This window comes from Mus musculus, chromosome 16 (assembly GCF_000001635.26).
Source record: "Mus musculus strain C57BL/6J chromosome 16, GRCm38.p6 C57BL/6J".
Taxonomy (NCBI): domain Eukaryota; kingdom Metazoa; phylum Chordata; class Mammalia; order Rodentia; family Muridae; genus Mus; species Mus musculus.
The window spans coordinates 85,749,939-85,822,027 of NC_000082.6; the positions used below are offsets into that span (position 1 = coordinate 85,749,939).

At 41.5% G+C, this 72,089-nt stretch overlaps 1 protein-coding gene and 1 long non-coding RNA gene across 2 annotated transcripts in view; one reads left to right on the forward strand and one right to left on the reverse strand.

Moving 5' to 3' along the window:
* Positions 1 to 43,888: 43,888 nt before the first annotated feature.
* Adamts1 (a disintegrin-like and metallopeptidase (reprolysin type) with thrombospondin type 1 motif, 1) lies at positions 43,889 to 53,175 on the reverse strand. Its single transcript, NM_009621.5, has 9 exons — positions 52,040 to 53,175; positions 50,152 to 50,498; positions 49,598 to 49,730; positions 49,108 to 49,275; positions 48,472 to 48,758; positions 48,066 to 48,252; positions 47,780 to 47,955; positions 46,701 to 46,876; positions 43,889 to 46,162 (listed from the first exon to the last, which is right to left on the reverse strand). Exons 1-9 carry the CDS (start codon positions 52,770 to 52,772, stop codon positions 45,463 to 45,465), a joined length of 2,907 nt encoding a protein of 968 aa, NP_033751.3. The 5' UTR covers positions 52,773 to 53,175; the 3' UTR covers positions 43,889 to 45,462.
* Positions 53,176 to 69,272: 16,097 nt separating this feature from the next.
* 4930556C24Rik (RIKEN cDNA 4930556C24 gene) overlaps positions 69,273 to 72,089 on the forward strand; it is a 7,562-nt gene continuing 4,745 nt past the window's right edge. Inside the window, exon 1 of the long non-coding RNA NR_040506.1 lies at positions 69,273 to 69,369. This is a non-coding gene — a long non-coding RNA (RIKEN cDNA 4930556C24 gene). The remainder of the gene's footprint in view (positions 69,370 to 72,089) is intronic.

Consider the following 72,089-nt stretch of genomic DNA (forward strand, 5'->3'; position numbering starts at 1 on the left):
CCAGGACAGTCAGGACTACACAGAGAAACCCTGTTGCAGAAAATAAACAAAAACAAAACAAAACAAAAACAAAAAAAACAGAAAGAAAAAGAAAAGAAAGAAAAGGGAGAGATTTTGTAGCTGCACCCTTGGTCTCCTGGAAGGTAGCTGTGTGCTCACCTGACAGGGTCCCTTCGCAGTTGGTTGCTCTGCTCTCCTTGTCATGTCACTTTGCCACTTCATCTTTTCCTTCCCCTGGCCTTTTTACAGCATTTTACAGCCTGTGCCACCTTACTCCAGACGTCGTACTGAGCATACGGAGAGCCTTGCTGTAATTTTTGCCGGATTTCAACCTTGTTTGTTGAAACACATCAGTGTTGCCTTTGCTTGAGAGAAGTCGGCATACAGTCTTAGCTATGTGTTCCTAACAAGGAATAAGTAGACCAAAGTGACGCTTACTGCAAGCTCCCAGTCCTTCTAATGAGAAGATGGAATGCCCCACCTCTAAGCCCCACCCCAAAACAGGCAGCTTTTAGGATATTTGTTCTGCAAGCCTCATTCTTTTCTTCTTTCCCTGTTCGTTTTGGAGAATTTAAACTAGACACTGGGTGTAAATGCTTTAGTAAATTCAGTTTTATTGTTCTTCAGTCAGATGAACAATTCTGTGTTTGGAATGTAGTTTGTTTTCACCAATATTCATGTTCAACCTTGGTTCCTATTGTGAAAATGTTGCACGTCCTCAGAGAATTACAGGACTATTTAGGTTATGAGGAAATATCCTTAGAAGAGATTAACAAAAGTGGGGTTGTTTGTGTTTGAGAGATTATTATTAAAGGGTCTGACTTCTCCATGAGCTCCTGCTTCTTTTCTGCCTTTCATACATGCACAGGTGTGTGTGTGTGTGTGCTGTGTGTATGTATATGTGTATATGTGGTATATTTGTATCTATGTATATGTATGTGTGTATATATGTGTGTATGTATATGTATGGATGTGTGTATCTATGTGTATGTATATGTGTGTGTATGTGTATATGAGTGCATGTATGAGTGCATGTATGTGTGATATGTGTGTACATGTATGTGTGTATGTGTATATATGTGTATGTGTTTGTGTATGTGTTCATATACATATGTGTATTCTACATATGTGTGTACATATATGTGTGTATATGTTTGTTATGTATGCATAGGTATGTGTGTATATATGTATATGTATGGTTGTGTGTATGTGTGTGTGCATATATGTATGTGCTTGTATGTGTGTATGAGTGCATATGTATGTGGGTATATGTATGTGCGTGTGTGCATGTGTGTATGCATGTGTGTGTATGTATATAGATATGTGTGTATGTGTTTGTGTATGTGTTTATATATATGTGTGTGTAATTATGTGTATGTATGTGTGTGTATATATGTTTGTTATGTATGTGTCGGTATGTATGTGTATGTATGTGTATATATATGTATGTTCATGTGTGTGTCTGTGTGTGCTATCTGTCACTCTCACAATGTGACCTACTATCATAGGATCCTCATCAGAGGCAGAGGTTGATGGGACTTCCAGAACTCTGAGCTAAATGATCCTCTTTCCTTAAGGTAGTGAATAGTCTTTGATATTTTCTCACAACAGTGTCATTGCAGTAAGAAACAGCGTTTAGAGATTTTTACATCATTTGTTCTTCCTATTTTCTTCTGCCTCAAATCAGTCTCTCAATGGATTTGTACCTCTTCTTTTTTACTCATGGTCTCCTTGATCTTATACCATCAATGCGGTCCTGTTTACTCTCATTTTACATTGCCATGTCTCCCCCCTCCCCAGACACCCCTTTAAACCACTTTTTCTTTGGATTCTTACAATCACCAGTCTCAGTACAGATGCCAGAAAGCTTTGTATTAGCTAGATTTTCTTCATAACAAACTACATAGAAACTAGTGTATTTGTAGTCAGGCCATTTTGCTAAATCCTTGCCGTGATCTCACCGGAATCCTTGCAGACGTGTATCTGTCTTAGTTATTGTTTCAGTCACCACATAAAATCAGAATTTCAATGCACATTCTAGACACTGCTTGGTGCAATGAAAGACATTACGCTGTGCTGCATCCTCTTCCCCTCTTCTTCCTCTGCCTTCTCTTCCTCATGCTCCTCCTCTTCCTCCTCCTCCTCTTCTTCTTTTATCCCCAGACAAGGTTTCTCTGTACACCTCTGGCTGTCATGAAGCACGCTCCATAGAGCAGACTGGCCTCCAATTCGCTGATCTTCCTGCCCCTGCCTCCGGAAAGCAGAGATATAGGTGTGTGCACCACCATGCCAGGCTTGTGTTTATTTCTATTAGTAATTTACTTGGAAATTTTAAAAAGTTACTTTATCATCAAGAATCATTTTGGCACAATATTAATTCAGCATGAGGTCCCAAATAGTTGGTCCTTTAATCCCCAGGCACTGAAGTTTTATGTCCAACTATCCAAGCTGCTCATGAGGGAGTACTTCCTTTTATGTCTCTTTTCAAATATATTTGTCATCTGTTACTTCCCTTGCTCTGCTGCAAGTACCCTGATGCCTGCACTTCCTGTTGACAAAAGCTTGCACAGTTAGTTACATGTAACTAGGGTGACGGTTTTTACGTGAATGAGGGATTGAATAGAGGCAAATGGAATAACACAGTTTGTCAGATGACACTTCAGAACATAGGAAGTCACCCTTAAAGGACAGAACAGCTGAGATCACAATCCCCTTTCAACTCAGTTCTTTCCTATACTGTCATAGGTGGAGCATCGGTTCCATTGGATCATCGATGGCTCTTACCTTAAGAGAATGCTGTAGGTCACAGTGGAGCGAGAGTGGAGAACATGAGAACTGGGCCTTCTGACCTTGTCCATCAACTTCGAAGACTATCTTTGTGGTTGAGCATTCTCCTTCTTAGCTTTTTCCTCAGGTATAGAAGTGAACCCATAACAATATCACCTGTGCATTTCATCCCAGAATAGTGTGTGTTTTCTGTTTGTGTTCCTTGGCTTATTTATATTCTTTTCAGCATCTAATAAAATCTTTGACTCCATCCTATGATCCATATTACATTCTAGGGACTGGGACCAGAGTGATACTTAGCATAAAGTTGTGAATAAGAGAGTAAAAAAGTCTAAGAATTTCATAAATTCATTATTGTTAATAGCTGAGTAGTACTCCATTGTGTAAATGTACCACATTTTCTGTATCCATTCCTCTGTTTAGAGACATCTGGGTTCTTTCCAGCTTCTGGCTATTATAAATAAGGCTGCTATGAACATAGTGGAGCATGTGTCCTTATTACAAGTTGCAGCATCTTCTGGGTATATGCCCAGGAGAGGTATTGCTGGATTCTTCAGTAGTACTATGTCCAATTTTCTGAGTAACCGCCAAACTGATTTCCAGAGTGGTTGTACCACCTTGCAATCCCACCAGCAATGTTGGAGTGTTCCTCTTTCTCCATATCCTTGCTAGCATCTGTTGTCATCCTAAGTGAGGTAACCCAATCACAAAATAACACACTTGATATGCACTCACTGATAAGTGGATATTCGCCCAGAAGCTCATAATAACCAAGATACAATTTGCAAAACACATGAAACTCATGAAGAAGGAAGACCAAAGTGTGGGTACTTCGATCCTTCTTAGAAGGGGGAACAAAATACCTATGGAAGGAGTTACAGAGACAAAGTTTGGAGTAGAGACTGAAGGAACGAGCATCCAGAGACTGCCCCACCTGGGGATCCATCCCGTAAACAACCACCAAACCCAGACACTATTGTGGATGCCAAAAAAGAGCTTGCTGACAGGAGCCTGATAAAGCTGTCTCCTGAGAGGCTCTGCCAGTGCCTGACAAATACAGAGGTGGGTGCTCTCAGCCATCCATTGGATGAAACACATGGTTTCCAATGAAGGAGCTAGATAAAGTACCCAAGGAGCTGAATGGGTTTGTAGCCCCATAGGAGGAAAAACAATATGAACTAACCAGTACCCCCAGAGCTCCCAGGAACTAAACCACCAATCAAGGAAAAAAACACATGGTGGGACTCATGGTTCTAGCTGCATATGTAGCAGAGGATGGCCTAGTCGGTCATCAGTGGGAGGGGAGGCCCTTGGTCTTGTAAAGATTATATGCCCCATTATAGGGCAATGCCAAGGAATCAGGAGTGGGTGGGTTGGTGAGTAGGGGGAGGGGATAGGGGAATTTTGGAGAGGAAACTAGGAAAGGGGATAACAATTGAAATGTAAATAAAGAAAATATTTAATAATAAAAAAGAAAGAGTAAAAAAGTGAATTTCTTAATGAGTCTTTTGTTTTGAGATAACTCTACCACATAAGCAGTAGATGTCAAAGAGCTCAAGAGAAGAATACAACAATATAAGAAGACAAAAATATAATAAACAATATTACAAGCAAGGGAATGTCAAAGAGGGCATTTGCAATTTTGATGAGTTAGCCGAGAAACTTCACATATAGACTGTGAGGAGAGGTAGTCCAGACGAAAGGATGCCGGAGACTGTGAGGAAGGTGTGCACATGAGGAAAGACAACCACAAAAGCAAGTAAAACTGAAATGTGAAAATGGGCAAGCGTGAATAGATGAAATCAAGGTGTTAATTGGGAGCAAGAGAAAAATCAAATAAAGCTTTCTCTTCTGCTTTGAAAGAACGGCCTTGATGCGACCACTAATAATATTGGACTTGCATTTTAACAGGACCATTCTGGTTAAGAATTTGCAACTAAGATGTGAAATAGAGACAAGACCAATAGGTCTTGAGCTCAGAGCCTGAAGGTAGTTGTGGAAGTTGTACCAGGGACTGGCATTAAAAGTTCTTGAAGCAAAAGCTGTAAGGTTTATGGAAGATCAGATATGAACTGTGAAAGAGAAGTGAAGCATGGGCTGGGGACTTGGGGACTTGGGGAAAGGGTTAACTCCCAAGTTCTAGATGAGGACATTCTGTCCTTCCCACTTCCCTTCCACCATCCCAGTCTCCATCTAAGTGCAAGCAGTGGTTGGTTGCTCTGGGAAGGAGCTGAGGAGTTCATCTTGGACATGTTGGTTTTCAGTGCTTCAGTACTTTAGACTGAGGCTATCTAGTTGGTCACTGAATTCAGGAGAGAGTTTTAAAATGGTGATTAAAAACTTTAATGTCTGCAGCATCGGGTGGCATTTAAAGTCAGAGGCACACAATAGACTTACTGAGGACATAGAAGTGAAACTATGTAGTTTTTAGAGGTTACAAAAAAATAGACTGAGAAGTAACAGGTAGGAGGAAATGGGTATGAAGTTTCCTGGAAGTACAGGAAAGAGGCTTTTGAGCACAAACGACTTCTCCATTGTCAAAATCCATTGCTAGAGAAGAGGGTTGAAGCTTGGCATAGGCTCTAGGGTTGTCTCTTAGTTCTCACCTTCAGAGTGCCTAAGCATGCAAGAGCCACGTGGCAGTTAATATCACTTGTCAGCGTCACAAAATTTAGAGTCACCAAAGAGACTTACCTCTGGTTGTGTCTATAAGAGGTTATCTAGATTAGGTTAATACAAATGAGAAGACTCACATCAGTTATGTACTTGGTTAGCATTGGTCAGTAGTCCGAGGTCTTGGACAGAGCAAAGAGAAGAATGCTAGCTGAGTGCTAACGTTGGTTCATCACCATCATGACTCTGCTGCCAGGGTGGGACACACTCTCAAACCATAAGACAAGCAAACCCTTCCTTCCGAAAGTTGCTTGTGTCAAGTATATGGTCACCACACCAGGAAAGTAGCTAAGGCAGTCAGGACAAGGAACTGGGCACAGGTCAGGAGCATAATTTAGACATTTCTCTCTTTGATTCTCGCTGAAATATATTCACCTCAGAGAAAGCCGCATGGGGCTATTTTCCCATCTGCATAGTTCCCTGAGAAATAGTTTCAAAGTGCGTTTCAGGAAAATGAATGCCTTTCTCCTGAATGCAGCATTTTCTAAGGACACAATTCTCCATTTGTATTATGGAACCCATCCCGAGGGGTCCCAGGTTGAGAAGTCCCTTCCAATACTTTTTCCAGCATCCCCAGAAGAACCCCAGTGGCCTTATGTTGGGAATCTGCAAATGAAAATTCCTCAAGACAACAGTTGTCTTTAAAAAAAAAAAAATGAAAAACAGCATCTGACAAGTGACTAGAAAAGACTGAACACTAAAAGCAACTTCTGTAAAAAGCCCAGGCCACAGAGACAAAGAGATGGTGATGTTCCTGTGACCTAGTAGCTACTATTGTATTAGAGAAGAGGCAGGAAGAGGCCCAAAGGCAGGGGCTGTGAAGTGTGAGGGCTGGGCCTGGCTGGAAGGGGGTGGAGGAGAGAGCTTATGAAAACGTCCTGGGAAGCCTGCCAAAGAGTTCTTTCTCTAGAGATAGCTAGAAAGAGCATAAATAAATAACAGTGACTCACCCCGTGTTATGCTGGAACCCTCGCCCAGCAGACCTTATTTACGTAGGAGACAAGCCTGTGATGACTCTGGTTGTTTGCGAGAACACAGCAAAACCATTGGATCGAGGCCCCCTTTGACTCAGATTACCAGTCTTGAGACTGTCAGTTTTATTTTCTTTGGGAAACTTGGAAAAGAAAACAAAAATCCAAGGGTGACCAGCAGAAACTCCCATGAGATGACAGCGCGTTCAAGACGTGGGACTTAGTGCTGCCAGGGACTGCTTATCAAATCAGTTCCCAAATCTTAGAAACTCACAGCATTTCAGTGATTTTTGAGCAAAGCCATCTGCCGTTTCCGTTCCCTCTGATAAATCATATGGAAAGAATACACTCAAGGTCACTGCTCCCTCAGCCTCAGCAGTCACTTTGCGTTCTCCTTAGCGTCATCATCTGTTTTACCATCACGTGTGTCAGGAGCTGTGAGCATTTTGACATCTTCTGTATAAACAAGCCTGGCATATATTTTCATTTGTCTCGGAGTATCTTTAGGAAACTGTCAGATATATTTTGTTGAGTTTGCACAGGTAGGAAATCATATTACTTGCAAATGTTCCCTTTCCGCTGACATTCATTCAAAGCTTTCATGGATGTGAATACTCTCAAAACATGGCTTCTCTCTATCCCAGCTAATAAGATGTCCCTTCGTTGGCATGATTCTTTCGTAGGACGATGACAGGCCTAGAAGGAAGCAGTCACAAGTATACCCTAAGGCAGTAGTTCCCAACCTTTCTAATGCTGACCCTTTAATATTTACATTACTTGGATCCTCATTGCAGTGACCCCAAACCATAAAACTATTTTTTCCATTTTCATAACTGCAACTTTGCTATTGTTATGAATCGTCATGTGAATATTTTTAGAGATAAAGGTTTGCTGAAACCGTTGTGGCCCACAGTTTGAGAACCACTGCCCTAAATGGTTTTCATTTGTTTATTAGTATGCCCACCATCTCTTTGCTAGGGCTAGAAATTTGAAATTACACAGCAGGTGAAGAAAGGGCTGCATTAAAAGGAGCACAAGGAAGGAATGAATAAAGAAGAAAGGAAAGAAGAAAAATGGAAGGAAAGAAGGGAGGAAGAAAGGAAGGAAAGAAGGAATGAAGGAAAGAAAAAACAAGGAACGAAAGAAGGAAGAAAGGAATGAGGGAAAGAAGGCAGGCTAGCAAATATGGTGAAGTATGTCTTTCTGACTTTGCCGAGTAATATAATATTAGAATGAATGTATTTTTGGAGAGTGTAGGAAGGGAAATACCTTAGAAGCCCAGAATCACAGTGGTTTTCTTTCTTCCTTTTAATTATTCTTTCATTGTTTTTAAAACAATGTTTCTATTAATTCACTGAGAAAATGTATCCGGTGAGTTTGAACATATGCACAGAGCCAACTCCTCCCATCTCCACCCTTCTCAACTCTTCTCTCCCCTCACCAAGTCTCAGTTTTCTCTTCTCCCCTACCCACTTCATCTTCAGTTTGTTGTACAACTACTCCTGAGACTAGGGCCTGCTCTGGAATGTACTCAACCTACCCGGGTCATGCCATTCACGAAAACCGACTCTCCCTCCCCCACCAGTTATCCACACCAATAGCTCCTAGGCTAGGGGTGGGATTTGGCACCATTTCTTCCATTCACTGTAGAACCTTGTCTGGCTTGAGCTTGGACAATTTGTGTGCTTGCCATCATAAACGCTGTGAGATCATATGTGCAAATGCCCTGTTGTGTTTTGTTGAAGTCACTTTCCACCTTTGGCTCCTATAATCTTTTCACCTTCTCGTCCCCAATGGTCCCTGTGCCTCTCTGGGATTGGTGTGATAGGCATGTACACTTGCACTGAAACCTTTCATGTTCTGCATCTTGACTCAGGACCTCTGCTAATTCTCAACTACTACAAGAAGCTTCCCTGATAAGGGTTCAAAGATGTTCAGTATATTTTAAAAACAATTCCACTCTTTGACACTTTCATACCTGTATATAGTATATTCTGGACATACCAATCCACCATCCTATTTTCCTATTCCCCCACCCTCACCAACAACCCCCACACTATCAAGACCATCATTGTTGCCCATTGATTGCGGTCTATGAGTGCCACCTTCATCATCTGGAAAACGTAATAGCAGGGAAACAAAATTCTATTTTAAAAAAATAATAATTATAACACAGACACCGTTAAAGTGTTCTCTCAAGTGTCGGGAATAGTTTGGTTTAACTTTGGCCCTCAGAAGACACTGACTCACCCCAGATATTATACAGCTATGCAGGTGAACACACAAATTCACACAGAGGCACAAAGATATCACTATGTGCGCGAGCGCACACACACACACACACACACACACACACACACACACTTTAGAATAATGTTTCAATGATTCTAGCCTGTCTACCTTTTAGGGATCTGTGAGCTCTCTGACCCCTACAATGGTCATTTTCCTGTAGTGTTCCCTACCTAAGGGCTTGAAATCCAACTTAATCAACCTTGGGTCACTCCCACTTCCTTTCAGCTAAACACTGAGAAGATTAGCATCTTCTGTAAGAATTTCCTGTGAAAGGCTTCAGCCAGTGCTCATGGTTAGGAAGTAGGGACACCATTTGTTGGATGCGTATTGTCTATCTGATTACACCTATAGAAAGTGACTATAAATGCAGCTGCTTGGATCCACACAAATTAATTCTCTTCCTGTAGGTCAGGTCTGACATGTAGAAAAATCTAAGGTGTCCAAGGCATGCTCCCATGCCCTGAAAGCACTGACGTACATATATCCTTCAGCTCCTTGTTCTCTAGAGCCTGCTCGCATTCCTGCTTTCCAGCCTGACCTCCATCTTGAGAGAGCCAAAGGTGAGACGTTTCTTTGACCGCTCGCCCAGTGTCACACATCTTTTATCTGACACAGCTGGTAGAAAAAGCTGCCTCTGCTTTTTAAGAATTTATGTCATTTCATCAGGCCCACCGGGGTTATCCCAGTAATCTCAAGGGCTGTGACCTTAATCGCATCTGCAAAGTGATTTTTCCTGATTATGTAACAAAGTCACATCTTCCACGTTTGGAACGTTAACATCTTTACAAGGGAGCCTAGTTTTCTGCTTAGCACAGAGACAGGCATTGATGATTAAAAATCTGAGAAAAAACATGAATATGTCCTTCTCGCAGGAACAACATCCTATATTTCCGTCCTCCCGTTTCTGGATTCCTACTATATTCTGATGGGTCAGGTCTTACAATGAACATGTTGTGCTTTCCTGGAGCTGCAGGCTTCTGGAGATATGTGTGTCTCTTGCTCTCAAAAGTCTCCTAAATTAATCTCAACCACTCTTGGTCTGGAATGTATATAATTATATGATATACATTTATATGTTTTTTGCAAACCAAAAACCTTTTGTTGTTGTTGTTTGTTGTTGTTGTTATTGTTTTAACCAGTCAAGAAACATATACCAGGTACTTACCATGGAAAAGCCACTCCATATAAGGAACTCTGAGTTAGGAACTATGACGTCATCCCCTTTCAAACAAATTACATATTTTAAACATGCTAGAAGAGGTCTCATGAAGTTTTTCTGTAGAAGAGTTCTTAGAATAAGCTTTCTGTGGTGGTTCCAGTAGTCTGGAATTTCTTCCCACTTCATACTAAGCTGTGAGGGACAATTTTCTCCAGTTTTTTTTTCCCCCACCAAATACACAAAGGGGTCAGTAACCCACAAGGGAGAAACAGTCAATTTTAGAGCACTGCATTTTGGAATGTGTTATAATTTGCATCTGAAATGCTCCCAGAGGTCCTGTGTTGGAATATCTGGCAAACAGATTGAGGCCTTGTTCTGAGAGGGGTTTTGAAAGCTTTGGGAAGTGGAGTGTAGCTGTTAGATCCAGGGCACTAGGAGCAGGCCTTTGAAGGTTCTACCTGCCTCTACCTTTGGAGGTTATTATAACTCTCTGCTTATGGTCTACACCATGGGAAAAGCCAACTGATGCAGCAGCTTATTCTTTTGAGGAAATAACACTGGTGGTGTTTTGGGCTTATTGCTGATTTTCCAAGGCTCCATCCAGTCTCCTACTTCCCTGAAGTCTCTTCCGTTCACATCTCTTCCCTGCTGCTGTTAATAAGCACACGAACCTTTTCTTAAGCGTGAGTATGGGACACAGAAGAACTGATTGTCAAATAATGGCTGAGCTTGAAGGTTATTTCTGGGTGCTCCTTTCCTTTGTTGAACCCCTAAAAAATGGTTCTCTGGATAGTCCCAGTCCACCAGTAACTGGTAGGCATTTGTGCACTCTAATTCATGTGTGAAATGAAAGTATGCAGAGCAACATGGGAGAAGGACTGTGTTTAAGGCAAAGACCTCTCTTTCCCAAAGTAAAGTAAAACGAAATCAACTGAGGGGATAAAAACAAAATAAAAATGTCCACATGGATGAAATAAAGAAGGGTTGCTTTCTGTTACAGTCTTTTAGAAACTGCACATTAAGAAACATCTTTTCCCCCTTTTTCAAGAGAGTACACTTGATTCCTGTAGGTTAAGACCAGCTGTGGGTGGCTTGTTCTCAACTCCCACTTAGGAATGCATCCAGTCCCAACTCTCCAGATCTCACTCGTCCTTCCTTGCCTCTGAGTACACTAATGGCAGGAAGATGCGAGGGTGTCATTTCCAAGTCTTTCAGGTGTCCTCTGCTGAGAGTTCTGCTCCCTATTCCAGACAGCTGTTTTTCCCAGAGACTGCCAAACAACAGAACCCTAAATGACTCTAAGGGATGATTGCCAGGCTCCTGGACAGTAGGACCTGTGGGTAACAGGTGGGTGATGTGCCTTAGGGAGCTATGCGAATCCACACACTCACACACAATCACATGGGTGTGAGCAGAGCTTGTTGATGAGAGTGGTATGTATTTTTTTCATATTCTTCCCGTGGTGTTTCTGTCCTTCCCTCCCAACCTCAGGCTTTATTCTGTTACTTACAATATCCCTTCCTATGTGCCAAACCCCCAGCCACCCCCGTTTCCTGCATATGACACGAGCAGAAACTGTGTTGTCATCTATTAGTTTTATGACTTAAAGTCCATTTTATTTTGCTTGGCTGGCAGTTGCAGACTGAGTGATGAAGACAGGGAGAATTCAGTAGCCATTCATTGCTGTTAAAGCTTGGCTTTTGTGCCTCCGACTTGAAGGGGTTGCATGGAATCCATTTGTAGAAAACTATAAATTTACAGGGTAGGAAATCATGGAAGAGAAAGATGGAGCTGCATCCTGCACTATCATTGGGAACTCGATGCCCTTGGATGCTTTTTCATAAAGAACTGTGAACCCAGCTCATGATCTAGTCTTCCGGCCCATCTCTGCTTCCAGGATCACATGACCACGTGTCTTACCTTCATTTGGAAAGGTTTAAGAAGACTGAAAAAGAAAGGATTAATTCAGAAGTTTACTTGGTCTTGTCTAGTTTTGTTTTGCCCAGAGTGTGATCGCCTAGAAATGGACAAATAAATGCTCAACATGTCAGAGTCCTGTAGTCCACGCCAACCCTTTTCTTCTTAGTGGCCTTCTCATGACAGAGCTTTGGTGACAGATTGCACTTGAGTGGCTTGCAGATGTCACCGAGTCTGCAAAGAGCCAGAGGGAGACTTGAAAACTACTATGAGACAAGGATGCAATTATCTCAAATGAGAAGCAGTTACATGATTAACTTAGTGCCCTGCTCACCACAGCCCCGGGACATGCTGGAAAGCTCAGAGCTTCGTCCCGTTCACATGTTCCATCCAAGTGACAAAGCCTTTAGAGAGCGCGCATTATGGTCTCCAGTTAAAAAGTGCTCTTTTTTGTATTGTTCAGTTCCTGATTTGAAATAGTGTAGGGTTTTGGGGGTGGCATGTGTCATTGGAAACAAACTTCTGGGCAAATCAGGTTTATTAAGGGAGACAATGATGACTTTTCTTTTTTAACAGACTCTGGCGGGGAGAATTATGCAACTTCCCACCATGAAGACTTTTGTAATTGTAAATTCTGCTACCTTTTAAGGAAAAAAATACCACCAGCCTGCAACTTGAGAGCTTTTTATGAGAACCAGGCAAGGGCTTTTCCTCTGCACACATCTGTCTTCATTTGATGTGTGTATGCTTGTATGCTGCCGATTTCATGCTGGTGAGCTACATCTAAAAGTTAGAGGATGATTTGCTTAGATCAAGCGTGTGTGTGTGTGTGTGTGTGTGTGTGTGTGTGTGTGTGTGCGTGCATGTCCCAAGGCCATACACATATTTTATATATTACAGGAAAGGAGGCTTGCTTTGGACTCCGTGGTCATTATTCTCGGTGACCATTGTTTTTAAGAAAAAGAAAAATCAATAAATGGAAGTTCATTGTAAATGGAGGGTTTGGGCCTATTTTCATCAGTACAAACAGAGGATAGGGTGTCAAGTGACCTCCTTAGACATCTTCATCATATTTGGTTGTTCCAAATTTGTTTAGCTTGATAAAAGCTTGAGAAATGTATGAATTATATGGTTTCAGGTCCTTTCATGTCTAGGAAATGAGTATCATAGACCTATAAACTTTGATCTCAGGATAACGTCTTCAGGATCTCGACTAAGTTTTAATAAACACGTCTTTAACTTCTTTCATTTTAGATGTTCATCGGTGGTTGCTTGTTGGTATCAACCACAGTTTATGAGTTGGAGTATCCGTCTTCCAATAGGAACTCAGACCAGTCAGGGTGGTGCATGCCTGTAATCCTAGCTTTTGGGAAGCAGGATTAGGGATTCAAGGTTGTCTTCAGCTCCACAGTGAATGCGAGTTCAGCTTGAGCTATATGTCCATAAAAAGAAAAAGAATAGTCTAGAACCTCAAGAATAATTCATGATGGACTGAGAGTGTGAACCAAAGTGCCCATATATAATGAATATTACATAAAATTTATTTCCTATGCTATATTTCCCCTCAACTTAGACCATACTTTGCACACTACCTTTTAGATTAAAAACCAGAATTTTAGTCAATAACCAATCAGCCACATCCTGAGAATCTAGTGACCTAATGTCATGCAGGATATGAATTCCAGTGCTAAGTTTCAGTCTTCTCATTGTGTTTGTAATATTTTAATGCTGTTAACAAAGTTACAGTAGTTTGAGTGGAATTTGGGTGCCATATATATATATATATATATATATATATATATATATATGTATTTTAATTTTTATGTACCACATTAATTCTGAAATCTAAGAAACCTATCTGAATATTGATAAAAGAACTCAATGGTTATAAGAAAATAAGGAATGAATCTTAAAGCTGTCCTTTTGGTCTGCCTTTCTCTTTTGTTACCTTCATAGTTAGCAAAACCCACTTCTGAGTGGCTTTGAGTACTGTGGGAAACTTTTATCATAAACTGGGATCAGTTAACTCTTCTGTTACCAAGATCTCAAAGCTTTTTATGACTATCACTTCTTTGACTCCTTTCTGAAAATCCAGACCTAAATTTATTACAGTAGAGTTGGACCTTAAAGTGGCAGAAAATCCAAGACCCAGCCTTTATTTATTAGTGAATGGACTTTAGAGTTTCTGTTGGCAATACTGTATAGATGATCTTTTGAGATTGTTTTCCTCCTGTATTTGTGGATCCATTCTTTTCTTTTATATCACACCTTTTTTTTTTTTTTTTTTTGTCATGCTATGATTTATTTAGTGTTTCACTGTGCCTGGTTGAAAATGTAATCTTTATGAATCCTTGGTAAATAGATACTGTCACAGTCACTGTCACTACTGATTAGGAAACTTAGGCTTAACTATTGGACTGAGCACAGGCTCCCCAATGAAGGAGCTAGAGAAAGGACCCAAGGAGCTGAAGGGGTTTGCAGCCCCATAGGAGGAACAACAATATGAACCAACCAGTACCCCCAGAGCTCCCAGGGACTAAACCACCAACCAAAGAGTACACATGGAGGGACTCATGGCTCCAGCCATATATGTAGCAGAGGATGACCTTGTTGGGACCATCATTGGGAGGAGAGGCCCTTGGTCCTGTGAAGGAAGGCTCCATGTCCCAGTATAGGGAAACGCCAGAATAGAGAAGCAGGAATGGGTGGGTTGGTGAGCAGGGGGAGGAGGGATGGGGTTTCAGAGGGGAAATGAGGAAAGGGGATAACATTTGAAATGTAAATAAAGAAAATATCTTTAAAAAAGAAAAAAAAAAAAAGAAAAAAAAAAAAAGAAGAAGAAGGAAACCCGGGCTTGTCCAGCTCAGATTCGTCTCATTTCCTGAAACTGCTGACTCTTTGCCATTAACTACTGTCCATTGGTAGTGACTTACTCAAGATAATAATGTGGTCAATGGCTTAGAATTCAGACCAAGATTTTATGGCTTTCCTTGTTGGAGCAATTCCTGTTAAAGTTTTTGAATCTTTGCTTTTATCATTATTTGATACACTATTAATGACTTGTCTCTTTTTCTTTAAAAGAGGCTGAAAGCAAGAGTAATTCTGTGGACTTTTGATTCTACCCAAAAATGTCTCTTTGAAAATCGTTGCTTGGGAAATTGTGCTTATAATCAATCTCTTAGCCTTTTTTTTTTTTTTTTTTTCCTTTAGAAGGAAGCTACATTTTTAGGAAACACACTTAAGGTATCTAACAAGTTAAATAAATTACTGTTATATGATTTAAAATGCAATGCTCTAAAATAATTTATTTAGTCATAGTCCATGTAACCTCTTGCCTTTGACTGAATATCACCCAAGAAGAAAGAGCATCAATAGAAAATTTGCAATGAATAAATAGATCTAGTCAAGGAAACCAGTTTTTGGTGTGCATCTGAGCAGGGTTGGCACTAGCAAGCCTAAGCTCTTGAGGGAACTTGAACGAGATATTACTCATTGAAGGCTTAAGAATCTACTACAGACATATCCATGGCAACAGCCGCAGCACTTATCGGACAGAACTCACACCATGCCATCATCACCCACCTTAGATGGCTTTCATCTACTAATTGGGTCTCCCTTTCTTAGTCTGCCAACAGTCCTTCCCAAAGCAGTGGCAACCTTCAAAATATTTATCAATTGGCACAGCATGTGCTGGAACCAGGCAAAGAAGTGGTGCTGGCTGGAAGAGAAAGGCTTGTAGCTTACTGATTGAAAACTCAGCACTTCCCTCAAGAGCTGGAATCTCGCGCTTCCCGAAAGTCCAGGAGTCTCTTCTCTACAGGTCCCTCTTGTTTATTGTTGTAAGAACTAGCTAGCCCATGAACATGGTTTGTTCTTTCTTTTCTTTTCTTTTCTTTTCTTTTCTTTTCTTTTCTTTTCTTTTCTTTTCTTTTCCTTTCCTTTCCTTTCCTTCCCCCCCCCCCCCTCTCTCTCTCTCTCTCTCTCTCTCTCTCTCTCTCTCTTTCTTTCCTTCTGTGTTTGTTTAAGAAAAGTTCCTGGGACGTTTGTCAGAATCCACGCTATCAAAATGATTATAGTTCTTTTCCAAGGTAACCCAGAGTTCACCCAGCTGCTGCTTCTTCACTGATTACAATGATCTGCCCCACCCAGAACTTTCCCCGGGAAGGGAATCTTTTTGGCGTGGCCATCTGGATCATATTATGTTAATTGGAGAGTCCAGAACAAGCAGGGTGCCGAAGTTTCCACCGCAGCATGGTGCCACTACTCTTTAGACACACTCACCCTCTTCCTTCCATGCCATCTTTTCTTTTATCCCCGGTGAACGAGTATTTTGATGTTTCTAATGACATTACAGAGGAAGACTGCAAAATATTCTTCTTTTCTTTGAATAATGCACATCTGTGCAAAGGCTACTCCCACTCATACAGTTAAGGAAAACTGGGGGCCGAATTAAAATAATAATAATGATATTACCACTACTACTACTACTACTACTACTACTACTACTACTACTACTACTAATAATAATAATAATAATAATAATAATTTTTAAAACCTTTCCATTTACAGATTATTGCTCATGTTGGAAAAGCTCTGCTGTGGCCTGCAGGAATCAAGTTACAAACACCAGCCTCTCAGTCACTGAGCTGTGGCCAGCAGCTTTTGCCTGTGTTTGATTTCCAGTAAATCTTACCTAGTAGTCTCCATATCTTTGCCTATTTTTAGACTAAAAGGCTCTGATTGCCGAAAGAGGCACAGTGATCGTGCAAGTAGGAAGCCACAGGCCAGAGTAAGCGGGCCATGGGGGCATTCAGACTTCTCTTCACTGTGTTTCTCATCTAATCTCTTAAACCTTGGTGAAATAAGGTGTTATTCAACTTGGAGAAGTGATGAGAACTTTCGTTGTTGCCAAGTTTGTTAATGCATTGACATTTTTTACCTCCAATTTTACTTCTCTGCTATAAAAAAGAAGAAAAATAAAGAGCAACACCTGCCAAAGGCATGGTGTTCTAAGCAGGGAGATGGTTCAGTGACTACACAGATGGACCCATGTTTAACCCTCATCACCTATATAAAATCTGGGTGTAGCTAAGAGTGCCTGTCACCTCAGCATTAGAGGACAGAGACAAGATGATGTCAGGAGCTCTCTGGCCACCCAGCTAGCAGAAAAGGCAATCTTCAGATTCAGGGATTAGACCTTGTCTCAAAAAGTAAGGTGGAAACGAAGAGGAAGACGTCCTCCTCTGCCCTCTTCACGAATTGACTGGGGCATGCACCTGTACACACTGCCCTGGAGAAAAAAGGCAAAGGCATGGAGCCCTCTGTCTCTAAAAGCCATTTTCCTTGTAAACTCCTTCAACTAACTACCTGACCTTTGCTTTTTACAGGAAGAATCAACAAATTTGATGTGGCCTCCCTCTCTCTGTCCTCGTCCCTGTCCCTCTTTCTCTTATCATCTAAGAAACAAGGGGCAATGCCTTTATAATGATCTCATGTATTGGAAAACATATTGACTTACAATCTAATACACTGTATATGAACAGAAAACAAAAGAGTAATTTTCCTACTAGAACGTTTCTGAGATCCAATGAGACTACAAACTGACTGGATTCTTGCAGATGGGACACAGGGACACACAGCACATCAAGACTGGGCTCTTTTTTTTTTTTAAATCATCTTATGCTGCTTTGATCTCGTGATCACAAACCAACTGTGACAGCTCCAGCCATCACATTCTCATTTCAGACAGAAAGAATAAGACAAGTGTGAAGAACTAACGTCCTTCTCACAAGCCTGCTGCCACTCTTTTGACAAGAATGCTAAGCCTCATTGAGGGAGCTATTTAACACGGCTCCTGCCTAGTGGCAAATGAGAAGAATTTTGTTTTCACTGTTTGTAAAGAGGACAGAGTTTGGAATAGGGGTCGAAAGACTCATCAAGTATGGTTTTGACCTGCAAATGGACAGCTCTTGATAGATATGGCATGCCTGCTTAGACCACACAGGTTGTAGGACTAACAGGAGTCACAGCAAGTCTCCCAGAGTGTTTGTGTTTCCGACCCTCTCCACATGCTCTTCAAGTTCTGGGGAAACCTCCTCACCCTTCTGAAAATTTCTGCAATTCCTAGAGGATGGGCTTACAGAGCCAACACACACCATGCATGACCATACCCTGCCTTGTTCTCCCTGTACTGGCTACACACTGTAATCAAAGGCCCAGCCCTGAGTAGAAGAGAGCTGACACGAGCTACTCTTAACACTAGAGTCTTGCTGCTCCCTTGTCTTTGACATCGGTGAGTTTGTTTTCATAAAAAAAAAAAAGATGCTGTCTTCAGGACCTTCTCACTGAAGTGGGTTTTGAAAATTTAAGTCAAGGAACAAGCCTGTTGACCTGGAATCTAAACCCTAAAACCAGTTAAAATGGCCATAGACAGAAGGGGAATGAAGATAGTTACATTACACTTGCATGGGTGACCATGCCAGATGGGAAATTTCATGGGAGTGTACCCATTGAATTGGATACAACAGGGGTTGTTGTTGAGTCATTTATGTAAATTTTATGAGACTTATGAAGAGTGTTTATAATGAGGAGTGTAGAGAACCTCTAGTTTCTCATGATCTTAAAACTGGATTTTAAATTCTAGTCTGAGTTTCCACTTGGTATGGAGAAAAGTTTGCTATCGCTCTGGAACAAGATCTGGGAGGTTCAGGGATGAGAAAATGGGGGTGTGGTGTGGTGGGGAATCAGAAGTCACAGCATAGCCTCACTCAGACACCTACATGCAGAAGGACTAGAAAGTAGCTGGCATGATTTGTACACAAGGGTGAATGTCTTAGAGTTAATAGCAAATCCGGATCCAGGAGGAACAAGCTGGACAGAAGTTAGGCACTGAGAAAAAGGAGCACAGGATTCAGAAGAGCCCCACCTCTGTGTGTAAACTGCATTTTCCTACTTCCTGGAACAAGCATAGATCCTTACAGAGAGTCCGTACTTAGAATGAGAACAAGAGGGACAAGCGAGAGTAAATACGCTGGGAAAAGCAAAAAGTCTAATTTCTGCATATTATCACATTCAGGAAAATCAAAGCACAAATGGGATCTGTCAATAATCTAGGTCAATAACGAGGTTTGGGGAGATATGGGCTTGTGGTCATGTTTTAAAAACAACCCTTTGGGGGATGGATGAGAAAGATACCTCAGCAGTTAAAAGAGTTAGCTGTTCTCAGAGAATACCAAAATTTGTTCCCTATCACTTACATTGGGTGGATCGCAGCCCCCTGCAATTCCAGCTTCAAGGGGTCCAATGCCCCTTTTTGGCTACTGCAGGTACCAATATATGTGCACATACTCACAAATATATGCATAAATAAAAATTAAAATAAATGAATTATTCCCTTTCAAATAATAACATCTTTAAAATAGCTTTAAAACTATCCAAGATCTTACCTCGAGTTTAACACTGGACTGCTCTCTCTTTTCTAGCTTTTCTCTGTTCATCTCCATCACCCTTTTTTGCCCACTTCCCCCACAATAAACCTCTCTCACATGGAAACAAACAAACAAAACCACTGGGTTGCTGAGGTTCACTGAGTCATCCTGAGATCTGTTGAGTGAATGGGTCTCCAAGCGTAGTCAGGAGATAAGGCTTTTCCAAGAGTCCCATCTTTGTTCCTCTTACACCTGAGGTAAGTGATTTTCTTCTAAGAAATAACTCCTCTGTTTGGGACATACAACTCCCTGGGATGCTAACAGGGCCTGGAACATTGAAATAGATAATTCACTTCAGATGGGTATTCTACTTGTTTCCAGAAAGTAGTTTTATTTTTTTTCTTTACTCTATTGGGTCAAATCCTTATTAATAAAATGTGTGCTACTGGAAAGGGAAAAAAAAAAACACCTTTGTTACTTAATCCACGAGTAGTCATTTTCAGTTGGCCTGCATAAATGTCATGAAAAGTAGGGAAAAATATAATTCATGAGAAAAATGCATTTTTATGCTTACTGTTCTCTTGCCAAATTAAGTATTATGGTTGGAAATTTAGGGTGGAGGCTCACTTTGGAAAGAAAGGGATCAGACACACTAGTTTGCTTTCATCATCAAAGGCTTTTAAAGAGTTGGGATGGATGCTGAGCCCCTCACATGGTCATGGAGGGATAATCTTCCTTTGCAAAGATAGTACGGAATTTATTAAGGCACTGTCAAGATTTCTACGCTTGGCTAGAGATGCTTTTCATTTTTTTTCAATATTAAATTTTGAAGTGGTCAAAATATGATGGGAAAATATGTCATCCACACCAAAAACAGTGCAGTTTTGAACTTTTCTAAATGATGGTGGTGTCTTGGTGGGCTTTCTTGTGCTTTCTAAAGCTCTTTGTAAAAGAGTCATTAATTTCCAGAATGTAACAGAGAAAGGAAAATCAAAATAATGTTTTTAAAAGAGATTTTTGAAACTGCCATCCAATTGATTCCTCCCTAGCTTGGTCATGAGGACACTGCTGTTTCAGCCATAGCCATTTAGGATCTGCTCTTAGATGCTGCTAGAATCAAACCTGTTGGAAAACTGGATTTTGGTGAGAAGTCCAAAGAAGGATGAGAGTAAATTTAAAAATATATATGTTTTCAAAAGGATATGTCAGAGAGAAAACATGTTTTCTTCATTTTTGTCTCCTCATTGGCATTAAAAATAGACACTCAAAGTTGTAGTCATTCTTTCTCCAAGGTCTAAGCATCCAATGGGCGGAATGATATTCATACTATTATATAATAGTGAATAGTAACGACACATGACTATTTATATATGCAACCTATGGTGACAAAGTTTTAAATAGGCTCCCAAGATATAACTACAAGGTTAAGTGGTTGTTTTCTGTTTACATTGGTAGCTTTCAATAGTGGTGCTTTGTGTAGAAACACACAGGGAATTTTCTCTTAAGTATTACTTTCATCACTCTTTCTATTCATTTTTCAGACACTCACAGACTTCATTCCAGCTCTTTTAATGACAACACAATGGGAAGTCAACAAATATGCCACTGCTACTTTAAGAGTGACAGATGTCACTCTTTGTAGTGGGGATGGGGGGAGGGGAAGGCTCTCAGGGGTTTAAATTCCTTCCTGTCCAAGTGTGAGGATCACAGTTCTGATCAGAAGAATTCACATAAATGGCAGGTGACTCACCACCAGCATACAGGAGAAACAGAAGCCAGAAATCCCATGGGAAGCTGACTAGCTAGAATGGCCAAATTGGAGAGCTCTGGGTTCAAGTGAGAGGCTCTTCCTCAATATTGTGAGTGCCCGACTCGCCAGCGAGAACGATGCCACAATAGGATCCTTCTGTACACGTTTATTGGGAGAGCTCAATCACAGAGGCGAAAAGACCCCTAGCCAAGAAATGGCGCTGCTTATATAGGCCTAGGAGTGACGTGTCCATACCCGATTGGTTATGCTACCAGTACCTCATTAATATGCGTTGGGCCAGGCAGTGACTCGGCAAAAAACTCTTATGCACATGCACACATTGGTTGTATACCCACAATCATGGGTGGTGGCCAGTGGTAGCCAGCGCCATCTTGTAATGGCGTTTGCCACTTCCCACACAATATATACTGTATAGTGCAACCAAAGAGGGCACCCACTGTCCATTTTCAACCTCCACACAACTGCACACACATGTGCACTCAAGCACACACGAAAATATTCATTAAAGCATACATGCCACACCCACAAACCACATACAAAAAAAAGAAAGAAAAGAGAAAGAAAGAAAGGAAGGAAGGAAGGAAGGAAGGAAGGAAGGAAGGAAGGAAGGAAGGAAGAAAGGAAGAAAGGAAGAAAGGAAGAAAGGAAGGAAGAAAAAGAAAGAGAATCCCCTCACATCACTATGTATTCATGGCCAAATCTATCCACTTCACACACACACATTAAAATCTCTAAGCTGCCTAGTAGTATCTCAAACCCAGTGTAAGAAAGCAAAATGTGTGACATAAACATAAGAAATGATATATTTCAGTAGCAAAGATTCTCTTGTTATAGATTATACACTTACTCTTATGCAGTATGTAGAGCCTAGTGACTCATCTACTTCTAGCCCTTAGGACCCTTACAATGCACACAACTGAGTTTTGTCTGTTTATTAGCACCATCTTCTCAATTAAAGAAAAAAATCTTAAAAGCTGCCTCAATTCAGTTTTCACTTATGATTAAAAATGATTGCTTCTGCAGTTATGATAGGGTTTACCATGGGGATAAAAACACAGGTTCGTCATTTTCCACACAAAAAGGAAATGTGTAATGAAAACTTAGACACCAACACATTAGGCGAATTTCATGCATGGCTTGCAAAATTGTATCTGAGATTTTTGGCAGCTAAACATGATCATATTTATATTAGGAGAACTCTCATTGTCAAGGGTAATGTAATCCAAATATTTTAGTTCCCAGTGAGAGGAGAATAAATAAGACAAGAATGGCCCATGAATTCCGGCCACCAAGACTGGATGTAACAGATTTGAATGAGGAAATCGGATTTGGTGTCAAGCCTAATAAAACGAAGAGCTGTTTATTGATGGGCAAGAGGAAGAGATGGGTTGGGAATATGCTGTAGTCCCTGCTGAGAGAGTATTTTGACTTGGGACAAAATAATATTCACAGTTTCTCTTTAGAGTCATTATTGCTCCTGGACTCTCTCTAATTTGAACTTCACAGGGGTCATCTGGGCCTCTGTCGTCTCTAATTCTCTCCACTTGAGTGAATCATGCTTTAAGCTGCCAGGATGGCCACCCAGAAAATCCTGTTTATGTAGAACTCAGCCTGTGGAGCAGTGCTCATCTGAAGAACTCAGCATCTGAATTAGGACTTCGACAACACTCTCCACCTTCTTTCTGTCCATTGATGAGAATGGGATGGTCCATAATGCCCAGTCATCCAATTGTAGCTCCTCTGTCAGGCTTCTTCTCTTGTCATTGCAAGCAGTGGCACAATGGAGACACATGCTACCTTGGTCCAGAGGAAGAGAGAGAGAGAGAGAGAGAGAGAGAGAGAGAGAGAGAGAGAGAGAGGAAGGACAGAAGGAAGGAGGAAGGAAGGAGGAAGGAAGGAAGGAAGGAAGGAAGGAAGGAAGGAAGGAAGGAAAGGAGGGAGGAAGGGAGGGAGGAAGGGAGGGAGGAAGGGAGGGAGGAAGGGAGGGAGGAAGGGAGGGAGGGAGGGAGGGAGGGAGGGAGGGAGGGAGGGAGGGAGGGAGAAAGAAGACAAACTTCTAAGCTGTTAGGGTAGCAAACCATATTTTGCTATTATTTAAGCCCTGGTAATTCGAAAGTATCCTAAATGTAGATTTGGTTTTTTATTACTTTAATGAGAAACATTTTTTATTAAAGAAAAAATAGTGAGTCTATCCACAAGTAGGGAAATGGAGGACAAGAAGATTAAGAAATAACCAATCAAGCAATCTCATTTATTTTGGCTAGGAAATCATTAGAACATCAAATGAGGTTCTATGGTTAAAGTGATAATAGTGGCAGTTGAACACTTAGGAAAGGCTATGGGTGGGGTAGCCCACTCCTGATAAAGCTTGTCTCACACCCAGGAGAATCCCCATTCACCAATTAGGCTTAAACCTCTTGTCCTGCACTGCCAACTGTCAGTCTCCTCCACATTGAAAATCCTCTCGCAGTAGAGTAGGGAGTTGGTGAGATATATGGGTTAAAGATAAAGTCAAAGTGCAGGAGAACAGAAACTTGGAAGTTTCTGCATGGCTCCTCCCTGGAAATATACAAAAGAGTAAGCAGTGGCTGGGAAAGGAGACTTTGACAGGGACCTTGCTAAAGAGAGGTCCTCACATTGTCTAGTTTCCTGGAGCTGCACAGAGAAATCCAGGTTTGCAGCTTTCAGAGTTCCTCACGTCTGCTGAGATGGACATTTTAGTGATGCAACTAGCTGCTTTTGTCATCTTTGTTCTTTGTAAGGAACACTTCACCCATACACCTGTTAGAAAACCCAGTAAAGATACATTGGTCCATTAAGGTGCAATTGTTATTTCAATGGGACATGTCTATTCACTATTCACTGTGCCTCCCAGGTAAAATTTGTCATCCATCCATCACCAAGCAACGCTGGTAACCTGAGTTCAAACCAAGAAACCGTCACAGTAGAAGGAGAGAACTGACCTTCAAAAGTTGTCCTCTGACCTCCATACACATGCCATGGCAGAAATGTGCTTGCATTCATACATACATGTCACACACATACATCACACACAATACACACATTTCACATATACATACATTATATATAAACACTAGTTACTGTTGTTAAAATACTGATAAAGAGACCCTTGTTAAATTATCAGTGTGATGGTATAGACTTTATTCCCAATGCTTGGAAAGTGTGCACAAGAAGAACCAGATGACTTACCCAGTCTAGTCTACTTGGTTCGTTTCAGGACAATGAGAGACCCAGTCTCAACATTCCTGGGATGACACCCAAGGTTTCTCTTGCCTCCACATGCATACATACACATGTGCACATGCACAAGTGTGGGGAGCCGCCCTCACATTCCCCGTTGAAAGATGGCGCTGACATCCTGTGTTCTAAGTGGTAAACAAATAATCTGCGCATGTGCCAAGGGTAGTTCTCCACCCCATGTGCTCTGCCTTCCCCGTGACGACAACTCGGCTGATGGGCTGCAGCCAATCAGGGAGTGACACGTCCTAGGCGGAGGATAATTCTCCTTAAAAAGGGACGGGGTTTCGCCATTCTCTCTCTTGCTTTCTTGTTCTTGTTCTTTCTCTTGCACTCTTGCACTCTTTTTCTCTCTCTTGCTCTCTTGCACTCTTGCTCCTGAAGATGTAAGCAATAAAGTTTTGCCGCAGAAGATTCTGGTTTGTTGCGTTCTTCCTGGCCGGTCGCGAAAACGCGTGTAAGACACAAGCATACTCATATCCTCCACACGCAAGCAAACATACACAAAATGCATTTTAAAGACGTTTGAAGTTGACAGAAGGTATTTGCAATGAGCAGAAGATAATTTGAATGTCCATTCAATAAAATGCAATTATAGCCATGAAGATCATGTGATCTTATAATGACCTTTTCTCTCACCTTTGAATCAGCATTTTTACAACTCTGAACAAATAGAAGCTAGTTGATAGAAATTTGGAAGAAATAGAAGTATTTCTTGTCAGTAAAATATGAATTGTGTTTACTGGCTATATGATTATAGAACAGTGATTTTTCATAAATATTTGTGAATTTATTTCATAAATGAATTGAATCCTTTGAAGTCTTCAGCCCATTATTACACCTCCCTGGTTCCCTCATTCATTAAAGACTTCAAGAAAATCATTAGAACATGTGCATTTTATGTGCATGTATGAAGCCATAAAAATTCTTGTAAGATGTGTTCTTTAATGACCAGATTTTGAATTACTTTTCTGTCACAGATACTAAGTAACTATAGCTGTTATTTGACAAGTTTAAGCTAAGGATCAAGATAAACATCACAGTAGTATAGATAAGAGGAGGCTGAAATGACATATCAGCCATAATTATCAACCACCTTGTGGGACAGAGATAACAAAGTATCTAGAATCAATATTGAGAAAATCCAAGGTCCTAAGAGAGTGGAGAGAGGAAAAGAGTTGTGATAGTGTCTTTATCTCAACCTGTTTATTTAAGCATGATACTCATTTTAAACTTAAATGAATTTGAAATTTGAAGTTATCTGATTTTCTCCTATACAATTTCTTGGGCAGCATTAAGTTTTCTTAATATGACTGAAAAAAAGTCTCATTTTATATACTTACTTAGAGTATTACTTTTACTTTTATCCCACTGAAAAGTGTGAGACACCCTATTTCCACCTAACTCTGGGTGAAACAGTGCTAAGCACCTCGGATACTAGGTCATCAATGATGTTCTTTTAGTACTTCTGCTCTGGAAACACAGTAGCCATGTTGTGAAGAGGCCAGAGAAAATTAGGAAGAAGTGTCCTCGGAGGAGTGCATGGCTCAGCAGGTTAAGCCCCTTGCTACCAAGCCTGACAGTTTGTGTTCAACTCTAGAATCCAGACGGTGCAAGGAGAGAACTGAATTCTACAAGTTATCCTCTGACTTCTACACAAATTTCTTGGCACATGCACATCAACACAAGCCCCCCTCCCCCAAATGAATAAGCAAACCAAATATTTTTAAAAAGTTAAAGAAGCAAACTCATGACATCATACAAGTTGCCAGCTGGTACCCCACATCATCTCCAGCGTATTCGTCAACCATCTTGGAAATGGTTTCTTGGCTCCTCATTTGAATTGTCCCCACCACCACCTTATAGAATAATAATAATAATAAAATAGCCTATTTTAAGGCATGTCCCACTTGCAAATCTGTGCACTAAGTAAGTGACTGCTGTCTTTAAGAGTATATTTTCAAGGGTTTTGTAAAGGTAGATAACTAAAATTTCTTATTGAAACAGATGAGAGGTAGAGATTAGGATTTTCAATGTTTCTAACAAATTCAGACCCTTGAAATTTTAGAAAAATAAAGTGAGAAATGACTATTTTATTGCTTGTCTGTGTGATATGAAGAAAGTGGTGACAATGGGACTCTCATGCTTTCTCTTAGAGCTTTGTAGATATGTTTTGCCTCTACTCAAATGGCTATTTCTGAACAAACTTAGCTTGTTTGCAATCATCTCTGCTGTTATTGAACAAGAATTCAGATGGAAAATCCTGCATGTGTTTTTCTGCGGGGGTGTATCCTCTGAGGGTTTGCACTGCTTACTACTGAGTGTAGTTTGGCTTATTTGAGGCTTCCTGGCTCAGGCTATGGACACTAGCATTGTTTTGAGACCCTCAAGTTCACATTCAGGGGATTTCTGCATTGTCTTCCAGTGTTACTCCCAGAGCAATCATTTTTTTTTCCCTTCCTAAATTCAAGAGAGCTTAGCTAGATAACATAATTCTCTGTCACCCCCTTACCAGAACTACATGTGTTTATAATAAAGAAGCACTATTTAAATATATAAATCATTTATAATATGATGATTTCACTTATATGAGTGTAGTGCTCAATCGAAGTGACCTCAGGGCTGAGAAGATGCTAGGCTTAGCTATATTCCCACCTCATTGTAATCATTGGCGTTTACCACTGATTGGAATGGAGTGAATTCTCTTTATAGGGTAACCATGACTACCAAGTGTCTCCAGAACATCTCATCCTTCTACTCAGAAAGTCTGTAGCCAATAAATAACACCATCATGTCCCCAACCTTTGGTAACTAATATTTTGCTTCCCAACACTATGAACTGCACTGTTATATGCATCTTGTGTCTCTTGACGTCATTTAACTCAGCATACCGCTATTGAAGTTCATTTGGGTTGTAGCATAGAGAAAAATGCTCTCATTTTCTGCTCAGTAATGTTCCATTTCATTCAGTGCCACACTTTTTGTTTTCCCATCCATACAGTGATGGCCATCTAGATGGCATTCATGCTTTTTGGATGTTGTGAATGAGCCACTGCACACTGATGATTAATATTTATTTGAAACTCTGCTATCTGCTCTTTCCAGAGCCCATAAATAAATAAATAAATAAATAAATAAATAAATAAATAAATAAAATTGTTGAATCTGGTAGTCATGTGCTTTTAGTCTTCCTTTAAATCTTTCAGGAAGCACCACACTTGAGAGGAGGTACTTCAAAGGATGAGTTCCTAACTTACAAATGCACAATTCGGTGACAAAAAAAATTGTGCCTTCTATCATATTCTAGTGACAGCAATATGCCCATACTTTTTGTGACATCAGGACAGCTTTCAAGCATATTGTCGCTGATCCTATCTCCAACTTAATTTTTGATTATACTTTGAAATGAAATTTTCATTTTAAAAACACAAACAACAAAAACCAAAACAAAACATTTGAGCAAATCAATCAGATCATACTTCTCTCTAAGCCAGAGCCTATTTGCTGACTTTCCTACAGCAAATTTGAGTTTCCTAGAGCATAGTGAATTGTGTATTCGGTTGTGTTGTATTAAATGCAAGCATGTGTGTGTTTAGAGATATCTTGGTGCTGTTGCCTATCACTGATAGGCCTATCACTTTCTGAAAAAAAAATCACAGTAAGTATTTTATATAGTGCTTGAGGTCTCTACCCTTGCTTGATGCCTAGCGTCTAACTGACTTCAGTCCTTGCTCTGTTTTCATGTTACTCATGAAGCTATACATTTTGAAATACTATAGAACACAAATTCTTGCCAATTTATGTTTTGCTTAAAGATTTTTCATGATTTGAATATGTAGTAACCCCTACAAACTCATGTATTGAAGGCTTATTCTCCAGCTGACCGTGTTGTTTAGCTTTGACTGGATTGTGAGGCTCTAATTTAATCACGGGGCTACAACTTGACGAGCATAGACAGAATGGCCTATTAGAAGCAGTTGGTCCAGTGTGAGGGAGTGGGTAACTGTGCAATCCCTTTAGTGTTCTCCATTTCCTATCCATCACCATATGGCCAATTTGCTCCACTAAGCTCCTGGCCACCATGTTAATTTAGTATCTACACTCTCAGAATCAACACAATCAAATCTCTGAGCCATAATAATTCACTCCTCTATTAAGCTGTTTCTTTCAGGTAGTTTTTTTTTTTTTTTCTTACACAACCCAAGGACTTGCAGCAAGATTTATCTAATATTGTATCACCTGCTCCCTCCTATCATACTCAGGAAAATCAGTGCTCAGCAAATGTAGACCTGGAAGCCTCCACTTAATGTTGACTTCCTTTTCCGTATCGCAACTTACTTCCTCTGTCCATAGTCTTGATGTGAGTCTCATTCCTCACAGATGTCATCGCTGTTTGTCTCAAGTGTAAACAGGTCTAACTGGTTATTTGTTTTTAACATAAACCCTTTTCTACTTCGAAGTGTCTGTGTGTTTTCAGGAATGCCATTCTCCACCTAACCAAACTCCCCTCATTGTTTAGACCAGGGTTCAAATTCTTTCTCTTCGCAAGCCTTTCCCAAGCTTCTCGGTTGGCTTTCTTTTCTGTGCACTCCCGTGGTTCTTTTTATCTGTAGCTTACAGTGTTGAGCTTTTTCAAGCAGTGATCTTATCTAGGGCCTTGACCTCACAATGGAGAATACAAAGGTAGAAATTGTCATTCTCTTATCTACCCCATATTTTCTACAAAATAATAAAAATCTCTTCATAAAAGGGTAAATTAATAGGTATTTTTAAAAAGAAAACAAATTAATGAGAACTTACTAGAATCTGAATCATGATCTGTTTCTGAACTTGACCTTGTGTTTGTAGTTAATCTCTGAATATTATGTATATGTTTCTTATTTTGTTCATGTGGCTGTTAGAAACAACACCTCTTTTTTTAAATTTTAGCATTAGTATTTGAATGATCATGTAGACACTATCCTCTATGCCCTCTATGCATCGTTTTGTAATTTAATTCAGAGTGTTTGAACACAGTGTTTACCAAGCTGAGCTATAACCTGTCTTCCTGGAAAATCTCCAGTGTTACCTATAATGATACAGAGGGACCCTCTTTACAAGCCATTCTGGTATTCCCTGTGCAATGTCAATAAATAAAGCCATAAAGTAGGGTACGTGGAAAGCACATGAGCTAAGGCATCCCTGCCATTAATGTGTGTCTAAATCAATGTTGATGCTGAGGTTTGCTCATCATCCAGGTACTAATTTTTATTGAACCTCCCTTTAGTCATAGCTCCTTTTCCAGTGGGTTTCATATTTAGGGCAGTACATTGCAATAATTATCACTTTCTTTGGGCCTGGGATAGTGATATATCAGTTCAACACTGTTTTTGCATACCAATATGCCAAATGATATATAAATGTCAAGTATTTTTTAGTCCCTACATCATCACTGTTACTGGATCCCAGACTTCTAGAGTACATTTTGTCTCTAGTGTCCAAACTCGCCCAGAGTCATTTCTCTAGGGAATATGAGAAAGCTTTCAATCCAAAGATGTTTTCATGTTCATGCTTTAAATTGTACTTCCCTAAAATTGTTGCTTCCCTAAAGTGCTCACAGTGACAGCAATTTTTTTTTCAAATTTTACAGATATTACTTTAATAGAAAAATATAAAATATTAATAGGTGTTTAAGAGATCAATTTGCTTCCTTTTGAGATCATTGAAAATACTGCATTTTCTAAGACCTTGTTTGAGGTGAGCAGTTGGAACATTTACCATTTAGGTCCACTAGAGGTCTCAGTTTGTATGGCTATGTGAGGAGCTTGCTTGCTTGCTTTATTTATTTATTTATTTAAGAAAGCTAGCTAAACAACTGCTTGCTTTATTTATTTATTTATTTATTTGTTTGTTTATTTATTTATTTTAGAAAGCTAGCTAAACAACTGTTAGGCATCTGATTGCATAATATTGTCCCCAAAAGCTACTATAGCAATAATGTTACCTGTGAATACATTATAAATAATAGCAAGTTTTTATTAATGTTAATTGTTTGTTGCAAAGTTCCTGATGCAATCCTATCCAACATTGACAAAGTTGTATAAAGTCACAGTATTCTCTGCTTACACAAACACAAAGGGATGCCAGTGTTTTTCGATGGGAAGTGTATTTGAGGTGTTTTCTCGTGATTATCTTTTAAATAATATTTTTTATTCCTTGAAAGTTTATACTTTTACACAATACAATGCATATTGGTCACCCCCAGAGATTCACCTCTAGAAAACATTTTTTAAAACTGCCTAAGGGCTTGCTCTTTCTTATGATTATGAATCTACAGTTCTAGAATCCTTGGCTTTGCATCATGGGGTTCACTGATCATAAGTGTATGCTAATTAATTTCTAATTTATTCTGCAATGTGAACCAAGGAAAGAAAGAATATATCTGTCTTAAAGAGATTACACAAGGTATATTGTAGTTCAGGGCCTTGACCATTGGAGTAGTTATTTCTGAGTTGCACTGACCACAATACCTAACAGACAACTTGCTGTGGCTCATGGTTGTGGGAAGTTTCTCCATCACCACAGGGAAGGCATGAGGAGCACCATGAAGAGAAGCACCCCAGTTCACAGAAGTGGGAAGTATAGAGGAATTGTTTTAACACTCCAGTGGACACAGGACAAGGGGAAAGACAGGAAGAAGCCAGGAGTAATATGAACATAAGAAACATAAGAAACTGCTAGTCCAATGATCTAGTCCCTCATGCTAGGTCTCACCTCCCAAAACTCCCAGAATCTTCCACCATCAGTTAGTATTTAAACCAGGAGCCAATAAACTTCATAAAAAACCATAACAACCAACTAATAGAGCCATTGACACCATTAACACTGTCTAGCTTCATTGGAACACTAACAGAATTCCTCTAAAACATGTCTACAGATATTTGTTAGATTTAATTGTTAAAAGAATATATACATCTGTTCTTTTAATTTACTACGTTCGAAAAACACTAATTCTTTTTGGCTGGGACTCATCACTCATAATACTTGCTGTTCTTTCAGAGTCTCTGGGCACATGGGTAACTTGAGCTTGAGTAAGCTTTTGTTGGGTTGATAATTCACCCACCTCCTAATGGAACCTGGTTTATTATTGCCAAAGAATCTTCTAAAGTGACCTCATTGTTACATCTGGAAGTGAGAATTCAGGTGAGGAAGAAGGATTAACCATGAAATGGTTTTCATAGTAGTTGTACTGGCTAGTTTTGTGTCAACTTGACACAGCTGGAGTTATCACAGAGAAAGGAGCTTCAGTTGAGGAAATGCCTACATGAGATCCAGCTGTAAGGCATTTTCTCAATTAGTGATTGTCTTAGTCAGGGTTTCTATTCATGGACAAAACATCATGACCAAGAAGCAAGTTGGGGAGGAAAGGATTTATTCAGCTTACATTTCCATACTGCTGTTCATCACTGAAGGAAGTCAGGACTGGAACCCAAGCAGGTCAGAGAGCAGGAGCTGATGCAGAGGCCATGGAGGGATGTTCTTTACTGGCTTGCTTCCTCTGGCTTGCTCAGCCTGCTCTCTTATAGAACCAAGACTACCAGCCCAGAGATGATCCCACCTACAAGGGACCTTTCCCCCTTGATCACTAATTGAGAAAATGCCTGACAGTTGTATCTCATGGAGGCATTTCCTCAACTGAAGCTCCTTTTTCTGTGATAACTCCAGCTATGTCAAGTTGACACAAAACTAGCAAATACAACTGACCCCTTGTCAACTTGACACACAAACTCATCACTAGTAAGCCTCAACCCTTAAATTCTTATTCATCCCCAAGGTCTAAATAACTTTAAATGTCCCACAGTCTTTACATATTCTTAAAATTTCAATCTCTTTAAAATATCCATCTCTTTTAAAAATCCAAAGTCTTTTACAATTAAAAGTCTCTTAACTGTGGGCTCCACTAAAATAGTTTCTTCCTTCAAGAGGGAAAATATCAGGACATAGTCACAATCAAAAGCAAAAATCAATCTCCAACCATCCAATGTTTGGGATCCAACTCACGATCTTCTGGGTTCCTCCAAGGGCTTGGGTCACTTCTCCAGCCATGCCCTTTGTAGCACATGTGTCGTCCTCTACACTCCAGATGCCTGTACTCCACTGTTACTGCTGCTCTTGGTGGTCATCTCATGGTACTGGCATCTCCAAAACACTGCATGACCCCTTCAGTCCTGGGCCTTCAATTGCAACTGAGGCTGCACTTTCACCAATGGCCTTCCATGGCCTCTCACAGTGCCGAGCCTCAGCTGCTCTGTGTGACCCCTTCATGCCTTCAAAACCAGTACCACCTGGGTGACCCTTACATATTACCAAGTCCCACTGCAGCAGGAGTACAACCTTGGCTATCTCTGGAACACAGCCTCTTTGTGCTTTCAGAAAACACTTCCCAGAAGATGTTACCTCAATGATGCTGGTCTCTTCTTAATCACCACTAATTTCTTAGCTCCAGCTAACCAGCATCAATAGTCTCAGTGATGCAAAGTTTTTGCTTTAGTAGTTCTGGTATCTTGTTAATCACAGCTGATTCTTCAGCCCCAGCTAACCAGAACTACAGAATCTTCACAATCAAAACAGCAATGGCCCTGAAAAGAGTCTTTAATCGTCCCTCTGAAATTTCACAACCCAGGCCTCCATCCTCTGCACTGTTCTCAACATTATCTTCCAAGCTCTTACACAACATTCGACAGAGCTCTTAACACCGAATGGATCTTCTGGCCCAAAGTTCCAAAGTCCTTCCACAGTCCTCCCCCAAAACATGGCCAGGCTGTCACAGGAATACCCCACTATGCTGGTACCAATTTGTCTTAGTCAGGGTTTCTATTCCTGGACAAAACATCATGACCAAGAAGCAAGTTAGGGAGGAAAGGGTTTATTCAGCTTACATTTCCACATTGCTGTTCATCACTGAAAGAAAGTCAGGACTGGAACTCAAGCAGGTCAGAGAACAGGAGCTGATGCAGAGGCCATGGAGGGATGTTCTTTACTGGCTTGCTTCCTCTGGCTTGCTCAGCCTGCTCTCTTATAGAACCAAGACTACCAGCCCAGAGATGATCCCACCTACAAGGGACCTTTCCCCCTTGATCACTAATTGAGAAAATGCCTGACAGTTGTATCTCATGGAGGCATTTCCTCAACTGAAGCTCCTTTTTCTGTGATAACTCCAGCTATGTCAAGTTGACACAAAACTAGCAAATACAACTGACCCCTTGTCAACTTGACACACAAACTCATCACTAGTAAGCCTCAACCCTTAAATTCTTATTCATCCCCAAGGTCTAAATAACTTTAAATGTCCCACAGTCTTTACATATTCTTAAAATTTCAATCTCTTTAAAATATCCATCTCTTTTAAAAATCCAAAGTCTTTTACAATTAAAAGTCTCTTAACTGTGGGCTCCACTAAAATAGTTTCTTCCTTCAAGAGGGAAAATATCAGGACATAGTCACAATCAAAAGCAAAAATCAATCTCCAACCATCCAATGTTTGGGATCCAACTCACGATCTTCTGGGTTCCTCCAAGGGCTTGGGTCACTTCTCCAGCCATGCCCTTTGTAGCACATGTGTCGTCCTCTACACTCCAGATGCCTGTACTCCACTGTTACTGCTGCTCTTGGTGGTCATCTCATGGTACTGGCATCTCCAAAACACTGCATGACCCCTTCAGTCCTGGGCCTTCAATTGCAACTGAGGCTGCACTTTCACCAATGGCCTTCCATGGCCTCTCACAGTGCCGAGCCTCAGCTGCTCTGTGTGACCCCTTCATGCCTTCAAAACCAGTACCACCTGGGTGACCCTTACACATTACCAAGTCCCACTGCAGCAGGAGTACAACCTTGGCTATCTCTGGAACACAGCCTCTTTGTGCTTTCAGAAAACACTTCCCAGAAGATGTTACCTCAATGATGCTGGTCTCTTCTTAATCACCACTAATTTCTTAGCTCCAGCTAACCAGCATCAATAGTCTCAGTGATGCAAAGTTTTTGCTTTAGTAGTTCTGGTATCTTGTTAATCACAGCTGATTCTTCAGCCCCAGCTAACCAGAACTACAGAATCTTCACAATCAAAACAGCAATGGCCCTGAAAAGAGTCTTTAATCGTCCCTCTGAAATTTCACAACCCAGGCCTCCATCCTCTGCACTGTTCTCAACATTATCTTCCAAGCTCTTACACAACATTCGACAGAGCTCTTAACACCGAATGGATCTTCTGGCCCAAAGTTCCAAAGTCCTTCCACAGTCCTCCCCCAAAACATGGCCAGGCTGTCACAGGAATACCCCACTATGCTGGTACCAATTTGTCTTAGTCAGGGTTTCTATTCCTGGACAAAACATCATGACCAAGAAGCAAGTTAGGGAGGAAAGGGTTTATTCAGCTTACATTTCCACATTGCTGTTCATCACTGAAAGAAAGTCAGGACTGGAACTCAAGCAGGTCAGAGAACAGGAGCTGATGCAGAGGCCATGGAGGGATGTTCTTTACTGGCTTGCTTCCTCTGGCTTGCTCAGCCTGCTCTCTTATAGAACCAAGACTACCAGCCCAGAGATGATCCCACCCACAAGGGACATTTCCCCCTTGATCACTAATTGAGAAAATGCTTTACAGTTAGATCTCATGGAGGCATTTCCTCAACTGAAGCTCCTTTTTCTGTGATAACTCCAGCTGTGTCAAGTTGACACAAAACTAGCCAATACAGTGATCAAGGGGGAAAGGCCCTTCATGGATGGGACCATCCCTGGGCTGGTAGTCTTGGGTTCTATAAGAAAGCAAGCTGAGCAAGCCAGAGGAAGCAAGCCAGTAAGAAACATCCCTCCATGGCCTCTGCATCAGCTCCTGCTTCCTGCCCTGCTTGAGTTCCAGTCCTGACTTCCTTTGGTGATGAACAGCAATGTGGAAAGTATAGGCTGAATAAATCCTTTCCTCCCCAACTTGCTTCTTGGTCATGATGTTTGTGCAGGAATAGAAACCCTGACTAAGACAGTAGTGCATTCTAGGCATTAATATCAATCACAATAATAGGTTTTCTCCAGTGTCTGCTAACTGTATAAATAATAGCTCATTTACTTTACAACGGTCCTTGAAGGGAACTCCTCAGTTTACAGAAAGACAAAAAGGAAGTCAGAATGATTTTGTAAGTTTTCAGATTTCCAAAGTAACTGATAATCATGGATGTACTTACATTGGTAGTGGTTACGACAGGGATTTCTAGACCACACCTTTAACTGTAGCAGTGTTTTATTCTACATTTGAGTCTTTTAAGAAACCTATGTGTTGGGGCTGGTGAGATGGTTCAGTGGGTAAGAGCACCCGACTGCTCTTCCGAAGGTCCGAAGTTCAAATCCCAGCAACCACATGGTGGCTCACAACCACCCGTAATGAGGTCTGATGCCCTCTTCTGGTGCTGTCTGAAGACAGCTACAGTGTACTTACATATAATAAATAAATAAATCTTAAAAAAAAAAAAAAAGAAACCTATGCGTTGGCCAATGAGTAAAACTTGTATTGAGTTTCTGCTGGTTATTAGCTATAATGCTAGGACCCTGGCAGAAAGCACTGTAAAAAAAAATAGAATTTTTTTCTTATTAAGGAACATAAAGTACACTTAGACAATAAATAGTATAAAATTCTGAGGGATGTTACTCACTGGCTTGTTTCCTCTGGCTTGCTCAGCTTGCTTTCTTATAGAACCCAGGACTACCAGCCCAGGGATGGCACCTCCCACAATGAGCCCTCTCACCCTTGATTAGTAATTGAGAAAATGCCTTACAGCTGGATCTCATGGAAGCATTTCCTCAAGAGAGGCTCCTTTCTCTGTGATAACTCCAGCTTGTGTCAAGTTGACACACAAAACCAGCCAGTACTAAATAAAGTACTAATAAACAGTACTAAATAAAGTTAATTTGAAACAAGCACATTTCTTTCTTGGTTAAAAAAAAAAGACTCTCTAATGGGTAGAATTGAAAACAATATCTTTTAAGGAAATTTGCCATGAGAGTGGTGGAAGGACTGTCTTTGTGTGCAGCTGTGTGATGAAGCTTAATGGCAGGATCTAATCAATTACATACTGCTTGAGTTTTCCATGCTATTTTCAAACTTATATGAGAATTAAAAGGAATAAAAAGACCTTGCATCATATAGATAAAATAATCCAACTCTCTTACCTGTCAAAGAAAAAAAAAGTTCTTCATGATGAGAAACTAATTGACAACAAATCTAATTGTGCACACAATAGCTTTCTATAATAAGGTTTTGATGATTTGAAGTGGGTTCACTTTGAAGAGCTTTAAACAACACAAAGACCTTGAGTGGTAGTACCATCTTGTATAGTCTCCAAAGGGCTCTGGGTTCTTTCGTGACATAGGTCTTAGTCATTGTAACCTAAATACATCCATTTTTAAAATATTGTGATTTGAGTGTTTACTACACATTGTCAAATATATTCTCCATGAACCTTTGTTTCCACTCATTTGATAGAACCAAAGATACATCTTACAACTTGGAGTTTGAAACACAATATTGAACATGAAATGTGTAACCAAGAAATTTAAGATGTCTCCCTGCCCTTGCCCATTTTACCCTCCACACTACAGCTTTGCCTGTATTCCATGAGGCCTGCTCTAATCCAAAGACAGAGCTCTATCTACCTCTCATGAGGCCTGCTCTAATCCAGGACACACAGCTCCACCTGTCTCCTGGGACACCTACTCTAATCTGGACACCGAGGCCAGCTAACACCAGAGAAAACCAGATGGTTAAAGGCATGAGCAAGAACATAGTCAACAGAAGCCAATGCAATATGGCACCATCAGAACCCAGCACTCCTATTACAGCAAGTCTTAGATATCCTAACATACATCAAGAATAAGATTCTGACCTTAAATCCCATCTCATGAAGATGATAGAGGCCTTTAAAGAATATGTAAATAATTTAAAATACAGGAAACATAGTCAATCGGGTAGAAGCCCTTAAAGAAGAAATGAATAAATTCCTTAAAGAAACAGGAAAATACAATCAAACAGGTCAAGAAAATTAACAAAATGGTCCAGGAACTAAAATTTTAAGTAGAAACAAAAATAAATCACAGATGGAAGCAAACCTGGAGATGGAAAATCTAAGGAAGAGAACAAAAACTACAGACATAAGCATCACCAACAGAATACAAGAGCTGGAACAGAGAACCACAGGCACAAAAGATTCCATAGAACTGATACATTGGTCAAAGAAAATACCAAGTTTAAAAATTTCCTAATCCAAAACACCCAGGAAAGTTGAGACACAACGAACAAACCAAACCTAAGAATAACAGGAATATAAGAGGGTGAAGCTTCCCAGTTCAAAGGGACAGAAAATATCTTCAACAAAACCATAGAAGCAAACTTCCCTAACATAAAGAAAAAGATGGCTATAAAGGTACAAGGAGCCTACGGAACACCAAATAGTTTGGGCCAGAATAGAAAATACTATTGCCACATAATTATCAATACTCAAAATGCACAGCACAAAGAAAGAATATTAAAAGTTGCAAGAGAAAAAGATTATTTTATTCTCAGTATCTTGTGGAACCTTCTCCAAATATGACCATATAATTTGACCAACAAATACAATGAAATTGAAATAATCCCTTGTATTCTATAAGGTCAACATGGACGAAGATTGTACTTCTACAACAACAGAAACACTGAAAGCCCACATAAAAAGCCCTTGAAAACTGAGCAACTCTCTACTCAATGATAACTTGGTCAGGGAAGAAATAAAGAAAGTAAAAACTTTCTAGAATTCAAAGAAAATGAAGGCACAAAATACTCAAACTTATGGGACACAATGACAACACTATTTAAAGGAAAATTTAAAGCACTACGTGCCTTCATAAAAATTTGAAGAGATCATACACTAGAAATGTAACAGCACATCTGAAAGCTCTAGAACAATAAGAAGCAATCACACTCCTCTCAAGAGGAGCAGATGGCAGGAAATAGTCAAACTCAGGGCTGAAATAAACTAATTATAAACAAATAGAACAATACAAATAATAAAAAGGAAGGAAAGAATGAGGAAGGAAAGAAAGAGAACGAAAGAGAGAGAGAGAGAAAGAAAGAAAGAAAGAAAGAAAGAAAGAAAGAGGGAGGGAGGGAGGGAGGGAAAGAAGGAAGGAAGGAAAGAAAGAAAGAGGGAGGGAGGGAAGGAAGGAAAGAAAGAAAGAAAGAAAGAAAGAAAGAAAGAAAGAAAGAAAGAAAGAAAGAAAGAAAGAAAGGAGGAAAGGAAGAAAGAAAGAAACCACAAGAGCTGATTCTTTCAGAAAATCAACAAGATGACAAATCCTAAGCCAATGTAACTAAAAGACAGAGACATTATCCAAATTAAGAAAATCAGAAATGAAAAGGGAGACATAATAACAGAAACTGAGAAAATTAAAAAATCATCAGGTCTTACTTCAAAAGCCTACTTGACAAAACTGGAAAATCTTAATGAAATGGATGATACTCTAGAAAGATACTGTTTCCCAAAGTTACATCAAGATCAGATAAACTATCTAAAAAGTCCCATTACCCATAAGGATATAGAAGTAGTCAAAAACCTTCCAGCCTTAAGAAAATCAAAGAGCCAGATGGTTTAGTGCAGAACTCTACAAGACTTTCAAAGAAGAGATAATTCCAATACTCTTCAAACTCTTCCACAAAAAAAGAAACAGAATGAATGCTACCTATTTCATTCTATGGCTTGGAAACTAGAGCCCAGTATCTGAGGAAACTACAAAAAAACATCTTGACCATGTCAGATAGAAGAGCCAGAGAGAGTTTAAGAGTATAGAGTCCTGCCACATTCAGGTCTCCAATATATTAAATGTTGCCTTCCGTTAAAAGTAGATTTTCTCCATTCATTTCACTGGCCAGGGGGCCTGCAATACACACACACACACACACACACACACACACACACACAAACACATATGCTCAATAACAACAACTTAAAGGCAACCATCTCTCTTGAGTATTTCTATAAGTGTGTCGCCAAGCAACCAAGAGAACATTTTCATTTTAGATTGAATCTTTTATGTTGTTGATCGGAGTTATGCATCTTAAAAAAAAATCAATGATAAAAACTTTTTTTTCCCTCTAAAATCCCACAGTTGGTAGATAATACAGTCCCTCAGAGGAATGTTTAGAACGCTCTGTTTGGAATATCCTGCAATTTTTAGCAGTTTTGCATCTTGAATTTAGAAGGCAAGTTTTAAAAGTGTGCATAACATTCACCAAAAACTTTGAATATTGCTATTTGCTTTCCATATTATCACTACATTATAGAACAATGTTAAAGGTGTTTTAAATTGGAAAATCACAATATTCAATTAACATCCAATTGTTAGGATATATTATTCCACTATTACAGAGAACATACCCCCCAAATTCCATGTGGTTTGCTTACTAGAAATCTTCTCCATGAGTCTTTAGTAAAAGATCTTGTTTTACTTTTTCAGACAGCTAGATTTTAGATTACCACACCTTATTGCTTAAGATGAAGGCCTCCAGATAAATCCCATTTGTTCAGAACTGACCTAGCCGATAGATGATGTTTGTCCCCTGAGCTTTCCTTTTACCTCAATTATCTTTGGAGTAAGTCCTTTTTATTGTCACCTCTGTCATACTCTGAGAAGACAGGATATGTAGGATCAGGTTCTGATCCTATTATTAACCTTGGTGAAATATTTGAAGCTTAAAATTCTATGTTTTTCTAACCTTTTTATCCTTTGTTATAAGTGTGGTTCTGATACTAATGTCCTCTTCCCCAATTGGTTCTTGATTTGTCAGTAAAGAATGCTGGGGGGCCAATTGCTGGCCCAAGTTACTGGTGGGACTTCCTGGTCTCAGTAAGAAAAGGCAGACACAGAGAAGGAGAGAGAGCCTTTTCTTCCATATTTTGGAGGGAAAAGAATGCAACAATCATGTAAAGTCTCGGTGGAGTAGGGGTGGGGGCGGGGGCAGCTAGGGCCAGTGGCCTCTGCTACAGGCTGGTGTGCAAGATTTTTGGCAGGTGCTAGTTGTGTCTAGCCACTGGATTTAGGACAAGTGGAGAGGCAGAGATAATCAATTGTTAAGGTCATGCTTTTCCAGGTGGGAGATAGTAATGCCCAACAATTGTGCCTGGAAGGTAAATTGTAAAGGTAAAAACTGTGTGTGTGTGTGTGTGTGTGTGTGTGTGTGTGTGTGTTTTAACCATGGATTCAAAAGTCTTGGGTGAGAGCTGGTAGCTCGACCACCTCTCAGAACAAAGGCATGTAGAAAGGGAAGCTTGGTTAGGGCTGATGGCGGCCGATCCTGAGCAAAGGCAGTAGTGTTTAAAGCTACACGTAACACTTTACTAATATCACACATAAATACACCCTAATTTTGTCTTCAAGTCCTCACTTGATCCCTTCTGCAGGTGGAGTTCACTCATGACTTTTCTAGTTTTGAATGTTTCAGATCCGTTTATATTTTAGCTTGCGTTTTCTTTAGTGTTTCTATCTCTGCTAAATTCAGATGTCAAATCCTACACTGTCTTCGTTATTTTACTTACCTGCTTGGTTTGCATTTTCGTTGCTTCCAATTCGGAGTTTATTTACATGTTATTTTAGTTCATCCAAGTGATTTCCTATTTCTTTCAATTCCTTAAGTTCTTTGGTCATATCTACAGTTGTTAAACTCTGTGTCCTGATATACTTCTGAGAAATTTCAATTGGAGAACATTTCTATAGGCGTAGTGGTCATGGGTCTGTGTGTAGAGTCTTGGACTTTCATGTTGTTTGTGTGTGGTTTTGTAGATAAGATCTTACCTGGATTGCATCACTGGCTATGTGGCTGGTGTGAGGTTCTAGTCCATCTGTGTTGGGTGGAGTTTTGCTTTTCTTTTGCTGTTGTCTAGCTTTAGTTTTTACTTCAGTCCAGGTAGGAGGAATGAGCATATACTCAATGTTGATTAATGGTTGAAGAAACTGGGGTGGGGTGATTCTAGCACAGCCATGGCCAGTGTGGGTGCATAAACCTTAGCCTCTAAGGCAGTGGTTCCCAATCTGAGGCCTCCTACTTCCTCCTTTGGAAATCCTCTATCTAAAAAAGTGTTCACATTGTGATTCATAACAACAAAGTTACAGTTATGAAGTAGCCACAAAAATAATTTTTTGAAGAACTGAATTCAAGGTCACAGCATTAGGAGGGTTGAGAAGCACTGCCTTAGAGTAGTCATGGTAGAACACTTGAGTGAAGTCCTAGTTGGCTTCCTAGCAGAGTCTGGGTGAGGAAAACAGCAGGTGGTTGAGCAGACTCCTGGTACAAGCACAAGAATGTGGTTCTGGGTTGGGCTCTGGCCAAGAGAATTCTCAGGATGGGCTCCTGTGTAGTCCTGAATAGATTTTGTAGACTGAGGGTTCTAGGTCAGAGTAGACAAGAAGTTGTCCTTAGACTCCTGCCTTGCTCTGTGTCTTGAGGGGTAAGGTGGAGGGGCAGTGGTGGCTCAGAGTAGGTCAGACTCAGCAGGTCTTTCTGGATCCTTTCCAGGCTTGGTACTATGCCAGGAGAGAGGGGGTAAGAGGAAGAAACTGAGTAAGACTCACCAGGAGAGCTAGACTATGTGGTCCCAAAGATGTACCCTTCCACCTTGGCCTGGAGGGCTAGCATAGGCAGACAGTACTGGGTGATGAAGGTGTTAGGTAGGACTAGGTAAGAGAACTGGAGGGAGATCTGGGAGTCTTCATAGGACAGAGTTTGAAAAGGAATATAGCTGTCCCCTCAGGAGACACACCCATAGGTGAAAGAGAAACCAGACCTGGGACTTGGGTGACAGTGAGGGGGAAGCAGGTGCTAGAGGCAAGGAAGTTCTGCTCTCTGGGAACAGTTACAGGCCACGCAAGGAGAGGCCACATTAGTAAAACCTGGCTTTCTGGGTAGAATTATAAGACTAGGAGGTGTTGCAGAACTCTTTTTCTTGTTCCTGAGCAGATTTTTTTTTTCCTGAGACAGGTTTTCTCTGTCTAGCCCTGTACTTCCTGCATGTCAGGCTGGCCTTGAACTTAGAGATTGGCCTGCCTGTGCTTCCTGAGTGTTGTTTGTTTGTTTTGACTTTACTCTTGAAAATAAACTCTTCTGAGGTTGCAAGTCATCATGGCTACTTTAACTGTTGGGGTTTACGTTTCTTCCAGAAGAGTATGATGGGAATTTCGGCACTGCAAGTGCTTACTAACTCCTGGTAGAGTCATTTTCAATCCCCTGTACCTTTTAAGGTTCTTTTGTTTATGCTGTGCCTTTTATTCCCATATTCATATAAGTTTTTCTACATAACATTTTATAAATCTGTGACTTTTATTTTAGTCAAAGTCATTTTTAGGGATTTTTAAGTGAAACAAACATAATTCTTAAGCCAATTAAATAAAACCGTGTGTGTGTGTGTGGTCTGTAAACTAAATTTCATTGTTTCTACACTCAAATGCCTTCTCCCACCAATAAATCACTCAAATATATTTATCTATGTAGTTATGTATGTATTTTATTGTTTTTGAAGCATGGATTTTTCTTGCTGTATCATAGACTAGTTTGAAGTCATCATGACCCTACTGTCTTGGTCCCCAAGATACTTGGAATACAGACATAAGCCACCATATCTAGCTCCTGTAATATGCTAATACTCAAATCTCCTGAAGCTGCTTAAGTTGTGTGTGTGTGTGTGTGTGGGGGGAAGCTCTTATTGAATAAGGAAAGGTCAGTAAAGAACCTTTTTTCTCTGTTACAGGTTTTAACTGTAATACATGAACTTTTGCTCAGGTATCATGTGTTGGAGACATCAGTCAGGGCTTGTGGGGGTATATTTTTCTAACCAACCATGGGAATTTACACTATAGTTAGAGGCAAGTCAATGTCAACGAAAAGTTGCTGGTACATAGAACAACCTGACTTGTTGAATTGCCTGGTCAAGTTCTACATGTAAAGATATTCCATGATCTGAGAATACCACCTTTATAGGGTCTTAAGGTAGGTAATATAAAAAGGTAACCCAATTAATGTCCCTATTGCCACTACACTAATCTGTGCCGACATGACATAGCTAATTCCTGAGAACCAGCCATTCAGTTGCTGAGGGGGACATACTAAGTAACTAAGGCTGAAGTTAGCATTTTGTTATGGGATGTAAAAACAATTATGCTGAGGAGGCTAAAATTTGAATGGAAAGTTAGAAATGTCAGTAGTTGGGCACACTGCCTGTTTTCTAGTGAACAGTTTTCTAAAAGCAACAGCACAATGGAAACAATCTGAACCTGTCACTGATCAATGCTTAGTCTTCAAAACCACAGAGATCTACAGAAGTCCAAGATTCCCCACCCCGCAAACCCCAGCATTACTGGTGAGGGAGGCAAATATTTCACAGTATTAGCTCACCACTCATTTCCGTCCCAAATGTGTGAGGCACTGATTCTACTCAATAGCTTAAATAAGTTCATGCATTCCTACTTTTTTTTTAATATAATTAAGGGAGACAAAAATCCAGGATGCATCAGAAGCGGAATCATTTTCCATTTACCTGACCACACTGGGGGTTGGCAAACAAGTTCACAGAACAAATATGGCCCACCATTTGTTTTTGTAAATAAAGTTTTATTAAAGCACAGCCACAGTTTATCATTTACATGTCATTTATGGCTGCTCTCAGTCCTACAAAGCACTCACTGTCACATGGTTGTGGCAGGAAAGATAGCCTACAATGCCATAAATGCTTACTATCTGGCTCTTTACAGCAATTTGCCAACCACATTAGTAACAATCTTACCACTAAAGACATCATCAACTTCTTTTTTATTAGTACGTCTATAAACAGGAAATACAGTTCATTTACCCAAATTTTAAAACTGTCTTGAAGTCCAATGTTTGTGTCTCATCAGATTTCTTGCCCAGAAGTTAATCCCACTCCAGAAAATAGGCATACACATTCAAAAGTGTTCTTTTATTATTTCTAGTTAACATATATTGTATAAATACTCTATTTTTATATGCACTTTTACAAAAGCGATATAACTTAAAGGTTTTATCATTAGAAATAAATGTATAAAAATAAATATGTTATTATAGGCATTTATTATAAACTATAGTCCTTCTTAGAAGGAACAGACACACCAATACTTATAAAGTACATGCAATTCATAGTAACATATTTTACTATATACATATACATATGGAAACAGTCATATTCTCTCTCAGTAGAAGAGCTGAACAGACATTCACCAGGATACGACTGTTGGACCAGCTGCCAGGAGTGGACCTGCTACCCTGCAGCAGCCTCCCATGTGAGATGAGTGATCACCATGTTCCCCATCTCATGGGACCCTGATCTCTATACCCCATTCTAACTCTGGCACAACATGTATTATTTTACTGCCTCTTGTGAGCCATGGATAATCTTAAACAACCTCAATCCCCAGGCAGGTTTACCTCAGGAGGAAGCAAAGCAGGAGGCATGTTGCTCATTGTTTCCTTCAGTTTTTATGTGTACCTCATAAACTTCACTTTTTTTTTCCAATGTACATTTTATAAATAGATGAATTGTTTCTACCTCAACATGAACTATAGTTAAGAACTGAGATGGTGTAAGAAGAAATCAGGAGCTCTTTCACGGAGATGAGCCTTTCTGTCACGTTGAACAAGCTGAACTTTTCACTGTTGATAGGAATGATGCATCAACCTTCCGTAAAACCACAGCAACCAGCGACTTCGAATAATGATCTTGTTTGTCCCCTCCTCCTTGCCTCCAGTGATTGAAACCAAGCCTTGTTTGAAACCCAGTCTTACCATCTTTCTGCTTTGCCTTTCCCAATCTTTGTGATAAGAAGTATCTAGTTAGTACAGTGCAACAGGGCTTCTGCCAGACTCTGAAAATTATTTGGGCGATAGATATAAGAAAAGAGATACTAATAGTGCTTTGGGGCTCCTTAGTGCTCTGTATGGTCTTTCAGATGCTACTGTGCCTCATTAACTACCTTATCAGAATGTAACTGGCAGGGTAGTGTCCTGATCTACCTCCTTTGCTATGTATCCCCTACACACACCTCCTTGCCACACCTCACTGCTTACTGGTTTGACTCACTGGATCCCTCCAGTACTCTTGCACTCAGTGTATCAGCCCCTCCCCACGCTACCTTGTCCTCTAACGCCTCTTAACTGCACTGTGTCAGTGTGCAAAAGTCAATGTAATGCTTTGGCTTCTTCAAAGGATCACAGCTCTCATTTGATAACACGCCCCCATCGTGGGACACACATTTCAAGGTTCTCTTCTTGTAACCCTTCCCGCAAGTTTTGGAACATGGTGACCAATCCCCCACCTGCCAGTGTGGGCAAGGAAGGTCTGCACAAGGTCTGGTACTGGCTGGCTTCACTTCCTTTGCACATTCGGAAGCAGGGTGTCCGTTAATGTCTCTGCACTGCACTACTCTTCTCTGCCAACCTGAGCCGCATGTCTTGGAGCACTCCCCCCACTCTTCAATCACCCACTCAGAAAATGTGGGAATGGCGTTGAATGACTCTGTCTTCTTCTTCATAAAGTAGGTGAATTTAATTTTGGGTCGGAGAGCATGGCCTACCATAAGAACCTGGATGGTTAAGGGTTCTTTGAGTGGACTAAAGCTGCGGATTCTTTCCAGCGCAGCCGAGGAACCACTGTACCTTAAGACAGTACCTTTGTAGGTGAGGTCTTGCTCTAGTGTGGACAGAGTGAAGTTTCCATTCAGAATATAGGTACCATCAGCGGCTCTAATAGCCAGAAAGCTGCCATTGTTTCTGGACCCCCTTTGATTCCGATGTTTCACTTCAATGTTGGTGGCTCCAGCAGGAATTGTGACAATGTCATGATACCCAGGTCTGTGGACAAAGAAAACAGGTATATGTCTTTCAATGAGTTAATCAATCACATTGCTTTAAAAATAGGCAATTCTTTTAAATGTGACTTTTCCTTAGTCCTACAAAATCGTATATCAAAATTACAGGGTCTCCAAAGCATGTGTTTTGTTTCATGTGTCGATTAATTAACTTTAGGGTTCACTTGTGGGCCAGGTTATACTGGAACTCATTATGTAGACCAAGCTAACCTAGGCCTTATAGCAACCATCCTCCCAAGTCAGCCTACTGAACACTGGGATTACATGAAGTACCTGGGTTAATTGTTTTGTGTGTGTTTGTGTTTCCAGTCAGGTTTTTCATGTTCCCCAAGGTGAACTGAAAGTCACTATGTAGCAAAGATGACCTGAACATCTGACCGTCTTGTCACACTTGTCTCTGTCTCCCATACACTGGGACTACAGGTACATGCATGCGGATTGAACCCAAGGTCTTGTAGATGCTAGGGACCAACTGAGCAACACAGCGTGTCTACTGCAGAAGTGAGCGTTCTGAAACTCACCTTGTACTAGTGACTATTCCTGACATCTTCTTGCATGTGGAACCGTTTCCTCCACAAACGCCACACTTATCAAACTTCTTTTTGGAGTCTATGATGCGATCACAGCCAGCTTTCACACACTGCCCTTGCACACAGACAGAGGTAGAGTCTGGACTACAGGGAGTGCCATCTACAACCTGTGGAGACAACATGCACCATGGTGGTTAAACATCTGATGTGATGGCAACTGGGAATGCTCTCCTCCCAGGCTACAAGTAGTCTCCTTGTCACGTGCCACATGTTCACTTTCATTTTGGCTTTTTCAACAGTTCATATAGCTATCTGTAAGGCTTATAAATGTCTTGATTTTATATATTTGCTGGCCTAGGTCAATGGAAGCAGGGTTCACTGTCACACTGATTATTGTTCCATGGTCAGTACCTAGAATAATATGCTGTAGTTGAAGGTGCTTTATAAATCACTTGCTAAATACTTCATCCACAACTTGGATATAGTTTGCTATCTTATAATGCTAAGAATACATGACAAGCTTAAGCAAATTTCATTCAATTTTCTTCTTCAAAGCAGGATTTATCCTTTCTGCAAAACACCAAAAGAAATGGCGAGTCTCTTTGGTCAAAGTACATGTTCCAACGATGAATTTTTAATTCTCAAACTCTTACCTTAGTTAGTGTGCTCGTATGTGCGGCTGCTAGGTACCCAGTAACAAGTACTTTGGACTACTTTCTAAAACTCCTGGGTGCCATGTTAATATATAATTTATCTAACCATGAATTTTTGTATGTGAAACCTAGTTATACAGAGAGGGCTCTTGAGTTTTCAAAGGGCCATTCTTTGGGGATAGAGAAGCAATATTAAACACATGCAAGACTCTTTTAAGTGCTAGCTAGATTTAAGCTTCCTTCCCAACAGAAGGCAACAACAAATCCCAAAGCAAGGAGTTGTTCCTGCATTTAGAAGTATTCCAAATTCAAAACGGAACACAGATCAATAGGTAAAGACAGCCCAAACATTTGTATGGCATGGCAGCAAGCCCAGCTGAGGCTCCTTTGCAAAGATTCAAGTGTAAAAGCACCTACCTTGGGCTGTAAGACGAAAAAGTAGCCAATGCCTTTGGCTTCACAGGTGAGCTTGCACCTGTCCTTTGGCGAGACGCCGGCGTACTTGGGTGTCCACTCTACAGTGGGCTCATTCCCAAAGGAAGCTTTGGAAAACTCATTGTGCGCCTCGCACTGCTCCTCTCTGAACGTTTTTCCTGAAAAGAGAACGACGGCGATGATGTTCCCAGTTTCCAACTTCCAACCACATGTTGTGGGCACGCCGCCTTTGCCCGGTTTCTGAGAGCTGAAGTCCAGTATGACTCACCGTTATTGTCTGGACAGTCCTCGATGTTACAGGACCTGTAGCGGACTCGTTTGCCTTCACAGTACTTCCCTCCGTTCTTTGGGACTGGGTTGTCACATTCTCTCATTGTGTATTGAACTCCACCACCACAGGTTCTTGAGCAGTCTCCCCACGGTCCCCATGGTCCCCAGCTTCCATGAACAGGAGTCTAAATGGAGATACAGATATCAGTGTTAGAACTATAAAGACATTTTAGGGAATCAGAGAAAAATGTAAAACAGACAATCAATTCTCAAAATATGCTACCATCTCATAGTCCCACTACGGGACACAGGTAGAGGAGTTTGTCTAGGAAAGGAACTAAACCATCACTTTGCCCTTCTCAACCCTGAGTTGCAAACGAATATGTTTCATTGGGAAAACTCACAGCAAAATGCTTCATGTCTGTCTTGTTCACGCACTTGCCACTGACACACCACTTCCCTTCTCCACAGCTGGTGCCATCTGCCCAAGGGAAGTGTTTTGTTTGGCACACCAGTAAGCCACCGGAGGTGCCAGTGCACCACAGGGTAGTACATGTGCTGGCTGCATCAGGGCAGTGCTTGGATTCCTCTCCGAATGTAAACTGACACTGGCGGTTGGCATCGTACAAGGTACCGGGAAGATCAGAAGGGAGCTTGATTGGATTCTGGGGCTTGTCCATCAAACATTCCCCTAAAATAATAAAAAAAAAAAAGGAAAAGAAAAAAGAGGCAATTATTAATACATGTTTGGTGAAATCATGCATTTTTGGGAAAATCAATGCTAGGGAACTTTAGATTTTTATCGAGACGTTATCCTCAATAGGGGACTTCTGATTTTACAATGGCGAGAAGTTATTGTTTATGAATGAATGGACTTTGGGAGCAGGATGCAATGGAGGTAAAGATCTACTACTTATGATCCTGCCAGAGAAAACTCTGAAGGAGGGGAAATGAGCAAGAGCCATGGAGCTCACTTAGCCAGAGAGAGCCCTACACAAGGAAGGTTGAACACCATCTGGAAAGAGGAGCTGTTATCTTACCGTGTCCATTATCTAGGAAGGACGTGACCATGTAGGCACTGCAAGGTGACCAGGGCTGGCTATGGTCTAAGCTGGAGAGCATCGAGGCCATCAGATGAGAATCGCCACTCACACCATTCAAGCTGGCACAGTGCTTAGCATCATCGTGCGGCATGTTAAACACATGGCCTGGGAAGCAGACAAGAAGGACATTAAGCTGTATGATTGAGTGAGGCTCAATGGCTCTCTTATTAGACAACCTGTATTGGGGCTCATACTCACTTTGATCAGGGCAAGTATAAAAATGTCAACGTTCAAATGTTTGTACCACTTTCTCCTGTCCTAGTAAGACCATACTTGAAATTGTGGAAAATATACCCTACCCCTTCTAAAATTGCTGGTGGCTGAGGTAGCAACATAGTCTGAGATGTTTTCTCTCTCTCACATCAGATTGACTTATTGGGTTGTATCCATGCATTTGGGCTTAACTTGTACTCTGAAGCCGACTTACCCAATTCATGGGCTGTGGTGAAGGCGGCTTGCAAACCATCATCTTCTATGACTGAGCAGCTCCTGCTGGGGTCACATACGGTTCCAACATCTGCCATTCCGAGAGTGTCACACGTGTGGGAGCCACATAAATCCTACAAAGAGGCAAGGGAAATCCCTTTTAAGTAGGAGAGAGTGGACTTGATACTTAGCTCTTCAGTTGGGCATGTCTTCACATGCACTTTGAAGCCTGTCCATTCATTATTGCTGGACTTGAAGGACTGACTCTAAAGCAAGATTCCCTGTAATGCTTTTAAAATAGAACTGTGGAACTTGAGATGTGGAAATTTAAAATAGAAATAAGCAAGACAGATTGAGCTAGCCTATAACCGAAAGGAAATGAGGCAATACAGATGAGATGCCTTTTTTTTTTTTAACTGGTTATTTTGTTTACATTTCAAATGTTATCCCCCTTCCGGGTTTCCTCTCTGCCACACCCCCACCCTCTCATCCCATCCAACACAAGGCTGACCTCCGAGTTGAGTTGAGGAAATGGTTGATAAGCTCTTGTCTTACCTGTCTGGTGAACAGAATTGCAGTGTCATAGTGCTCTGGATCCCGGTCACTGGGGCTGTTGTGTTGTTTCTGCCAGCTGCAGAAATTCCGAAGGGTGAGAGCTGCATTGGAGGTAACTTCTGGTCCCTTCTGCTCCTCGTATATGACCAAGATCTTCACCACCACCAGGCTAATTGAATTCCTAATGCTGGGATGCTTGTAAAACCTGGCTGCCACCGAGAACAGGGTTAGAAGGTAATGCTTTAGACCGCTGCCGTGGAAGTCGGCCATGGACTGGTCAGCTACGAGCATGGTTTCCACATAACGGGGGCTGGACACAAATCGCTTCTTCCTTATGCTTCCTGGTCCTGTAAAAAGAAAAGGAAGTTTGCTCATGGGCAGTCCTTCTCCTAATAGTGACCTTCTCGGGGTATATTAGGAAAGTCAACCTAGTCAAAGTAAATAAAACTGAAATACACCTGGAACAAAAATAAAACAAATATTTGCATCTTCTAAAAACTGTGAATGTTATTTTTAAGTTTTTTTTCTTTTGCTTTAAATAAAACAAAACAAAACAAAACAAAAAAAGCAACAGAGTGATCAAACTGTCTATATATGTGTCCGCAGGATTTCTTTTGTGGTCTTTGAAGACTCCACAGCCTGAGTGAGGCAGTATGGCTATCATTTCTACCCAGCTGTAGTAAAAACTTGGCAAGAGAAGCAGGCGGAGCGCCCTGAGTCACCCTTTCACTATTGAAGCCAGGGCTGAAATCCCGAATGAGATCATCCAGCTCCACGTGGAAGGCATGGGGCAGGGCGGGGAGCCTCAGCCAAGGGGTGGGGCTTGAGGAGTCTCAGTCTGTAAGGCTCAGCTCTCTCATTCAAGGGGTCCCAGGGGGTTCTCTGCTTGATCCAGTTCCGGGCACTAGGACCACCCACTCTGCCCAGCAGTGTGTTCCTGCCTCCTCTCACTCCCAGTGCCCCGGGGGGAATAAGTTCCTTTCTCAAACCAGGGTTGCCAATTTGGAAAATGGCCTTTTTCGGGCTGCTGAGACTCAGCGGTCAGAGAAATCGTAAAGTAGGATATGAATACCAGCTCCTAGGGACAAGTCGGAAAAGAGGGAGAAATCTAGAAAAGGGCAAAAAGAAATTTGAATGATTAAAAAGAACTAACTGGCTGGTAGGGACTGAACACGGCAGAGTCAGGCGAATGTGTAGCAGGGAGGATCAGTCCAGGCTAACATTCCTCAGCGCTGGGGAGTCCAACCTCTGCCGGGAGAGGGAGTGCGAGCAACGAGGCCGAGGTAGGAGGCGCGTGGAGGCGGGGCGAGCCAAGCAAAGACCTCCCAAGCAGGTTCTGCAGAGGGGCCCAACGGAGCCACCAGCCATCGGGGTCAGCTTTTCAAATGGGGGAAGGGGACAGACGGAAGGCCACAGAAATGAGATCACCACTGCCGTTGCCCAGGCTCCTGAACGCACATCCAGGTCACCATGGCTCCTCTACTCCGCCCTCCTTTGAGCGCTACGTGCTCACACGGACTGACGTTACAAAACTCAGCGCGAAACTACAACCTAGTTAAAGTGAACTCATACATTCACTAAAGGCATTAAAGGGATGGAGAGAGATTCTTCAGTGTAAGGAGTCGGGTTATTGGCTTCGCGGAGGAAACGCTTAGCCCTTATCTACAGGACCTCCGATTCTTTCTCTCTTTCTCAAATTATTAACTATTCGGGCAAATAAGTGTTCTAGCAGAGTATGGTCACACTTTTTTTGGGGGGGGGAGCGGGAAGGTCACGACCCAGAACTTCAATTCACTGCAAGTCTGAGTCATTCGCATTTAGAGGCGATCTGGAGTGTGACCCCAAGTCACGCCTCGTAAAGACTGAGAGATGGGGGTCACTCTTATACCTGATGGCTTTCCCGCGTCCTGAGGCGTGGGGTCCCGCACAGGCCACTGGTTCCGGGTGTTCTGGCTCTCGGGTCGCGAGTCGCTGGTTGGCAGGGTCTCGTCGTCCATGACGCCGCACTTGGCGCCGCCACTGCCCCGCCGCCTTCGCCTCAGGATGTGGAACTGCGGCCGTGCGGATGACTCCTCCTCGGGCACGGCAGGGGCCAGGCGCTCGGTGGCCACTCCAGGCGCTGGCTGAATGAAGAACTCCTCTCCTTGTAGGTAGAAGGCACCACGCACACCTTCACAGAGGCTGAGGGCTGCGGCAGAGCCGGGATCACCGTTCACCGTGCCAGAGTAGAAGCAGTGAGCCAGGTCCCCGGTGGGGTCCAGATGTTGTGCCTCGGACCCGGGACTGCGCCCCACAGTCTGCAGGGTGAAGCCAGGCGCCAAGAAACCGCTGTCCGGCTGCAACTTCAGATGTAGCTGCTGGCCAAAGGCGTCCAGACGAAGGCGTGTGGTGGTGGAATCGTGGCCCGGGGCGCGCTCCAGCGAGGGCAGGACCAGCTCCTCATCTTCCTCCGTGGGGCGCCCGTGTGCGCCCCGCGCACATAGCAGCATTGTTATGGAAGCGAGGAGCAGCAACAGCATGTGTGCGGACAGAGAGCCCCGAGATCTCGCTGCCCGCTGGACGTCCCCCATGTCGGAGCAGGGCTTCTGCTTGCGTGACCCCAAAGGGACTTTTGGCTGCATGGCACCGCACCCTGCACCGCAGAGAACTCTTGGTCTGGATAGACGTTTAGACGCGTAGAGCTTCGCTGGCCTGCTCCTGATGCTTAAAATTCACGATCACTTTGATGGGAAAGTTCGTGCAGAGCTAGCACCCGAAGCTCCGGGTCACTTAGAAAGATTCTGCACTGGCGCGCGGGAATTTTTTCATTCCAGCACCGAGTTGGTGGCTCCGCACTGCTGGCTGCTGCAGGACCTAGAAGCGCCCCCGGAGCTGGGGAACAAGTCCAGAATAGGAGCCTGGACTCTTCGTCCTCCGCCTTGGCCCCGATTTGACTCGATCTGAGCAAGGATCTGCTCTCTCCGCCGGGCTGTGCGCTCTGGCCTTGCGATAGCACCTAGCTCGGAGCTGCTTTCTAGCGAGTGCAAGGACCAGGCAGCCCCGGCCGCCCCTTTATAGCCACATAGGAGCCCCTCCTTCCCCCAACACTGCGACACCGCCCCCTGAGCTCAGTCGGTGCTAAACCGAGCTCTGCGCCTCGGGGCCTGAAGGGGGAGGGGGCAGCCTCCGCCCTGGCCTCACGCCACAGCTCGTCACTCTGGGGGTGTAAGACGCCGAAACAGCGCTGGGACCAGCACTTTGTACAGCGCTGGCTGCTCTGGGGAAAAGAGTGAACCTTTAACTTCATCTCTCGGCTGCTGATTCCCGGACCACCCTGCTTCCTGTCGCCCTTCCTGTGCCCCGGCTGGGCTGCAGTTTCCAAGAAAGAGGGTCGAATTGAAAAGATTCCTCAACATTCCTTTTCTCCCCTAGTCAGAGCCTCTTCTGCCCCAAAGTGGGCTATTAGCTACAGCTGCCTTTTCTTAAAAAGCACCCTACTTTTCCGTCTCGTCTACGTTTCCATGGGCACCATGGCTAAAGCGTCCTTCTCTTTACCCCAGCTTTTCTTGGGCAAAGTGTTGATTCTGCGCTTCTCAGGAAGAGAAAAGAAAGAGAGAGGAAGAGAGAGAGAGAGAGAGAGAGAGAGAGAGTGTGTGTGTGTGTGTGTGTGTGGTGGTGGTGGTGGTGGTTCATAGAGCACCTCTCCAACTCTGGATTCTAAAAATCCACGTGGAACGACCTTAACAGTTTCCTCAAGTCCTACCTAGAGACCTCTGGGGTGGGGGGTGGGGGTGGGGCGATGTGTGTGTGTGTGTGTGTGTGTGTGTGTGTGTGTGTATCTTGGCTTTTTCCAGAATAGTCTATCTGGAACCAGCTTTAGTTCCCTAGAGACAAAAAAAAAAAAAAAAAAAAAAAAAAAAGGGATTTCTGCTTTCTCTTCTTCATTGGAGAAGCAACTCCCTTCTAGTCTGCGTTCTTCCAAAATCTTAACAGCAGCTGCTGCAGGCCGCAGGCCAGGCGGACAGATGCATCTAAGATTCCCCACTTCAGTATCAAGTCCAAAGCGGCGGCGGGGGGGAACGGTGTGGGGGGAAGGAGGGTTGGGTGATGGGGTGGAAGGAAACCGAGTTCCCCTCCCCCCCCCTCCCCGCTTCCTACCGGGAAGGGAAAGGCAGCATCCGCGTTACGAAAGTCACAAAAGCTGAGCCCTTCCAACCCCGGCCCCTAAGAAAAAGTCGAGAGAGGCTCCTGAACTGAGAAAGAGGGAGGGGTTCTGTGACCCAGAGGAAGGAAATAGTTCACAATGCTCTCACTGGCGGAAAGGCATTAGGACAAGCTTGAGAACCACAGCCCAAGTCCTCAGGCAGACCCGCGCGCTCACACCAGCTAGCTCTTGCTCCCTGCCCTGCCCAGTTCTGGGCTCCCGACTTGCTGCCCCACCCCCAACTGCTGCTCCGGTTGGCTCTTGGTTAATCCTTTGCTCCTCCCCAGATCTTCCTAAATTTGTGGGCCTCAGACAGTCCCTTGCAATCTTCCAAAGGTTTCTGGCAGACACTTTCCCAGGGTTCTAGATAGTCTTCATGAAAACAAACAAAAACTTTGTTTCCCACACCAGGGAATATCGAATTAAAAGAAGAAGAAGGAGGAGGACGAGGAGGAGGAGGAGGAGGAGGAGGAGGAGGAGGAGGAGGAGGAGTGACTGGGAGAAACAAGACTACCCCAACCTCCAACCTCCAAGCTCTTAACAACTTCCTGGTGATTGCACTCATCCGAGGAGTCCGCTCTCAAATTTTGGTTTCTTAAAATCACACTGATAGCTGAACTAAACACATCAAGCAACCTTGCTCTTCCACCAGGGAACTTTGATGTTGTTCGTCTTCCTTCCTTTCTGTTTCTTCATCTTTCTTCAGCTCTTCTTCAGCTCTCACTGACATCCACAGTTAGGAGCGGAGCCCATTCATTTGTGGGGTGTCCGGCCTCTTTCTTTTTTGTTTAAGAACCTGATTCACAAGTGGGCTTTCCCGAAGCCCACATTCCTGGTCGGTCGACCCACTTTATTTGAGAAGCATTTCCATTTTCTGTTATGCTGCCTGACTTTTTTTTTTTTTTTTAATCTTTCCTGTTTGTGTGGCTTCCTTTCCCCTCTGTTCTCTCTCACTTGCTAACCAGCAAGGTTAGATACTTGTGAGAACAAATACAAACAAGGGCAGATTCACCCGTGCCTTTACTTCCTTGCTTAGAATGTAGAACATAAAAGCCGGTGGGCAAGGGAGATGAAAGATGCTTGAGGTGGACAAGGGATGAAAGTCTTACTAGATCCATAATGTATGTGTGATCTCCTTCAATTGAGGCAGGAAGGAAGAGTTGCAGGACCACCAGAAACATATGTAATTTTCAAATCAAAGTGTAGTATATTTCAGTCTCTCCACTCTCCCATGGCAGGCGACTTTACCTTTTAAAGTTGCAAGCTTGGCTGTGAGCCCATTTCTGCCTCTCGTGTGCTCTTATTGAAAGAGATTTTCATTTGGGAGTACATTTCGAATCTCAAATGGGTTACTTCAAATCCATTATAATTTTTTCATATTTCATGTTCTGTATCCAAATAGAGCTGGAAAAAAAAAGGCACTGAGTTAAAGGGGAAAGGGTTGCCAGGAACATGGCTTTTATATTCTCTGGGTTTCTCTCCAGATTTCTGTTCTTTTGCATAATGGCTCCAATCTGTTGTGCACCTGTAGTTCTGGGAAATGATTCTTTTTTAATCGCTTCAACAGAGACATGAGTATTGGAGTTGCCAATTACTAAACTGAAAAAAAAATAGTGCACATTCAGAAGAGTCTCTAATCCACTTTTAAAACAATTAAGATCAGCATTGTGTGTTTGGCACACAAGCCTATAACACATACCCATCTGTATAAGCAAAATGTAAATTGAAAGAAAATATCTGAATGAAAAAGCAAGATCTTAGGGGTTCCATTTACTGACCAGAGAGACAATGGTGAAACACTGGGTTGTTGTAGTAACTTGCATAGTGTTACACTTATAAAACCCTTGCTCCTGGATTTGTGTCGGCAACTCGAAATCCCTATGCTCTGCTAACATCTGTCCCTTGTACTTCTGGTTTTCTTCCTATAGAGTGTATTTCTTCATAGATGAGCTTGCAGAAACACCAGCTTAACGCGTCTTAAGAGGAAGACTTCAAGAAGTTATTTATTTGGGAACTTACTGAGATGACCTGAACTCATTCATCTCAAAATACAAAATTCAAGCTTATAAAAGAAGACTTGTTTTTTTTTTTTTTTTTTTTTTTTTTTTTTTACACACTGAGTCCCCAAGGGAGGGAAAAAAAAAAAGTAGAGTTTGAAGTAAAAGAAGTGGGTATCAACTGTGAACGTCAATGAGTTTCTTCCATGTTTGCGTGTCTCAAGGATCCACAGGTTAAAGACACAGAATAATTCTCGTGAAGTCTTTATCAAAGAGAGCACTCTCCAGGCAGCCATGGAGGTGAGGAAGTCTGGTAATATGGAGGCGCTATTAGGATTCTTTGAGTGTAAATATCACCTACAGTAACAGCTAATGAGCACATTTCATAAGCATGGAAGGCTTTTGATTTGTAACTCCTACTACATGCTCTGCCAATTAGAAATGCAAAAGCCGTCTGGCGTTAGTCTCCCTTTGGAGTACATAGGAACAAATGTCAACGCTGGAGCAATGAATATTTTTTATCTAAATGGAGATTTCAGAAAGAAAACATCCATTTTAAGCAGGTTGTGAGTTTAATAAACATCAAAGTCTGAAAAATTATTAATTCCATTTGGACATAGGGTATCTACCAACCCCAAATTTGTACACTGGAAGATCTGAGAGAAGTATAATCTTTCTAATTTATTTTCCTGAAAAATATAGCAGAGGGGAGCCTTAAAGTGGCTCATTAACTTGTTCAAGATGATTCAGTATGAAACTGGGGATCTCAGAAATAAACTACCACAGTCATAATTTTTAATAAAATATCTCTTGGTATTTTAATATAAATCTTTGGTAAGTAAATATATTATCAGACTTGTGACTTATGTTCTTTTTACAATTATTAATTTTATTTTATTAGAAAAAGGAATTTTATATTAGAAAAAAAATTCCACCTTAAAAGGGTCACCAGCTTCAGTACCTCTTGCTTAGCCCACAAGGTGGCGATAGTCTACAACAAATGGTATTTGGTTTTCTTTTCCAGTTAAACTAGGAATTTGCAAAAGTTTTATGTCTTTCCAACGATATGTAACAGATTTCTCTTACCATTTTAAGGAATCTGTAAACCAATTTTTAAATATTTCAATATTACTTGTATTTACACATTTTCAAGCCCGCAGCTAATTTTTAAGCATGTGATTTTGTTAGCTTAATCCAAATACTATTAGGATATTTTAAAAACGAGAATTATCTTTGGCTGCTTTTATTTGTCACAGTTGAGAGCTCAGTGCAACTCAAATGGAGAAAGAAATCACAGACGTGCAATCTATTGAGAGAATTACAGCATCATTGATTCATTTGCTATGCATGGTTTTTGTTTTGGTGTGTGTGTGTGTGTGTGTGTGTGTGTGTGTGTGTGCGTGTGTGTGAATTGCTACTTGACACTTGGAACTGGCTTTAATTGCTTTTCCAGGTTTAAGGTATTTCCCTTGGCCACAACAAAAAGTTAAAAAGGATGAGGGAAAAAAAAAAGTTTGGTAGTGGAGTGGGGGCGGGGCAGGGTGAGGAAAATGTTCAACCACCAGGGGGCAACAAAAGACAAATTTTAAAATAGATTTAGCCAGACAGTTTTTTTTTTTCTTCTTCAGTGTGTGATCATCCCAAATGTAAGTGACTTCCCAATACAATGTGATTTAAAAGCCATATTTTGAAGATGTGTTATTGCTTAAGGTAAAGTATAGTAGCACAATTTCATGAGTTTAATGAATACTGGAGTTAAAAGCATATTATCTTAGTCATCAGGAGGCACGCACGACTTTGAAGAAGGACGTTTGAACTACCACCAACAAGCATGCAGTTTGTTGATGAGTAGGCAGAGATCGGAGGTATCCCCCAGCTTCTATTACAGCCAGAAGATGAGAGCCAGGTTTCCAAAAGTGTTGGGAGTGAGATTTGCTCCTGACTTTACTGTAAACCTGTAAGGCCCTGTACCGGACGACGACTTGTGATTTGCCAGTACTCCTTCCTACTGACAACTGGTAGTTAAATTTAGAACTGAGATGGCCCATGACAATGCATCAGGGCTGAGAAATGGAGACTTCTCTGAGTCCCTGACACTCAGCTGTCTGCAAAGTCCTATGCTGTTTCCCAGTCTTCCCCTCCCACAGCATTTTCCAAACATACACAGATCAGGGGATGCATATGCTCACGTCTGGAAAGATTAACAGAGCCATGTCCACGTATAGGGATGAGTCTGTTCTCTGCCCTTGTTGCCGACCGGATTGGAGATTGAGATAAATCTGAGTTTGAATTCTGATGTTCTGAATTTGTCACCTCCTTACTTTATGACCTTAAGAGATCTAGGACTGTCACTGGGCCCCAGACTCCTTGTATGAAAAAATCGACGATGGCAAACCTTGCAAAGACTGAAGGTAACAGATTGAAGGTAATCAACAGGAGAGGCTGCTAATGTGGGAAACATTAGATATTGAATGCAGTAAAGAAGGAGCTAAGAACACAGTTGGGAGTCCTCAGACTGTAGTGACTTCATTCTGACTAAGCATTTCTCTTGATGCCATATACCATCTCAAGGAATAGTGCCCAGAGAAAAAAGCCCATTTTTTAAATATTGCATCTACTTGACACATAATGATTGTGCGTGTTTTGAGGATGCAGTGTGATGTCTCAGCCTATGCATTTTGTTGTATCAAGCATTTAGCTTTATTTTCACGTCACACATTTAGCCTGAAAAGATCAGAAGAATGGAGATAATTCAGAGCTCATGGAGAAAACTGCACGTAGTCAAATAGCCGTAACCTCAGCCTTTGGAGGTAGAGAGTGAAGGGATGCTGGGGCTTGCTGGTCACTTCCCATCTCCAGATTTAGTGAAGAAACACTTTCTCAAGAGGATAATGTGAGGAAGGAATTTGGGAAGCCTAACATCATCCCATGGTCTCCATCAAGCACATAGCAACAAGCAACAAGGCACACATATATGCAAACACACACACACACACACACACACTCACACACACGTGCATGCACACTACATTCACATAAACATATGTACACACTTACAATGAAAACTACTTTTAAAAAGGGTATACAATTGTAAATAGGTAGGTGACGTTAATGTGTGCTGGTAGGGCCTCTCAGAGGACAGCCATGCTAGGCTCCTGTCTGTAAGTACATCATAGCATCACTAACAGTGTCAGGCCTTGGAGCCTTCCCTTGAGATGGATCCCAAGTTGGGCTGGTCATTGAATGGCCTTTCCTTCAGTCTCTTGTCCATTTTTGTTTCTGCAGTTTTTTTTTTTTTTAAACAGGAACAATTCTGGATCAGAAAATTTAACTGTAGGTTAGTAACCTAGTCTTTCTTTCTACTGGAGGTGGACTCTGGAGTTCCATCTATCCACTGTTGGGCATTTGTCAGTAAGATTTTTTTGTGAGGAGCGGGTGTGGCAGCAGTCCCAAGATGGCGCCCGGGACTGCAGCTAAGTCTTATGACTTGCACCTGACTTCCTCATACACCTGAAAATAGCCACGACCATCGTGAGAGCTGCACAGGTGCACCATGATGCTGGCGGTGTAAACAAGTCCATATTTGGTGGAGACATGCCCCTGCCGCCCTGATTGGCTGAAGCTGCGTGCCTGGTGAGGTGGTGTGGCCTGCTGTGAGTGGATGGGGGCTGAGAGTGTATAAGCAGACCTGCCAGGATGCCCAAGGTCCCTGTAGCAGCATCGAGGCGTTCCTGCAATAAAGGCTGTTGAGAAGAATCCTACCGTTTGTGTCCTCCTTGCCGGCCGAGGTGGGCGCAACAATTTTTTCATCACTGTGTCAGATAACAAAGCAGAGAATTTAGTTGTATGGGATATGAGGCAGCTTATGGTGAACTAACACAGCACTGACTGAAAGCAAAACTTACTGGGATGTGGGATGAGGAAGCAAAATAAGAAGACTCCAAAAAAACAATTTTGAAAAGCTATGGAAGGTGAGAGAAAAGAGAGATTCCTAAAGTGATCAGCTATGGCGAACTACTTGTGAGTTAATGTTGTTGAGTTTTACAAACATTTTGCCATAAGCATTAATGGATAAATCAGGAAAATGTGTCAGTGGGTGAACATTTTTGAGTTCCTCCCCGATACATCCTGCTGCCCACTTCACATCCCTTTGGCTTTTCTCTCTAGTCGGGTACTGGCTTTATCTCTCCATGTTGAGTGAGACAAGTGGGTTATTCGGCAACAGAGACTTATTGTCAGGTTACAGAGGATAACCTGTAGCCTTGGAAGTACCTGTAATGTTTAGGGGGTATTTATTTAACCAATGACTTTGGCCGATGACTCTACAAGACATAACACATTCCTCAATACCAGGGTTTTTTACTTGTTAGCAAGTCTAATAGCTGTCTTCTCTTCCTCATTATGGGATCACTCTATTTAGAGTCTTTTTTTTATATATGTATTATCTTAGGGAGAATTGACAGTTGTAGGTTTTCATATCCAAGTGGACTTTTTGTTTGTTCGTTTGTTTGTTTCTCTGTGTAGCCATTGCTGTCCTAGAACTTGCTCTGTAGACCAGGCTGACCTTGAACTCAGATCTGCCTGCTTCTGCCTCTGAGTGCTGCAATTAAAGGCGTGCACTTTAAGCCCTTCAATTCTTTTAGACCCTACTGAGTACAATAAGTGGTATGCACATAGATGACATTGAGAAACTACCAATGGGTACACTCCTAAAAAAACGTGACTCACCCTCTTCCAGCACCCATCAACTATTACCAGCTCCTCTGCCCATGCCTAGAGCCTCAGGAGCCCCTGCCTAACTCATGCTGGAATTTGTAGCTCTCCTCTTGCCCACCTATTGAGGAGGCAATCACAGGTGCTGTGGGTACACACACAGACTCAACACAGAGTAGGTTTCCTTATGGCTATTTTATACACATTTTTACACATTTTTTTCTTTCGTTAACTCTCCATTCCTCCTCCTCTCCCTCCCTCTTGCACCCCATCTCTCTTCTTTCATCCTTTTTATGGGTAATAGTTGTACTAGTCCCTTCCCACTTCCTTGAAGCATGTGTTTTACTATCTCTCCCTCTCAATCTCTCTTTCCACTTCCAGGCTACTTAACTTTCATGATTCTTGTCCTCTCTCGTTACCTTAACTTAAATACAAACTAGAAAAGGTCAAAGTTACAATGTGTATGTGAAAGGACATATGACATGTGTCTTTATTGGCCTGTGTGACCTCACTGAGTATGGTATTTTACAGTTCCATTCATTTTCCTGCAAATATTTCAGTTACATAGTTTGCATAGTTGAAAAAATATTCTCTGTGCATATATACTGCATTTTCATCAACCACTAATTAGTTGATGGACTCTAGGCTGCTTCTATCTTCTAATTTTTATAAATAGAAAACAGCCAAGCAACAATCTCCCATACTAAGATACCATGTCCCTGGGGTATATGCTCAGGGATGGTACAGTCCGGTCATCTGGAAGTTCTAATTTTAGCTTTTGAGAAATCTCCACATTAATTTCTAGAATGACTGCACAAGTTTATACACCCACTAACCGCCAATAGAATTCCATTTCCCCAGATCCGCTCCAGCATCTGTTGCTATTTGGTTTTTAAATACTTGCCATCCTGCCTGTGATGAAATAGAATCTCAAAGCAGTTTTGTTAACTCACTCCTGCTGGTTAGCAATGGTACCTGTTGAAGTGTTTATTAGTCATGTGCATTTCTTCTTTCAAGAACTCTCTGCTGATGAGTCTAGTAGCCAACTTTTGACAGGGTTTTTCATTTTCTTGGTGTTTATGTTTTTTCTTTACATGTTCTACATATGAATACTCTGTCAGATGCATATTTGGCAAACATCTTTCTGTCATTCTGTAGGCTGCCTTTTCATTTGATTAACACATTTCTTTGCTATGCAGAAAACCTTTTCAATGCAAGAAAGCCAATTTGTCAGTTTTGAGGAAAGCAAGAAAATCATAAAGGCCAAGAAGTCAACAGAGGACAACAAAGAGCAAAACCGAACTCTTTGTGGCATTTCCTGCATAAACAAACATTTGTTTGCAGTAATTATAGAGAAATGTTTTCCCAGTATAAATCTTGTATTGCACAGACCTAGAGTTCATCTGTGTACTTGACTTACAAACAGCTTTGGCACAGTTTCCATGATAGAACCGATATGCAAAAGAGAAGAAAGAACTTTTGTGTGGACAAGAGGGGTAAGAAGCAACATGAGGTAGACAATGAGACTATCTAGGTTCAATGGAGTTGAATAGGACTTGCCTTTTCCCCACTAATTAATTATTTATTGCTTTACATCCTGACTGCAACTTCCCCTCTTTCCTCTCCTCCCAGTCCCTGCCTCTCCCTTCCCCTATCCTCCCCTCATACTACCCTCCTTCTCAGAGAAGGGAAGGCCTCCCATGGATATCAACCAGCTTTGGCCTATCAGGTTGCAGTATGACTAGGCCCATCTTCTATTTGGTCTTGAAAAAACAGCCCAGATAGGGAAAAAGGTATCCAAAGGCAAGCAAGATAGTAAAAGAGAGCCCGTACTCCTGCGGTTAGGGGTCCCAGTGGAAGACCAAGCTGCACATCTATTACATATGTGTAGAGGGCTTAGGTCTGTCCCATGCATGCTCTCTGGTTTATGGTTCAGTGTCTGTGAGCCCCTATGGGTCCAGGTTAGTTGAAGCCGTAGGTTTTCTTGTAGTGTCCTTTACCTAGATGGTTCCTTCATTCCTTCCTCCCCTATTGGACAAGATTTCCCTATGTGCTCCACCTTGTGTTTAGCTGTGGGTTTCTGCATCTGTTTCCATCAGCTGCTGGGTGAGATGTCTCAGATGTCAGTTATGCTAGGCTTCTGTGTGCAGGTATAAGCAAATACTATTAATAGTGTCAAGGGTGGTCTCTCTTACAGCATGGGTCTCAAGTTGAGCCAGTCATTGGTTGGCCATTCCCTCAACTTCACTCCAACTTTCTCCCTGTACATTACTGGTCTAAGGTTTTGTAACTGGGTTGGTGATCCCATCCCTCTATTGGAAGTTTTGCCTGGTTACAGGAGGTGTCCATTTCGGGTTCCATATCCCCTATTGCTTCAAGTCTTAGCTGGGATCACCCTTATAGATTCCTGGGAGTTTCCGTTCTCCTAGGTTTCTGGCTCATCTCAGATGTGACTCCCAGCTGGTCCTGTTCTCGTGCTCCCAGTTCTCAGTCCCCCAGTCCTCACTCAGTCTCTCCTTTCCCCCTCCCCACTCTTATCTCCTCCCCATTCTCTCTCCCATCCAGATACCTTCCTCCAACCACCTCCCCATGTCCAATTTACTTCCCCCTTTCAGGGAGAGCCAGGCATGCTCCCTTGGGCTCTCCTTGTTACTTCTTTGGGTCATGTGGATTACAGGTTATCCTGTACTTTATGGCTAATACCCACTTAAAAGTGAGTATATATGTTTTACTGGAGAGTAGGACTTCTTAAAACTTGTGTGATACATTAAAAGTGAAAAGCCATGGTGTTGTATGCCAGCCTGCAGCTTACAAGGACCGGGTACACCAGGGAGGCAGGCTGGGGCTGAAAGAGACTTAGATGGTGAGAGGTTAATGGAGCCAAGACATGATTCTGCTCAAGGCTCTCCGTTTACTAAGAGAGTGTGCTTATAAAAGGGGAAGGCCCATCCCCTGCCAGTCCATTCTTGGTGTCTGGAGCCAGTCTGTAGGAGGTGTGCAGAATAGGATGTTCCTCTGGAATGTACCAGGTGCCTCTCAGCAGGTAGCAGTGTCTTGGAAAGAGCAGTGGCAGGTGGCAGAACAAGAGAGCCATCTAGGTCGGAAGACTCCACCTTAGGTATTTTCCTTCTCAGTGGCAGCAAGGTCAAAGTCTGGATCGGCCTGCTTCAGGGCTGAGGGAGGCTACACCATGGAAGACTGAATCTGTGGATTTTAACCTGTGGATCAAAAGACTCTTTTACAGGTTTTACTTAAGGCCATTGAATTTTACATTAGAAATCACAACAGTAGCAAAATTAGTCATGAAGTAGCAACAAAAATAGTTTTATGGTTGGGCATCACTGCAACAAGAGGAACTGAGACCTCAAAGCAATACGAAGTCTGAGAACCACTGTTCTAAATTTTTCTTTATAACTTCCCCCTTCTCTTTCTCCCCCCTGCCTCTTTCTGTCTCTGTCTCTCTGTTTAGGTGTGTCTGTGTTGTGTGTTACTAGATATTCAACCTAAGGCCTTGAACATCCTAGGTTAGAGCTCTTACATTGAGCCAGACTACCAGGCCAGATGAGTTTTCTTTTGTGATGCTATTCCTGAGTTCTGAAAAACTGGTATGGAAAAGTTTAGAGGGCAAAACCAAACAAATCAACCAACAAACCAACCAACAACAACAACAACCCCAAATCAAATAAAGAATGCAATGAACACATGATAGTTGCTTCCAGAGAAATAAGTAGGCCAGAAGTGATTTGAGTATAAACATTATCCTGGGAAAAAAATAATCAATTTTTGGTGGGACTGAAATATTATGCATTCCCTGTGTCTTCTTTACAGTGACAAGAGACAGAACCTTGCCTATAACTCAGGGTGGCTTGGAATTCACAATTCTCTTGTTTTTGCTTTCTAAGTACAAGGATGCCAGGCCTCTTTCCATATCCAGCATAAAATGTAAATTACATTATATTTGAAGAATAAAGAAGTACTTCTTAATAAGCAGAAAAATTAGTAAAAACCAGAATCAGATCCATATGATCTTTACATTGGGATTACTAGACAATGACATAGAAATACCATTATAATAGGCACATTTAAGCAAATAGAATCACATATGCCAAAAGTGACAAAAAGCAGACTTACTCTTTTATAAGAAAAATAGAATTTAAAAGAAAGAAGTCACAATTACAAAAAACAAAACAAAACAATAACAACAACAACAAAAAAACAACTCTGAGCCAGAATTGTTCTTGTCTGAAAGAATTGCAGGGACAAAAAATGGAGAGGAGCCTAAGGCAAAGGAGGTCCAGTGTCAGGCCCAAAGTGGGATCCAGCTCAAGGAGAAGCCTAAGGCCTGACACTATTGGAGATGCTATGGTGTGTTTACAAACAGGGACCTAGCATGACTGCCCTCTGAAAGGCCCAACAAGCAGCCGAAAGAGTTAGATGCAGATATTTATACCCAACCAATGGACTGAAGTCGGGGACACCTGTGCTTGAATTAGGGAAAAGCTGTAAGAAGCTGGGGAGGAGGGTGACCCTGTAGGAGGAGCAGCAGTCTCAACTAACCTGGACCCCTGAGATCTTTCAGACACTGTGCCACCAACCAGACAGGATATATCATCTCATACCAGCTGGTACGAGGCCCCCAACACATATACAGCTGAGGACTTCAGTGTCTGGACTTGGTCAGAGAAGATGCAACTAACCCTCAATAGACTTGGGGCCCTAGAGAGTGGGGAGGTCTGGTGGGGTGGGGAATGGGGACATCCTCTTGGAGACAGCTGTGGGGAGGAGGTGTGGGATGTGGACCAGTCGGAGGGTGGACTGGGAGAGGGATAAAGTCTGGGCTTTACAAGAAGATTAAGGGATAGTAATAATAATAATAATAATAATGATAATAATAATAATAATAATAACTGAAAAAATAATGTTCGTGAGATTGAGAAATGTGTTTTATTTTTCAGAAGGTCAGGGATAAAAGGATAGAGAATTAGGGAATGGCAATCCAGGGCACTTTTACACCAAGAAACTAAAATCAGGATTTTACTGAAATAGCAACGAAATTTACCAAAGGCATGTAAGATAGAAACTAGTGAGCAGTATGAACATATGTCAAATGATTTCTGCATAATTATTCCACTGTGAAGTGTAGAAGCATCTCGAAGTAGACACTGTTGCAAACACCGGTGTTGATAAATCTAAGAACGGAGGCACATAGTTGGGAACACTGTTTTCGGTATTCACTCAAACAGTCACTATTGATCACCATCTTACAACTTCCCGACCTGGAAGGGGAAAAAGTTCTTTCTTATCTCGCAGGCATCTTTCTATTGTTCCAATCGCTGATTACTCCCAGCATGCCTAGCAACTCCATCCTGCGGGTAGCAGCCCAAGTTAAAACTGAAGACTGATTTTAGCTTTCACTCTCTAGGATGATTACATTTCTCAAACATCCTGCTCAGATTCAACCACATTTCATCAGTTTCCTGCTTTTCTCTGATTTGCCTTACTCTTTATTTCTAAATCTGATCATAATGAAGCAACGTTGACTACTCCTGAGTGTCCTAAGTGAATGGCTCTTTGGTCACCATGCTGAGCTCTCTAAGGTACCATAAACTATAGTAATCTTATCTCCTGCCTCCATATTCAATCGATTGATTCTGAGTCCTTCTGTTTTTTCACAAGAATGATTTTTAGAATTATCGTATAATTACATCATTTTCTCTCTTCCCCTTTCTTTCTCCCATCTCCCTCTATGTTTTCCCTCCCACACTGCTCACTTTAAAATTCAGGGTCTTCCTTTCTTTAATTGTTGATATATATATATATATATATATATACATATATATATATATATATATATATACATACATGCACACACACACAAATATATGTGTGTATGTGTATATACATATATATAAGTGTAACACAAATGCTTATTTATATTCTAAGTGTAACACACATGCGTATGTATATGTGTGTGTGTTTCTTCATACACAATATAAACTGCTTAGTCTATATAATGGTACTTGTGTATATAGGGTTTCATGGCTGATCATTTGGTACTGAATCCAATTAATATATGCTTTTTCTTGAGTAAGGCTACTTTTTCCATTCTCAAACATTCCTTAATTGCTTGTAGTTCTGTATCTAGGCTTGCAGCTGTGTGAGCTTTCCCATTTTTTTCTTTTAAAGATTTATTTATTATATGTAAGTACACTGTAGCTGTCTTGAGATACCCCAGAAGAGGGCATCAGATCTCATTACAGATGGTTGTGAGCCACCATGTGGTTGCTGGGATTTGAACTCAAGACCTTTGGAAGAGCAGTCAGTGCTCTTAAATGCTGAGCCATCTCTCCAGCCTGGGCTTTCCCATTTTGATGTCTGTATATTTATTGTGTGAGCAAGAGGATGAAAATGTCCTTGTTCAGGTCGTGTTTAGGTGGCCATGTTGGTGAAACTTATGGTGTAGCTTCTGACCTTCCAAGGAGACACAATGTTACAGCAAATGCCATTTTCTTCTTGCTGTTGCAATCTTTCTGCACTCTCTTCTGCTCTGATCCCTAGCAGTAGTTGTAGTATAAATGTGTCAGTTTTCCTGGGGTCTACAACTATGCATTTTGATTGGCTTTGGTTTTCTGTAGTAGTCTTTGTCTTTAACAAAGGGAAGCTTTCTCATAGAGAGGTGACAGCTACACTTATCTGTGAGTATAAAGACACATCTTGAGAATGTAGTTAGAGAACATGCTGGAACAGTAAAGTGGTAGAGGCAGGTTTTCCTCCAAGAGCTATAACCTCAGGAGCCCTGGATAACTGGCTAAGTTTCCAGTACTAGGCACAGTTTCCATCTTGTTGAATGGGCCTGCAGTCCCATTAGACTGTTAGTTCCCACCAGGGACACATGCCTCTATTGCACTCTTTTTATTCATTTTTTTTTTAAGCCACAAAGTCTGGTTTGTGTTGTGCATAAATTTTTGGCCATGTAGCCTTCCACTGAACTCTGGTAGGCTTATCAGGGGTTATACTCTTAGAGAGAAATGGCTTCCTATCTTCTAGCAGCTAACAATTGCAAATACCTTCTTGGTAAAGGCTGGGGCTTGATGTCCATCTCTTCTTTCCATGTTGGGGTTTGGTCTAGCTTGAACTTGCACAGGTCTTGCACATGCCATCAAAACTGCGGTGAGTTCATATGCTGTGTTCAGAAAACACCAATTCCTCATAGTCACCCATCATCTCTAGTTACCTACACTATTTCCATCCCTCCTTCCACAGTTATCCTTGAGCCTTGAGAGAAGAGGATCGGGGACAGATGTTTCATTTAGTACTGAGAACTCCATAGTATTTTTGTTCTCTGAACTTAGGCACATTGTAGATTTCTGTGTTGATCATCGTATACTGCAAACAATGCTTCTCTGTTGTGGGTTGAGTGATAGATGATAAGTCACCGGGAGTCTCGTCACTGGTGATTTAGAAGAATGGTAGTAGGTTCTCCTGTGGCTTCTCTCATGTGGGTTGAATGATGGATAATAAGTCACTGGGAGTGCAATACAACACCCATTTAGAATAATGGGTAGGCTCTCCTATAGGGCCTGTGTCTGGTCTAGCCACAGACTCTTCATTGGGTAATGGTGCTATCTATGTATGGGTTTCATCTTGTGCAACAGGACTTAAATCCAATCAGAACGTGATTACTTCCATGATGTTTGGAGTTTTACTACAAAAGGGAGACTCAAAAATTATAAATAGATGCTGTGTTTATTGACTTAAATAAAATTATTTCACTTTTCTTTCTTTGATTTATATTTTGCTTCTTGGTTTCTTATTTTTAGTGATGGGAACAGAACCTTGAGAACTAAGATGAGTGAGTAATATGCCACCTAGATTCTAATGAGTGATTGATACACTATGACAAGTGTCACACCCCAGTCAATCATTGTTCCGAGTTATATAACCTTAAGCAGAGAAATCTTAGTTTGTGGTCAGACCGTCATCCTTGTCAATTTTGATATAGTAGATGTGACGGACAGTTCTGTTACTGTGCTATAAAATTTGGGAAGCAGGTATCTCACCTCACCTGCATCAGCTCATTTTATATTAAAGTGTAGGTGACAGGCACCTCCTCTGGCATAGGTGAAGAGGAATGTCAGTTACAGGCAGTTCCTCTGGCATAGGTCAGCAGGGATGTCAGTTACAGGCAGTTCCTCTGGCATAGGTCAACAGGGATGTCAGTTACAGGCAGTTCCTCTGGCATAGGTCAACAGGGATGTCAGTTACAATTACTTCTCTAGCATAGCTCACCATGAATGTTAGCCAGATGCACCTTCTCTGGCATAGGTGAGCACAATTTCCAGAATTAGAATTTTAAGACTTATCTCAGGTTTTATTTCTCCATTGACAAACCTGAAGGGTTAGGAAGCTTTTCAAATTTTTCTCACGGTCAAAACAGTGACACTTGTCCTCTACACAGCCATAGTTGCTCCCTGACCTTGAAATTAACTAAACAAAAAGGAGATGAAATAGTTTGAAAACTTGTTTAGATGAGTATGAATGCCTGGGTTGCTGTTGCTGGACAAGGAAATGGGATAGACAGATGATGAATCACATGACTCAAAAACACATGTAAGGAGATTTCACTCCATGCTACTGGAGAATGGAAGTGAACAGAGTCCATACAGGTACAAAAAAAATTATACAGTTAATGTGAAGAATGTACTTAGCTAATTCAGACAGATGCAGATATCCACGGCCAAACAGTGGATGGAGCTTGGGGACTCTTGTGGAAGAAACAGAAGCAGGATTTAAGCCTCTAAGGGGGTAGGAATTCCACAGGAAGACCAACAGAGTCAACTTACCTGGATCCTTGAGGCTCTCAGAGACTGAACCACCAACCAAAGAAATTGCAAGAGGTAGACGTAGGCCTCCTGCACATATGTAGCATGTGGGTCCTAATTAACTGTCCCAAAAGCTGTTGTCTGTACGAGGGTTATGTTCTTCTAGTTGTGCTGCCTTGTCTGGCCTCAGTAGGAGAGGATATGTCTAGCCTCATGGAGACTTAGTATGGGGGCATACCTAGGGAGACCCCCACCTCCTCAGTGGAGAAGGAGATGGGGGTGTGGATTATGGGAGCAGGTGACCACGAGGGGAACAGTGAGTGGCTTGTAAAGTGAATAAATAACAACAACAACAGCATCAGCAACAACAACAACATCAACAACCACATGAAATACTCTCTCAAGCATGCACATACATACAGAGACCAGATTTCCAGTTCTCAATTTCGCTGTTATGTAATAACAAGACCACCCAAAAGGTGGCACTAAAAAACAGTTATTATGTGACTCTTAGGAAAGTTTAGTGAGGGAGAAAAGCATTCGGATCAGTTGCTGGCCTTTTTTACTTCCTAATTTCAAAAACTTTAATTTGTCTTCTCAGCAAACTTTTAAACATTAAACAGCAGCTGTCCTAGACCCTAGCTTCTATTTCAACTCAACACAAAGCCTTGGAAATTAATTTGTGTATAGTTAGTGTGACAACTTCTAGCTTACATGACTAGTACATGTACATAATTTAAAAGATTCATCAGAAACCTCACCCATTACCAAATAGTACTAACAAAATTTTTATCTTGGATTTTGATAAAACAGATACTATTATCTGAATGCAAACGCATACCACTTTATGTCTCAGGATTATAGGAAATGCTAATAAAAATGTCTCATTGGACACATACATATTTATACTATGTTAGATCAATTTTATGTATTAACTGTATATATGTATATGTATGAAATTATAACTTCTGTGTAATTAAACTTGCCATCGTATAGGTACATTAAGAATGTGTCATGGCTGGTTGATATCCTTGGGAGGTCTCCCCTTTTCTGAAGAAAAAAGGGAGGGTGAGTAGATGGGGGAGGAGAGATAGAGGGTGACTTAATCAGGGTTTCTATTCTTGCACAAACATCACGACCAAGAAGCAAGTTGGGGAGGAAAGGGTTTATTCGGCTTACACTTCCATACTGCTGTTCATCACCAAGGGAAGTCAGGACTGGAACTCAAACAGGTCAGGAAGCAGGAGCTGATGCAGAGGCCATGGTGGGATGTTACTTACTGGCTTGCTTTCTTATAGAAGCCAAGATGACCAGCCCAGGGACGTCACCACCCACAATGGGCCCTCCCACCCTTGATCACTAATTGAGAAAATGCCTTACAGCTGGATCTCATGGAGGCATTTCCTCAAGGGAGGCTCCTTTCTTTGTGATAACTCCAGCTTGTGTCAAGTTGATACACAAAACCAGCCAGAACAGGGGGGAAAGTACTGGGAGGAGAGGAAGGAGGGGAAGCTGTGGTCAGGATATAAATAAAGTAAGTAAGTATAGAAAGAATATGTGCATTACACATGCATATACATGATTACACATGCGACTTCTTTCTTTCTTTCCCTCTTCACTTGGTTCTACTTTTTTCATTCAAATGGGAGGAGTCAATAAGCAAATACACAAAAATGTATATATTTCAGAATGTGATTAGTAGCTACAAATAACTTAAATACAAAAAAAAATAGAGACATAAACATTATCCTAGTTTTAAGGAAACCAGCAAACACACTCAGCAAATGAATTTTAGAAGCTATATAGTTTTGCTATGCTATCCCCAGTGACCATGGCATGGGAAGAAAGAAAGAAAAATGGGAACCATTCATGGAACATTCATATTTCTTATGAGAAGTGACATTACATAATCTTCCCCATCGCAGGTGGGTCACATAATGCATAGCAAGAGACAGAGTTCTTCCTGAATTTCTTAGCATCACTACATCACTATAAAGACACACACACACACACACACACACACACACACACACACACTCACTCACTCACTGCCCATAGCTAAAAATCACATAAGGAAATAAAAATTATGGTCCATGGTTCAACTTACATTTCTCCTTTCAGAACATTGGGAAGTCTCATTAGAAGCTTCTTTTCAATGAGTTACCATTTACTGATGACATACACGAACTAATAAAGATGTCCTAGATCAAATCTGATGTAACA

What these genes read in the sequence shown, in the direction of transcription:
- Adamts1 (NM_009621.5), bottom strand. Translation starts at nt 52,772, where the DNA reads ATGCAGCCAAAAGTCCCTTTGGGGTCACGCAAGCAGAAGCCCTGCTCC. An exon ending in CAATTCTGTTCACCAGACAG is followed by an intron (nt 49,731 to 50,151) that starts GTAAGACAAGAG and finishes GCCTCTTTGTAG; the next exon opens with GATTTATGTGGCTCCCACAC. An exon ending in CAGACATGAAGCATTTTGCT is followed by an intron (nt 48,253 to 48,471) that starts GTGAGTTTTCCC and finishes ATCTCCATTTAG; the next exon opens with ACTCCTGTTCATGGAAGCTG.